The 72,089-nt window shown below is 38.7% G+C and overlaps 3 protein-coding genes across 6 annotated transcripts in view; all 3 read right to left on the bottom strand.

Moving 5' to 3' along the window:
* carmil1 (capping protein regulator and myosin 1 linker 1) overlaps positions 1–35,508 on the bottom strand; it is a 62,833-nt gene extending 27,325 nt beyond the window's left edge. For all 4 annotated transcript variants that reach the window (XM_079344970.1, XM_079344971.1, XM_079344972.1 and 1 more), the window contains exons 1-10: positions 35,032–35,508; positions 32,056–32,153; positions 13,818–13,868; positions 7,725–7,784; positions 6,369–6,490; positions 5,452–5,549; positions 5,257–5,327; positions 4,841–4,914; positions 4,615–4,690; positions 169–257 (exon numbers count right to left, since the gene is read on the bottom strand). In XM_079344970.1, coding sequence (XP_079201096.1) covers positions 169–257; positions 4,615–4,690; positions 4,841–4,914; positions 5,257–5,327; positions 5,452–5,549; positions 6,369–6,490; positions 7,725–7,784; positions 13,818–13,868; positions 32,056–32,153; positions 35,032–35,071 — 779 coding nt within the window. In that variant the 5' untranslated portion in view covers positions 35,072–35,508. The remainder of the gene's footprint in view (positions 1–168; positions 258–4,614; positions 4,691–4,840; positions 4,915–5,256; positions 5,328–5,451; positions 5,550–6,368; positions 6,491–7,724; positions 7,785–13,817; positions 13,869–32,055; positions 32,154–35,031) is intronic.
* Positions 35,509–39,208: 3,700 nt separating this feature from the next.
* Positions 39,209–41,486, bottom strand: LOC306824161 (tumor necrosis factor receptor superfamily member 6B-like). Its single transcript, XM_079344180.1, has 5 exons — positions 41,462–41,486; positions 40,443–40,821; positions 39,957–40,136; positions 39,750–39,831; positions 39,209–39,647 (listed from the first exon to the last, which is right to left on the bottom strand). Exons 1-5 carry the CDS (start codon positions 41,462–41,464, stop codon positions 39,449–39,451), a joined length of 843 nt encoding a protein of 280 aa, XP_079200306.1. The 5' UTR covers positions 41,465–41,486; the 3' UTR covers positions 39,209–39,448.
* Positions 41,487–43,904: 2,418 nt separating this feature from the next.
* Positions 43,905–61,343, bottom strand: LOC306824712 (tumor necrosis factor receptor superfamily member 11B-like; the record flags this gene model as incomplete). The annotated part of the gene is given in 7 exon segments (XM_079344983.1): positions 43,905–45,253; positions 45,345–45,569; positions 47,427–47,624; positions 51,780–51,924; positions 52,554–52,781; positions 61,253–61,312; positions 61,314–61,343. Coding segments are annotated over 7 exon segments (1,281 nt in total). The 3' UTR covers positions 43,905–44,858.
* Between the last annotated feature and the right edge of the window lie 10,746 nt (positions 61,344–72,089).

Genomic DNA, 72,089 nt, shown 5'->3' with positions numbered 1-72,089 from the left:
CATTTAAAGGTTTATTAAGAATAATTCCTCCTCCGAGCTGACAAAAGGAGAAACCTAGCCCACATCATCACCCCTTTGCAAAGCTACAGAGTTGGCTTTTCAACTTTCAACTTTATAATTGATTTCCAAGACAGAACTCTGTGTTCCTGTTCACTTTTTTCTGCTCACGTTTTCAGTCCTGCATTGTCCAGGACCAATTCTTCTAGTCGACTGGATCGAGACACTACCCGAAGGATCTGCTCACACACATCTGCAGACTAAAGAAACACATAAAGAACATGAACACAACACAAGGACATCATGCTTCATATCATAGGTCTCACACTGTCAGCTTAAAGAAACAAAGTGTACGAATTAGGTTTAGTACACTTTGATGCTGTCTTTAGACACAGCGGTGTTACGACTATCCCTCTTGGACAACTTTTGTTTATAAGCAGATTGTGCCAAGCCAGTAAAAGATGTTTGCGAGCCTAAACAACCATGCTGAAAAAGGTTCAGTAATATTTCTCTCCTCTTAGCTACATCTCTCCTCTTCCTCTCATGACCTCTGCCTCTGACACGGCACAGACACCATTCTCCCTATTGAAAATGACCAAACTATTAAATCAAGCTTTGAAGCTCCAATTTTAAGGTTGAACATCTACATGTTGTTGCTTTAAAGAAGAAGTTCACTGATCTGTTAATCAAGGATTACAAAAATGTACTAATTAACTGAACCAGCTCCAAGGCTGCAAGGGCACTTTTATCTGGAACAGCAACGCTTTAAGTGAAACATTCAAGGTCACAGAAATTTACTTTTGGGACACTTGATTCCCGCAAGTGTTCTGCACTGAAATCACTCCAGAAAAGCTCTTCATTTATGCTAATTAAAACTGAACGTACAAAGAAAACTCAGCATGCAGAGGAATTCTGTCTTTTCCTCTTATAGACCATTTATGCGTGACACAGAGAGATCGGGGACGGCAGACTTGTTGAGATTCTTTAGAAGGAGGGAATGGTCTCGCTTCTGTGGTCTGGAGCGCCACAGGAGAGAAAGAGGGAGAGAAAGCAGTCGTATTTAGAGGAAATTAAAAATGTAGCAGTTTGAAGTCATTGCCCTACCTAGATGTTCACTGACCCAGTTCAATGTGCCAGACTCAAATACGCCCTGATTGCTGGACTACAGTAATTCTAATTCTATACACTAATTATCTGCACTGGTTCATAACACAAACATTTTTCATATTTTTACTGGACTATTGTTTTCTAGTTATTCTTGGTAATTGACATTCCTGTTTCTGTCAGCCAGCAGCCTCAGTGTGGAAAACACAGTGGTGACATTGTGCCACACTTGTATCTACAGAGAGGGATGATGGGGAAGAGAGACACAGACACAAACACATGCCACGAGAGAGGGAAGAAAGAGGCAGTTGTTCGCATGTGTACTCTGTGTAACTGTGAGCATTACAGAAGGGGAACAAGAACGATGGAGGGATGACACAACACAGAAAAGGAGATATGAGGGATGAAATGGATAAAAAAACAGGGGATAGGGGTTAGAGAGAGAGCGAGAGAGAGAGAGAGAGAGCGAGAAACACACAAAGAAGGCTGTAGTTTCCACCAGACTCACAATAAAGCTGTTGGTGACAGCAGTGACACTGTCAGCATGTGCACTGCACCATTTACAATTCATTAAATAAGAGCCTTGTCACGCCACACACACACACACACACACACACACACACACACACACACACACACACACACACACACACACACACACACACACACACACACACACACACACACACACACACACACACACACACACACACACACACACACACACACACACACACACACACACACACACACACACACACACACACACACACACACACACACACACACACACACGATCAGGAGAGACGTCTGGTCCAGTCCTCTTATCACAGCTGTCCTCTACTTCTCTCCCATTTTCAGCTCAGCCTCACGATCAAACCACAAAACAAACAGCCTGATTGAACTGAGTAATATAATCCTTCACTCTATGTGTGTGTGTGTGTGTGTGTGTGTGTGTGCATGTGTGTGTGTGGGTGTGTTTGTGTGTGTGAGAGTGAGTGTGCGTTTGTGTATTTGTGTGTCATATTAACCAGTCCACCGCACTGAGAGATTCCTTATCGGTTTGATTGAGCCTGAGGCGATAGCCCTTAATGTTTCCCGCTCACTTTCTGCCTCATGATCAGGACACGTCTGTAATGTTACACTAACAAAGCGATACAGACACAACAGTGCATGCTGACAGGCAGCTTTTGTCCTCCAGTTGAACTTTTGCATGGACGGATTAGGCAAGAACATTATCCTGGAAAATGTTTAGTTTCTCTAACTTTGGCTTCATGCTTAAATTCTGATCCCTGTTTCCTGATAGTTCCTGACTCATTTCCTAACTCATCGAGCATCTCTTCCTTTCGTTGTGTCCACTGACCTTTATGTTTCTGTCTCACTGCTCCGTTTGCTGCAATCGCTATTTTTTTTCCTCTTTCACCCTCTGTTTCCCTGTTATTCTTCTTTTTAACTTGTGTTTGTTTCCACTGGCATGTGATCAAAATGATTCAGATATCACGCTCCAGAGCATATTCTTGCAACATTTATGTTTCCAGTCGATTCATTATTATAGATAAACATGCCAGCAGAGAGAAAGAAAATAACTTTATGACTTTAACTTCCTTTAAAATACTCAGAGGAGTTTCTGTTCCATTACACTATGATCAAATAAGGACGTCAAATCTTCCCTCCAGCACAAAAAACAACACTGATGCTGCAACCTCTCTTACACAAAAGTCTCAGTCCCCATTAGTCTACGTTCTAATCTCACATAGAAAGGACACACGTTAGACACAAGGTGCACATGTGTCTTTATGAGTATTTCAGCATAAATATAGCACACGGCATGGTGACTGACAGGTATTTTAAATTCAATTCAAAAGGAATCGCCTGTGACGGAGGCGTGAGATAATTGTGTTGACTGAGGAAGTTGTGTGGTAATTGGTGAGACTGAGCGAGGCCTTCAGGAGGAGAGTTAGGGATGGAGTGCTGCAGGGGGCAAAAGCCTGAGACATTGAGCCCCTTTGTCTAGTTAGGATTAAGTGTCTTATCACATGAGAACACTGGACTGATCCTCCGTCAACACACGGGAGGGAGAGAGAGAGAGAGAGAGAAGAAACAAAGGGGGGGGAATTCTGTGCATGGGAGATACAAACAGCCATACAGACATTTAGGCAAAGGTAGGCTGAGAGTCAATGTACTATTCAAACACTGGCAGAGTGGGTTTATGTAAAATGGTATGAACGCTGTTTATGATGCCGAATGAGAAAGAATAACCGGGAAAAAGGATTTAAAAAAGAGTCAGTCTCCTAAAAATAAATCACAGCTTTTCAAATAATATTTACCAACTAAAACTAGATCAGGGGTTCACACATCCTTGATTCTTTAACCTGACAATCAAAACAACTTGTGTCAGACTAAATGGATGAACATTGTGAGCCTTGATAGCACAGCATTTCCATTCTAAGTATATCAACATGCAGATATTAGCATCCCACTCAGAGCAGCGTTATGTAGTGACAGTGTCACAGAGCAGCTAGCGTAGCTGGAGCCGCCCTCTCTTCTTCTTACTCAGTGACTTCTTTGGTTTTTTTGCCAAATCAGCTGGTGCCTGTGATAGCACGGCTGTCACTTGGGGTTTGGCATTTGGCACATTGATGGACAGAGAGACAGCCTTGTTCAAGCTCTCACTCAACCTTTTTCTGCATGCAAATATTCTAACAGACAAAGCAGAAAGTATGCAACTCCAGTGACGCTGGGGTGGCACTACTGTAGGGCAGTCAGGAAGTGAGCAGAAACGGGACAGTTTTCAGAAGTCAGAGGAAGTGACCAAGGAAGAAACATAGATCTCTCTTCACTATTCAGATAGAATTCATCTGGATAGTGATTTTAACATTAAAAATATTACATCTACCTGTATTTATGATGCTCAGAATCCCCCATAAAGAGGAAAAAAAAGGGTCCCCATGTGTGCCAAGTCTGATCTGATTGGTCGGCCAATCTGCTCTCTTGTAATTGGTCAGTCATTTGGCTTTGTTCTCAGATATTTTACCATATAGACTGGAATAGTGATGACATATTTTTGTAGGCCAACCTGGAAGAAACTACGCCGGTGGTTCCTACGAGAATTCGCCTATTCAGATTTTTGCATTGGATTTTGGATCATTGCAGAAAATAAGCTCCGTGTCAAACACTCAATTGACTTTTAGAGTTAAGAACCCGTGGCGCTAAAATGCTAAGTCACTTCCGGGTGTTAGGACTCATTCCTGTGCCAGTCTATTGGGAATGCTACAGTCAGTCCAGGGTGAGCTTGTGCTTGCCACAACAAGTCAATGGGCTTGGATCAGCTGCATCATTTTCAAGAAGGGGGACTAGGGACTGGTGTTGCTGCTAACAGGAGGAGGTAAGAGAAGCTGCATTTCTGCGGATTTTAAATTTTGCACGTAGAACATAAACATGCACAAAACAGTCAAGAGCAAATAAAACCAGAAAGTTTAATATGGGACATTTAAAGAAAAAAGGGGTTCTTACCAGTTTGTAGTCCTTGGTGGAGAGCTTGGTGAACCACTGATTAAACTCCAGGACTGCTATTATAGCCACCAGATCCCTGAGAAAGAGCAGGCAGGGAGGAAAGGAAAAGTCATAGCTTCAAATACACATTTTTCTTTATCAGAAACACCTATACAACTTTCTGGTGTTTCTCTTATCCTATTAAATGTTTTCAACCACATGAGGTCATCTGTTTGCAACTTTTCACCTGTTTTCCAAATGGCTGAAGTCCTGTAGGTTGAGGTCTCTGCTGTCTTGTGTTAAATAGATAGTGTCCACATCCTGAATAGGAGACAATTCATTAAAGTAAGTAGCAACAAACTGTCAATTAGAAAGAAAACATCTGCTAGGTCTGGATGACTCATATAGAAACAAGTTTTAGCACAGAGAAGATGGAACATAAACAGTCGCGAAAGAGTGCCTGACTCTGTAAGACGGAGTAAGATAATGAAAACGACTGAGGAAAATAAAGATATAAGAAAATGTGTTCTCTTTTAAAATCCACATGTGGTGAACATAATTCTCATTAAGGATTAAAGCAGATTTTTTATATTACAATAAACATCACTCAAGCATTTATAAAGCAGGATGCACTAAATGTTAAAGAAAGAATATGACACTGACCCACTGCACTTCTTCTCTGTAAGGCAGCCCCAACCAGTCACACACACATCTGTACAGCTGTGAAAACCCACCTAGTCAGGAAGAGAGAGACTTGCGATATAAACATATAAAATCGCAGAAAACTTTGGATCGACAGTCAGTTGATTCAATAGCAAAAAAAAGCAGATTCATTATTTTGGAGTAACTGATTCGTACCGCAGGGCCCAGGTTCAGCCGTCTTGTTGTTCTCCCACAGAGTCTGCAGTGAAGTCAGCCTGTCTGGAGGCTCCATGCACAGCTTCTTCATCACTTTACTGAGAAGGAATGACACGTTAAAGCTGACTTTGGTCCCGTCTTTCATGAATGGTAATTTGTGAATTGTTAAAATCCTTCAAGTCTTGAACGGATGCAGCACCATGCTACTTTCTCACTTCCATGCACATCTATGGACAAGTTTCTCAGCAGCTGAATGTAACTTAATTCTAAAATTAATGTCTAAAGTAGAAAGAAAAACAGTGCAGCTCTGGTTTGTCCTGCAGAAAACAAGCTTATAAAAGTGCATGGTCCACATCTGTAGGCGTTTGTATTCATAATCATACTTCCTGTTTTTGGAAAAAAATAAATAAATCAAATGAGATTAACTTCTCCTTTGCTTCAGATGCAAGTATTCTTTTTAAAAAAAAATGCAGTTACCTGTATTTCAGCAGAAGTGACTGACTGATCGAGACCAATTGATGCCTTTTTGTTATGACACATTAAACTCTGAATGTTGGAGTATTATAAAGTGAATCTTTTGGAGGGATATTCAGATGAAAGAAACAACCTCTTTACAACATGTATTTCTGTTCTGCATTGTGTTGGTTGAACTATTTCTGTTTATCAATCTCTTGTGACATCTGCACTCTGTCACCTGTCGTCTCCACTCCTGCGTCGAATAAGACGCATTCTAACCCCCCCAAATATGCACTTTTAGATAGCAACCTCTCTGCAGGTTAAAATACAGTTGGAAAATAAAAAAAACTCTCATCGATTTAAATTGGTTCTATTTCGATGTTTGTTTCTTTTAAGAGGTATTATTACAAGTCTACAAGCAAGCAGTATTATACAATCACACACACAGAGGTGGAACTTACTTTGGTGGTAGACCGGGACATATCCTCAGCAGACAGTTCCCTATGTGAGCGACCACCTCGTTCACCTCCTCTGTAGAGAGCAGCTTTAGAGAAAAAGAGCCCCGCTCGTACTCTAAGAACAGCTAGAAGGACAAACGGTGAATTAGTGATTAACACCAGCACGTGTGGTTTCACACAAACCTGAGTCAACCACATCTATACTTGTGGAGGACTTTAATTATTCTACTCCATATACTAAGCCTTCCACATCAGCACCCTACCACATCTGAATGGTAAATTGTAAGTTAAGATTTGATGACATTAACCAAAATTGGCTACCCATTAAAGACTTCAATGTAATTATGTAAATTCTGACGTAAGGCGATCCGTGCCCCCTCCAAAGTCCAGAATTAACATAATCCCATCTGATGCTTACTAGACATGGGGGACCATCAGTGAGGATATTAAGACTGACATCTCCAGAGAGGAGTGGGGGAAAGAGGTTCAGCTGCACCAACAGAGACGGATTATCATATTCTGTCGGTAGATCCTGTTGACTGACGGCAAACCAGCTCTGGTCAAACTGAGGCTCTAACCAGATGGGGAACGTATGCTCAAGGACCTGGTCCTTTATTTATGCCTCGTGTTGTATTTTTAACACTGTAAAGAGACTTTTATTGCTATATCTTTTAGTTTTGCATCAGTGTTATGCTTCCCTACCGATCTTCTGTTTTTTTTCCAATCTTCACAATATTTTTTTCCAATCTTTTTCAATATTTTACAAGCTTTTAATAAGCTTTTATACACATACTTCTTCCCCGTCAGTAAATAAGATGTTCAATAATAATAACATGACAGCTTTATTCTGTCATTGTTCTGAAAATATGAATCAATGTACAAGTAAAAAAGAAAAATATCAGCCAAACCTGCTTTACAGGTACAGTTAACGTTAAAGATAAAGCTTTTATAGATGGAAAAAAATACATTCTGACTTGCTCCCAGTTCGGAGAACAAAATCAAGACCCTTCTTATGTATCCGCATAATGTCTGAAGCTCGAGTAAGCTAGCAGTTAGCAAGCAGTTAACTAAGTGTAACGACCATGTTGCTAGAAAAACAACATCACCTTAGTTTATAAATGAACATATTTTTTCTTAAATCAATAAATTAAGAGAAATGTAAATATGAGGTTCCTTTGACGCTTTGAAGACTTGTTCTATTACTCTGGTTTTATTCCTTTAAATAAAACCATATACCGTACATTACACTGGGATAGTACCACTCTGACTCCAGCTCCATATTAAAAGAATAACTGAGAATTAATTGTTGGCCTATTAATTGATAATAGACCCCGTTACATTTGTTGACAGTAGTGTTACCTGTGTAGGTTTGTTGCAAGCAACGCCCTGCATCTCCAGATAATTAAAGGAGTGTTCCACCTGGAAGAGAAGAAAAATCACCACTTTGAGCTTACACAGTAATTTAAATGAATAGATGAGTAAACAGTAATAATACAAGTGACAAAACTTGATTGACTGAATGACTGTTTATTACTGGACTCTTTACTCTTCATGACAAACAAACAAAAGAAGGAAGTGTTCTTTTATATCATCTGCTTACTGAAATGTACTTTTGGAAAACATTTACAATTACGTCCACGTTTTTAACTTTGTTAATAAAGGAAACTACACGAGTGTGCACATGGGTGTCATTTCGAATGCATCGATGTGTCTTGTGGGGAAACACACTGCTCTGTATCCGAGAGAACAACTGGGCTTCAAAATAAAAGTCAAGCACAGTGACTGTTTGTCTGAGGAATGTTGAGTAAATATATATCTGCTTCTGAAAGAGGCAGGGATGCAGTCATTGCTTTTTATTTTCCTGGCTCCTGTCCGTTTCTTTCTCCACTCCTCCACACTCTGGCATGGGTTTTTCGAGGCAGACTTAGAAACATTTGTTGGTTCAAATACAGACTAAAATTGGAAGATTAGTTAAGTCTGGGAACTGTTGAGCTAAATAAGCTCATTTATCCCACCAAGCCAGTATTTAATCTCTGCCAGTTTAAAAATGCAACCACTTCAGGGGTTACTGTTCACTTTGTTGCTCATTTGCTAGAAAGCATTTCAGTGTGAATCACACACTCGTTCAGAGCTCTTACATATCTATTTATCCTTTCAGTCTTTTACTATTTGCTCTCTGCATAGTTTGCATTAAGGAGGATACAAAAACGCAAATCTTTAAAGTTTTATTGTCATTTTCTATTGACATTCAAAAGACAGATAATCCAAATAAGACAAGCTGAAGATACCCACAACAGTTTTATGTGAAAAAGGCTCCTCTTCTGTTTCAAGAGAGCATATAAGGACAAAGAAACGGAGAAGACTGCTTGAAATCGCAGAGGGGGAAGCTGTTCATACGGATGAGTATAGTATGCGGTGCACAATGCTTTTCCTGCACTTGCTCTCCATGTCGTCGTCTTCTTCTCTGTCTAACACAAACACAGACGCACAGCACAGCCTCGGGGTAGGCCAGGCAGCAAGGCCAGACAATTCCAGGTGGGCAGTGTGTTCCTGAGGGTTGGCTCGGAGATGAGAGGAGGAAGAGGAATAACAGACCGTCTGTCTGCTGTCTGACTACCTCTGCCTGTGGTTACTGACTCAACTTCTCTACCAGCAAGACATAATGCCAAAATAAATGTGATCAAGTGTAAACACAAACACAGACAGGAGGGGGGGAGGAAATTAAACTTCTAGGCGACTGCAAAGAGAAGAAGCTTGTTTAATTAAATATTCCATGAATAAAACAAAGAAAGAGTCCTGTTTTTATGCAGGAGTATGTCAGCGTTAAATGAAGACAAAGCAAAATATTCCTTGAGAAAGAAAGCAATCATCTATATCTTAAATATTTAAAAACTATTATTATTATTATTATTATTATTATACTACTATCTTAGTATTCAAAATGATCCCATATTGTTCTTTATTTGTTGATTTATGGCTTTAAAGCACAGTCAAATGAAGAATCTTTTTTTAAAAAAAAGAAAATAAGTCAAAATTGTATTTCCTTGAACAGTTTGCCATTTAGAGAGTATGGGACTCTATTTATGACAACAAAGGTCAGTAAAAAGCTTCACTCATCACATGGCCTACTCACTCTGGTGTGAAAAATAGACTAGTATCCCTCCTCTATTATAAAAGCATTGCTTAGGTCTGACATACATGCCAGTACAGAACTGCATTACTTCTACAAGTATAACATACATCCTGCAGTGATCAACTCACACACAGCTCTGTGTTCAATATAATGATGCTGCAAACATGTCTCAACTTGAATGGGGCAATCGTTTCATTTCCCAAAGAATACATTTTTATTGCAAATAAATGACACAATGGCATGCTAAATTAAGGCCAAGCCCTCAGCCAATGATGTGTGAGCATGGTGATGAATATAAGCTAATGGTAAGATATCCTGCTGTGAGGTACAGGGAGGAACCAAATGCTTGAGCAGTTGTGTTGTTCACTCATTCGTTCACTGTCCGTCTGTTTACATTTTTGATTTCGAATTCAACATTTAGTTTTATTGATGCACAGGATGACTAACGGAACAGGGATTAGTTGTAATTTGGAAACATTAAAAGGAAATGTAACAAGATGCTTTATCGAAAAATAATAAGTACGATGAATAAGCAACGGCTTGTTTGTTTAATGTGTTAAAGCTGCATCTCTCCTGAGTATTTGAGTATGATAAGCTAGTTTGCAGTAGATCAGATAACATGGACATTCAGTATTGTGTTTGGTCTGGGTATCTAAGTTATGAAAAGCATGATTAGCACTTTTGTATCTCCCATACTTCTGCTCTGAGTAAGGAAGAAAAGTACATAAAGAATGAGTGTACAGCTACAGTATGTGAAATATTCAGAAACAAGAGGCTACAAAAAGAGGCTAAGAGAAAAACAGCAATGACTGTGTGTGTGTGTGTGTGTGTGTGTGTGTGTGTGTGTGTGTGTGTGTGTGTGTGTGTGTGTGTGTGTGTGTGTGTGTGTGTGTGTGTGTGTGTGTGTGTGTGTGTGTGTGTGTGTGTGTGTGTGTGTGTGTGTGTGTGTGTGTGTGTGTGTGTGTGTGTTGGCCTTAGAGCATGTTGGGAGCAGACACTGACAGACTGTAGGGCCCTGCAGGTTCTCAAGAGGAGCCAAACCATCAATGTGAGAGACACAGTCCAGAGAGGTGCACTGAAGAGCAAAAGGGGGATTTGAACTACATCTGAGAGAAGGAAAAAAAAAAAAAATTAAGTCTTTAACCGAGGGCTTTACTGCTACTGCAATGCAGTTACTTTAAGAACAAAGCCTCTGGCATCCCTACGTCTTCCACCTACAGATCGTTTTTTCCTGTCGTTTACATTCACAGTGCAGACGGAGATGTATCCAACATATGATAGCTCAAATTTCTCCTGCAATGCTTTTAAAATACCAGAGGCATAAACCCACACTGCATGTCTTAGCTTTCATTCAGGCTAAAAAAAAATAAATAAACGAAAATAAAATAAAGTCGAAGCTGGAAGAGTGAGCAGAGGATAATCTTCATTTGCAGTGGGGTCATCTCTGCTGTTTTATCGATTTCACATCAGAAGAATCAATGCAACTGTAACTGTCAGCTGTTTTTTATGCATGCTGGCCTGCTTCTCTTTAGAACGAAAAAATGCTATGCAACGCCACACCATGCAGCACGTAAATTACCCGTATTGGCATCGGGAAAATCCAGACGAATAAAGATCCTTAGAATGTCGAGAGCTTTGTCAAATTTTGTCAGTTTCCCACGTGGCAACCTCTGGTGCCAATTTCAAAGTGCACCATAAGTGTGAACTTGAGACTCGAGCCTGTAATTAAAATGCACATTTGCAGCAGAAACATATTTAAATACCCTGTGTCAAAAAATGATTGGACTACATCCATGTTTTATACAGTCTTTGCTGTTTGCATATCATTCAACTTTTTTTGAAAATGAAGGACTTATTCTAATTCTAATTTAAAAAAATAATTAATTAATAAAATGCTTAGCTTAGAGTATTGCAAATCACCAAGACAAAAAGTAGGGGAGTAAAAGAAAACAGACAAATAAAAAGGACAAAGGGGCGAGGGGTGAAGAGAGAAGGAAGTGATCCGGATTGTTAAAAAAAGAAGGGGAGGATGAGGGAGAGAAAGCTGAACAAGGAGCTTAAGGGAAAGACGGAGAGGAGACCTGAACTGAGCTGTGGCTGTTAACAAGTCAAGCAGAGCTGGAGCTGAAGGAGATAGAATGCTAACAGATACTAGTTGAGGTGTGATCAAAACAAGACAGAGATAGAAAAAAAGATAGATTGTAGAGAGAGTTAGCAAGTGCCTCATCCCCTTTAGTCAGGAGAGAGCACAAAAACAAAACAAAAAGACTCAAAGCCTGTTAAATAATCAGATCCTTAACACTGAACACTATGACATCATTTGAAAAAGGCTCCGCTTGAATGTTCTTTATGGCCTCTTCTAAGTCCCAGTAAACAGATAAATCCATTTTTGAACCAGCAATCAATCACCCGAACCATCCCCCGAGGCACCTTATTGACTGGAAAACAGGCAGCAGTTTGTAGGTCAAAAGGGAATTGTTTCCTGGAGCTCATACAAGAAATTATGTTAGGTTATCTGAAGACTTGGGAAGATACTGATGAGCAGGACTGGGAATCTTTGAGCGTCTCATGAAACAATTCAGAATCAGTTTCTGGATTCATTGATTCAAGGTTTATTTATGAATTCGTACATACACCCAGCCCATCGTCCTATGCAGCAGCCTCGCTCGTCAGCCCATGGCTAACAGCAGTTAGCTCTCAGCGTCAGTATGCCTGTGTACAACACGCTAACACACTGCCTCTACTGTCCTGTCCAGTCTATGGTACGGAGCAGTTAAACATCCAGCCCATCCCGAGTTCATCGTAGGCAAATGTGAGCACACTTGGATTCTACAATCCCCCGGGTAAGAGGAAGCTTGACGTATTCAATATGTAAGATCTTCTAGTAGAGTACTTCAGGAAGGATTTAACTGCCCCGGTTCACATTATACAGTATGCCAAAATCCAGAGTTTAACAAGTGGAACGGTCTGCCCGCCAATTCTGAACAGACAATAAAAATAATGAGATCCCTCTTAAGTTTCATTTTAAAAGACCTGCGCCCGTACAGCACTCTTAACAATCAAGGCTTTAGATTTATGAGCATGTCTTCTTTTCACTGGCAAGTCTCTAAAAAATACTCAAGTAAACTGGCTTAAGTCCAAAAGAAGCTTACATCTGACATGAAGTGTAATAGTGGCAGCAGAGATGGCAATAACTGTTAAACTGGTACTGCTGGAAGTTTTCATGAACATCTGCATCGTATTTAAGAACTGCTGGACGTGGTAGTGTTGACAATGGTGCTGACAGATGTTATGATACTGGTCATGGTGCTAACAATTGCCACCTGTTCTGTCATATGGCCCATGTTAACCGGTTATATAGTCACAATTAAAACAAACAAAAAAACACACGGAGCCTCTAAATGAGTCTTGATGTAGTCTGATAACAAACATACACAGATTCACATTATTATACAGGGATCGATAAATGATGAGTAGGGCAATAACTGGAAGAATCCGTGAGCTTCATTACAAACTGTAAAGCTCTGACTCACAAGTGGGAGTCGTACTCTCAGGTAGGAGGGTCTGCTCTGGTAACCTGTAGGCTCATACACTGGAAGACCCTTGTACAGTATATAAGGAAATTCCTGGTCTTCTAGCACACTATCAATGTTTTGTTTTGTTTTTTTAAATCACGCAGTAAAGTACCAGATGGACAGCATTCTTATTTTGTTCTCAGGAACTCTTCATGCTCTCTGTCTCAAGCGATTCCGACACAAACTGGGAAAAGGGCTTGTTGGGAATCTGTAGCAGAATAATTTGAAATTCAAGGAGCTGCTGTCCTTAAAAGTTTATACATCTAAAATGAAAGACTTTGAAGCAGATTTTACAGGATGTCCATGTTTTTAGCTTAACTGCTTGATCTTGTACACTGTACTTCGTCTCCCCTTGTGTTTCTGTCTTTAATGTTGTGTATTTGATGTTGCCTCTAAGCCAGGTAAGAGGGAAAAACCTGGTTCAATAAAGGTTAATAACATCAATAAAAACTGTGATGACCATACATTGTTCGGCTAAATTCATGTAATTTTACAGATGTTGAAGAATGAACTGCAAAACCAACCCTGTCAAAGGACATTGAAAGAGTTTTTGAGTTTCATTGACATGACAGGAGTAGGAGACATGATGCATTCAACATAACTGAACTAAGGAAGCAGCAGAAGAGGATGAAGCAATTTAGAATTACTTTTTGACATTGTGATGCATGATTGACATTCAGGCAGCTGACGTTTATGCTTTTTTTTTAAATTTTTTTTTTTTAAATATATCTTGGCTTCTCTTACCTTGGCAGGAATGCGAGCTGTCAGGAGGTAGGCTCGGTGAGACGCAAGGGCCTGAGAGAGAACAGAGAGCACAGAGAGAATAATGAGCATGTAGCAGTAAATATACACTCTGTGGCTGTAACTATACGCTCTGAAAAGCAAGAACAAGGAGATGACACACAGAAGAAGAACACAGAGCTCCCGTGCTGACTCATCAAGATGAAAAGGCTTAAAGTCTGAAGCATGTGTCGTGTCAGTGAAGAAAAAAGAAAGAATGAAAGACAACAGGGGAGAACGATTCTTCTCTACATAAAAACAAAGGTGGTTTACATTGGGATAATACTGCAAAGGCATTCTCAGTGGATGTATGATGCAGCCGCTGGGGTTCCTGTTAAATGTAACCAGAGTGAGGCTGTATAGGTCAGTGGGATTTCTTGGTTATGTATTTGTGTGTTTTTTTCTTGCTGAGCGAACAAAACACCAGCTGCCTCTATCTATTAGAGCACATGGTGAGGAGTCACTTTGCTTCTGTTGCTACTCTGTGAGAGAGAAAGTCACGGCCAGAGGAGGAATAACAGGACTGCATGAACCTGACATTCCTACATCCAGACGATAAAAGATCACTTCTCGAGGTTGCTTTGTGGAGATGCTTGCTACTGGCTGTGACCATTCGTATCTATAGAGGGTTTTAATTCTGATGAAGGCATCATGAATGCTGCATACATTGTACAATCCAACACTATACCTGTTGTTTTCATTATATCACATGGTTTCATATTACCATGGCAACCTACAATTCTCTGTTTACAATCGCACAGACAAACAAAGGTCAACATAATGGAAGAGTTGACCTTTCAAACTGCACGAGTCAGATGTTTGTGCACATTTTTAAGAGAATAAGTCGTATGTAAGTTAGTTATGCTGCATTAATGTACTCCCATAAGTTCTGTTTTTTCTCTAGAGTGGAGAAGTCATAATATATAATACTTTATTAATACCCAGGAGGAAATGTTGCAGCAAGACAAAGAGAGTAGAAGAAGGGAATACAACATAAAAAGCTAAATAGGAAGTATATACAAGTAGAATATAAATGGGGAATTCAGACATCATGTGCAGCGAATGGTGTGATATGATGAAAACAAAGTAATGTATGTTTTAATATGGTGTAAATGTTGAGAACTAATCTGGGTTTTTGCACATGATCAGCGCCAAACAGTTAACATCTTTACCATTAAAGAAAAATGTGATCATGAAGATGTCATTTCAAGTTTGTGACCAACCATTCACTCTTGTCTTCTGCAGTGTTTGTGTCATTGCAGCGGGATTGTTCAAATTGACAATTAGTGTTTCCAACTTTTCCAACACTACATGAATGCAGGTTTAGTAAACTGGTGCCGCCTTCAGCTTCGTGTGCAAGGTCGCTGCTGTTCCTGTCAAATTCAATTGCAACACAACTAGCAGTCCAACACTGACCTTTTAAAACATGAGGAGACACTGCCTTTACATTCTAGACCAAAACAATCTTGTTGCTAAAATGCTTTCTTTATGTACCTCAGAATGAAAGGTAACATTTGTTGCAAGCCATCTGGTTTCCTCTGGCTCGCATCTGACAGCATGTCTTCATGAAACTCTGTTACAAGGGTTTAAAAAAGAAAAAAAAAAGCGCCTTGTGGCTTAAGCAAGATAAGCAACACGTCTGCTGGTTTTGAATGATACAACAAAGAAATGAAGGAATATGGCCAAATGCCAGCAGATGAAACAAGCCAGAGCTTGAAGAGCTAGTAGATACACGAAAAAAGTGTGCAAGGGAGTAAAAGGAAATGAGAAACTGGCAGCAGGGAGACGAGAGTGAACAGAAAGATTCATCAGAGGTAAGACAAAGGTTGTGGGAAGGTTTAATAACAGAATAAACTCAGGGAAGTATCACCAAACACAGAAAGAAGGAATGAATAAGCGCTCAGACAGCATTACTAACTCGCTGAAGACAATCAATGACGTGAAGGAAAGCTGATGAAAAGCAGAAAAACAGGTTAAGAGAGACTAAAAGGGGTTAAAAGAGATCAAGGATAGTTTATTTGTTTTATATAAATTGTCACTGTCTCTCTTCTTTTTTTTCTTTTCCCCACAGCAGCAGAGGTAAAAGGATGTCCTCTGTGGCTCAGCTCCAGAGGCGGCCTCTGTGTGCTTTGATGTGATGGAGCTCGACAGTTTGGCCTGTGTGACCAAAGATAACCTCTCCTAAAGAGCACCAGTCATGGCTGCAGTGCTCAGCTCACCTTCTGTTTGTCTTCACCACTAAATGACTACGTGGCCTGATTGGTTGCGCTAGCTTAGTCCGAGCTCATTCAATGTCACTTTGACCATAAAGTCATGATTGATGGAGTTATGACACGCAGAGGAAGAGCATTAACTGCATATTAATGGAGAGGTTTGCTCTTTGTTTTGAACATGTAGAGCACTAACATCAGTATGTGGTGTCAGGCACAGCCTCTGTGATAAAACACTTCCTTATGTTTTCTCCACAAAAGGAGAAACGCATGAGGTTTTACCGAGTGCTTCACATCAATGTGTTGAGAGACTGAATGGCAATAGTTGCACTCACTACCAAAAAGTCGTGAAAAAGAACCTGCATACATTACCTTTAATGTTCTGCCTCAAATAAGGCACTACATCTTTAATCTCCAATCAAACAATGTATTGAACATTTTAATTTGCCTAGTAGTTTTAAACATGCTCTGATTTCTGCTCTTACAGCCTCCTGACTTTAACTGTAGATTATCATCCTCCCATCCTCTCCCCATCCATGCAGAGCTGCTCTCTGCTCTCCTCCTGTGCTCTCTCCATCTGCCCCTTCTGACCGGACAGGGCAGAATGCCCCCCCTCCCCGCCCCTCCGCTCTGTGTAACAGTCCTATCTCTCTCCCTCTCTCTCTGTCTTAAGTGAACTTAAAGCCCCAAGCCTTCCCACCAGCCAATGATTTCACAGCGACCACCATCCCGCCTTCAGCTCCATTCAGCCAACCAGATGGCAGCAGCATTGGAGCATGTCTACAAGACCAGAGAGAGCATCTGCTATTATCCTCTCTCTGTATTATACACACACGCAAGCAAAAAACACGGGAGGCTCGCATACAAGATAGCTGCCACAGGCTCTGGAGCACCATTTGTCATGTTGGCTTGCCACAAATGCTACACACACACACACACACACACACACAGACACACACACACACACAGACAACAAAACACGTGCATGGTGGCAAAATATTGAGATAAAATCTTCTCTTTTTTTTCCTTAAATTGAAAAACCAAAACACCTTCCTAAATGTAAAGCTAACTCTTCATAATTTCTGCTTCACACACATGAATACACATACGACAGATGGCACAGTTAATGAACTCTGTTAATGTGTTAACTTTGCTATCAGATCATCAGCTCATTCTGTTAATATTTAACTGAAGATCAAATTAATGTTAGAGTTAAGTGGTGTTGTAAAAAACCAACAGAATCACCAGCTTTTTTGGCAATGAATACTTTAAATTACGCACGTCTGTGTTGAACATTTACAAATTATAGATTTTAATAATGTGAAGATTACCTGCCTCGTGGGCTGTGTTTTCTCTGCTGTTCTTTACATTAACCTTTATTTAGCCAGGAAGTTCTAAATAAAGGATACATACAGAAACTTAGTAATGTGCACATGTTTGTCTTTACAGACTGTCACTCATGCCCGACACTGCTGGAAAGCTACAATTCTTGTGATTCTGACCATGGGAGCCACAATCTACACTTCAGTCAGACCACCAAGAAACAAACGTGACTTTTCCAATTCAATTTTCTTTTTGTCTGAAGGTCGACTGTCCTCATACTAATACATACTCTGACCTTTTGATTGACACCTCCTTTGGCCAATCAGGACTTTCTTTCTCTGCCCTTCATATGATACATAAGTGTTAGTTATGAAAACTGATAACAACAGGGTCGTCTGTCTCTTTAGACAGTCAGGAGTACATGAGGTCATCTAAATGGGTTTAGAATATTTAACTGATTAACTGACGCGTGTCCAGCTCTGCTCCCAACACACCAAGAGAAAAAGTTGACAGAATCTCAGACCCATTATAGCGTCAGCAATAGACTCATACATCTGTTCTGTTTGTTTGTGTGTGTCCATTCACTGAATTATCTCTCTCTTATTATCTTTTCATCTGTCAGACTGTAAACTCCACCTTCATTTGACCCAACCCCACATGCACCTTCACACTTACAAGTTTCTATGGTAACAGTTAGCCAATGCTGCCACACACACACATTTGTGAATGCATAATAACACACACTAACTGACAGACAGCTTCTCACACATTAAAGAGACACACAGCAGTGCCAAAGCCTGCACTGAGAATGTCAATGAGTTTACAGCCTCTGAACACACACACATGCATGCACGCACACACACACAGACACACACACACACGCTGACAAAGAAGCAGAATCTGTGCTGGAACTGAAACAGCACAGAGCCCTGCTTCATCTTCTCTCATTCAGCTGTGGCAGCACAGCCAAAGGAACCCAATCCTGTCTTGGGGGGCTTTCACACTCCATTATGAAGATTTATCTGACTATTTCACTTCTCCCCCCTTAACCATCTTGGTGGCCAAACAAACCTCAAAATGCGATCTGCCAGCGCTCCAACAACTTCTTGTGGTTGAAGAAGCTTCACCGCACTTGAAATACATTCATTTGCTTTCTTGCAGACTTCAATTGAGAACAAAACTAGCATCTTACATATCAAACAGGAAGCTTAACTTTGCAATATAGAAGTGCAAAAAACTGCAATTGTACAAAACCAAGCTCCCCCATTATGTCCCGTGCTGAAATGCCCAAACGAGCAGAAATAAATACTTTCACAACCTGGTCCAAGAAACGGTGACCGTCTCTCCAGCTCATTTCTTTATGTTTAAACTATTTAACTGGGGAGGGTATTCAAAATTGTATTAATTATGGGTGTGGCTGACAGGCAGGCCCATAGCTGAATCATGACATGAAAGTGTTGGCTTTGTTTATAATATTTGGAATATGTATGCTAAATGATGAGCAATACAGGTTAGATGTGCATGTTTCCTTCAGCCCTCACTCCATCTCTGGATAGCAACCGTCATTGTTGGGTTTTATAATGCCTCCTCAGAAACCAACTCAGTGTGAGGACAACAAGAATACATTTCCATAAAGTCTAGGTCCTCTACCTGTGAGACTTGATCTTAAACAGAGCTAAGTTAACATTTTCCCCTTTTCTCTGCGCCTTATAAATGAATGGGGAAGCTAACTGTGATTACCATGTAGCTAAAAGAAACTTCAAAACCAAAAGAACATATTGTATGAGTGGTGTCCACTGATAACAGTGAAAACAAATGTTTATATGATTTATCAAAAGACAGAATGTTAAAAAGAAATGGGCAACATTTCCCTGGTAGTAGCTTTTAAACATAATGGTTAGCTAATACGTCTCGTTTATATGGTAAGTAAGTCAATTTTATTTATATAGCACTTTTCGCAGGCAGAGGCCACAAAGTGCTTCACAAACAGGGTTAAAATATCACACGCAATATACTGACAGTACAAAGATCATGGCAGCCCTAAAAGAGGCTAATTAAAAGCCTGGACTCTTGCTTGAAAGTGTCAACTGAAAACAATTGAGCGCAAAGATGGCGGAAGTTCATTCCAGAGCCTCGGCGCAACAACCTAGAAAGACCGGTCACCTCTAGTGCGATAATGAGCTCGAGGGACCTTCAACAGATTGTGATCCATAGACCTCAGCGCTCGCACAGGAGCGTAAGGCTGGATCAGCTCACTAAGGTAAGAGGGAGCCTGACCATGCAAGGCTCTGAAAGCCAGAACCAGGATTTTAAACCTGAACCTAAAGGACAGTGGCAGCCAGTGAAGTTCTTTTAGAATAGGGGATATGTGGGTCCTCCTATTTGGTAAAGCATCTTTTTTTGTGGGTCTAAGGATAGATCGGAAAGTAGAAAGTTAGATAGGAAAATGTTGGTGACTCGGGATGTAACGATTCATGACACTCCCGATACAATATGATTCATGATACGATTCTCTCACAATTTATTTTACAAAATGAGACTGAAAAAGATTCCTTTACTTTATTTATTTTTTGTTGATGAAAACACCAATGCACCTCGTAATCTCTATGGCTCTTGCACTTATTTGGGCGAGCGAGGCTACAAACTGGCTTGGCAGTATGGTTTGGCTACATAGCTTATTACAACGAACCTCCTCTGCTCTACAGCTGCCGATGCTCACGATGTTGCTGCGAGTACCGATGTAAACACATTGACACCGTTGAATCGATTTTTAACTACCTCGCGATTAATCTTCACATCCCTATTGGTGACTATTTGTATCGTTTTGGACAGGAGCTGATGTGGAATATGAAGTCATATGTTGCAGCATCGCTAAAACAGTAAAATGAAAATAACACAGCCATGATGACATTATTCCCCACACTGCTGCTGATACAGACTCTTTATTGCATAACTAATAGTAGCACATCCTGCATGTGCATATATGACTGCGTGTTACATTAATGACTCACGATGTTCTCGCAGCAAACTGTCAACACAGCACAGTAACTGCAGCTTATCTTTAAGGCAATGCAGGAAACACACACAGAGAGAGAGAGAGAGAGAGAGAGAGAGAGAGAGAGAGAGAGAGAGAGAGAGAGAGAGAGAGAGAGAGAGAGAGAGAGAGAGAGAGAGAGAGAGAGAGAGAGAGAGAGAGAGAGAGAGAGAGAGAGAGAGAGAGAGAGAGAGAGAGAGAGAGAGAGAGAGAGAGAAAGAGAAAGAGAGAGAGAGAGAAAGAGAGATCAGACGATGAGACGATGAGACGAGCAGAGTGGACACCAGGGAGACAGAGAGTGTATTAGAAGAGCTGGAAGGAGATAGATTTTAAGTGCTGTTCTGCTGATAAGGAGCCAAGATTTAAATCCAATCAGAGAGGAAGATATTTAATGAAGGGAAGTGTTCTCTAATCACTCTATTCTGAATATACTATATTTTAAACTTTTCCCCTCATTCTTTTTCCTTAATTTGAAATGTCCTCCTTACCCAACTGTTACTAGCTAAATATGCTCAAGCTCTGTATTTACAGAATATTTAAATTGGGAAAAAGTGTGCTTTGTAGATCATTGAACTCCAAAATACGTTCTTTGTGTCAGCCTTTCATATGTGAAATGTGTGAGTGGGATAATTGAGCCTTTCCTGCACAGAAAATCTATTACATGGAAGAGAGTTGTTTCCCCCCCCCCCCATTCTTTAGCTGCAACCTGGCTCTCTGTCATCTTATCTCAATTTGAGTGCCAGCCAGATAGACTGCACCATGAAGAAAAGTGAAGTGTACATCGGAGAGTCATCCCACAACTGTTACTACTGTACTTCTACTATTGTTAAACTTGAATATACAGAATATCTGAATATGCAGGTCGCTTGTGCTTTTGTGTGTACTGTATGTAGAGACAATGGATCGGAGTACACACAAACACACAGCTGTGCTTTATTCGATGAATAATCATGGATGGTGTAACACTGTGTAAGAGATGAGCAATACTCCAGGCTGCTGTTCAACAGGCAGCAGAAATAACATACAGAGCAGAAAAAGTGCATGGTAGTTTTGCAAGGTAAGCTCTATACGGTCTACTTACGGTCCCTATTAAAATGTACCTTTTCCTTTATTCTTAGAGTGTGTCCGTAGGAAGAACTGCAAACCAGGAGTGTTTACAGTAGCCCTTCACAATCCCTGCTCTTGACAGGAGATCAGTTGGTAGACCTGACGTAAATTATATAAATGTTACTCCTTGAAATCATTAAACACATCTAATAACGCACAACTCTCACCTTTCTGTAGTTTAGGGACATTTTTAAAGCATTAAATAGTTCTTTTTTTTTTTCATTGTGGCTTTCTGGGGGTTAATCAGACACCAATAGATGTCTCATGAAGCATCCAACCAATGGCATCAGCCCTTTGGCCCCATTAACCTTCATCTAGCCAGGAAGTTCTGAATAAACGATGCATACAGAAACTTAGTAATGTGCACACTGGTTCATGATTATCATTGTAATCAGTGTTGTGTGAAAGAAATCAAAGCTGCTGCCATGGTTTATTTCAAGAATTAAAAGAAACTGTACTTTCTATACAGCAATAAAACCAGCATTACTCAACCCCAAACACAGACTGATAATCCCCCTCAGCTGCACAGCTAACTCTTGTGTTGTGTTTTCTTGCCATATGCCTGCAGAGGAAATTGTGTCTCAGACCAAAACACTTATCTGTGATGATGGAGAAGGAAAACTAGGAAAGAAACCTTAGTCAGGTGGGAACTGCTGTAAAGACAAACCCAAACTCAATCTGTTCCCAGAAAAGAAATCCTCCAGACCCTGTTAACTAAAGCAGAGATATCATTTGCTTTTCAATACGTCAGTTCTCTGCTGCCAAGACAAGCTGCTGACAGTGCAGCTGAGGTTTGGTTTTGTGATGTCTGAAGACACACTGCACCAAAACCACATCATACAGTGAGTATTGTCTTTCATAGTGCAGCACGGTTCAGCTCATGGGATTTATAATCTGGTAATCTGTTAGAACAAGACAAAACAAACCTGGATCCTCCATTAAAAAAAAAAAAAAAACAGCATTACAGTATACAGCACAAAAAGAAAAATAACAGAGTCGCAATATTCACTGTGTTGTTTGCAGGATTCAGAGCATCATCAATGAACAGCACACGTCTAAAAATGCCAAACACACAATCTGCTGATCACTTTGTCAGGAGTCATGCTGCTTTTTTCTTTCCACATTATGGATATCCTATTTTGGAGCAAAAAGCCTCCCCTGCAGCCACGCATATCCTCCCAAATCTGCACCCGCAGCCAAGGACAGCTTTAGGAGGGAGACATCAATTTTGTTTTATTGCTGCCCTGCTCATCATGATGTGTTTTACTGCTGAGGAGGGGAGCGCAGAGGGGAACAAAAGGCAGCTGAGTGTGGTACTTCCTGAAATGATTTGATTGGCTAGTGCCATCAGACCACAGCTGCAGAGAGCTGGAATAAATGTGGTGTCTGATTATGATTCATTTCAGGCTTTTTTATTATTATTTTTTATTCTAAATGTACAGGGCTTTATTTAAAAAAAAGAAATCATTGTGTAAAATATTATTTACAATGTTTTCAAAAAATAAGATCATTCAAATGGAAACACTTATCAAGCGCTAAAGTGACAATAGTTGTCCTCTAAGTGAATAATGTTTTTTGATGAACAAAGTAACATTAATAACGGTCATTTAAAAATGTCCCTATATGCTGCATGGGAATCACTGACTCTCCTACAAGCATGAAGTGAGCAGGCAGGGCGGTTAAATGACTGTGCCTTTAGATTAAGATTATAGTCCAGGTGGGAAAGCGCAGACTAAAATTGGATTTTGAACTCGATACTGGTGAGAGTGATGGGGAGAGGGGGTCAACATCAAGCCTTCAGAACCGTGTGTGTGTGTGTGTGTGTGTTAAGGATACAGTGATAAGGAATAAGCACAAGGGTTCATTCATTTATCAGCATGCCAGCCAGACACAATGGGGAGGGTGTGTGTGTGTGTGTGTGTGTGTGTGTGTGTGTGTGTGTGTGTGTGTGTGTGTGTGTGTGTGTGTGTGTGTGTGTGTGTGTGTGTGTGTGTGTGTGTGTGTGTGTGTGTGTGTGTGTGTGTGTGTGTGTGTGTGTGTGTGTGTGTCTGCGTGCGTGTGTGTTTGGGTGTGGATGTGGGTGTGTGGCTATGTGATGGTGTTCCAAGGTTTCTGGGTAAACAGGATATCACTGTAGACCACAGAGAGATGAAAGAGTGAAAACCAGAGGAGTGAAAAGCGAGCAAGGATGGAGGAAGAAAACAAAGAAAAAGTGGAAAACCTCCTCAAACTGGAGGAAAATGCTTTGTCAAGGACGGACACACACACACACACACACACACAGGTTAGACAGAGAAAGCACAAGAAGAAGAAAGGAATAACAAGGACAAAGGCGGAGAAGGTAGAAGAGAGGAGGGAGGAGGGAAAAGGGAGGGGGCGATTTTATTCTGGGCTGATGTTGGCACTACCCTGGGTTCCCCACTGGAGTGGGTAGATAACATCAGACGGTGCTAAAAACACACACACAAATACATGCAGAGCTGAACACTGATTACAATGATAATCATGAATGAGATTTCTTCTTAAGTTAAGTAACAACCCTCTTATCCAAACATTTATCAAATCAAAGGGGAAAGGATTCAAACAAAATCAATTCAGGAAAAAACATAGATTCAGTTTCAATTAAAATTGCTGATCAGTCAAAATGGACCCTCATGATGGGAACAGCCACACATAGAAAGGGTTTTTTTTTTTTAACGGGGTTTGAAGCCACTCTCAGCTCTGTGAAATGCATTAAAAAATGATGCATGTAAGACTGGACATGGGCTATATATAAACAATATAATGACATCCATTAAAAAACGGCGGAGGAAGGCGTAAGGTTAGCAGTTTCCAGAAGGCAGATATAAAACTGGGAAGCTACATCAACTGCAAACTGACACCATAAAAAGCAACCATGTGACAAAAGCATAAGACGGCACCACCAGAGGAGTCAGAGCAGTTACATGAAGAAGAGCTGCAGGAGTGCCGACAAATGTCTGTGACGGAGACTCACTGACAACATACAAGCTGATCTGTATCGATCGCTCAGTATAAACTCACGACGTGAATAATCCTCAAAATTAGAACATTTTAACATACAGGCCATAAGAATATCAGCATTAAAGAAGAGAAGGGTGTCATTTTGAACACTTAAATGTTTTGACAGGAAACATGACTATCGATTAGACCCGATTGTAGGTTTTTTTTGCTATGACACTGTGCACACAGATGTCATTATCTTCTAATCAATGCTGACTGTGGCTGTGACCTATAAACCCCATTAAAATATATCCAATGAGAGCAGAGTAACACTTTATAAACCAGGCCTCAGCACTGTAGGACCTAACCCCCCCTTTAAACACACACCAACCAACTAAGACTATGGGACCAGTTCAGTATATATATGCTGAAAAAAAATACGCAGATTTAGAAGAAATCTTCCAAAAAAAATAATGTAGAATTGAGCTTAGGTTCTTCTTTTTAAAATTTGATGATACCAGAAATGTTCGGAGCAAACACTACCAGATTATAAAAACCAAACCTATCAAGTGACCTCAGGCAGGGTCAAATATATTAATTAGACTTTCTGAGTGACAATGACCCTGACCTATGAGATAATTAAGATGAATGACTGTGGGCGGAGCTTACAAGGAGGCAGGCTAAGTGACTTTTTAATATCTCTCCAGGGAGGCTTTTGTCGCACATTGTCACCTCCTGGAAACAAGCAACGGCTTGCTATTAAAAGAAGACCCCAATTCACAAGTTACAAAACAGCGCGAGACCAAATGATACTCAGCGGATGACAGGAAAACAAAAGGACATAATGTGTGTGTTCAACATCAATCTGAGAACAGCAAGCAGTATCTCTTTCCCATAGGCCATAGGTGAGCTCTGATGAGACCATGTTAGCTGATGTCAACTATTTAAACATCGCTATGTTTTGAAATACTTTTTTTTTTTGCTTTATTTTACGAGCGTTTTACAATTCTTGACCGTCCACAGGAAGGCAGACGGAGGGGTTCATTCAAAAGTAAACCTGCAAGCGCTCCTTTTGGTCGCCAATTTCACTCAGTTTGTGCAGTTGCTGCGTCTGGTGCTATGCAATAAAGTGCTGACAGACAGTTAAGGGAAATGTGCTGCTTGCCCAGTGCACAACACAGAGAGAAACACTCGCACACAACAGTAAATTCCTGCCAATTAACCTGCTGTAGAGGCTTTAAACTCACTCATAAAAACAAACAAAAAACTGTCTGAATGCAGTATTTTGGATTCACAGCCTGCTAAAATTAGACTCTCTGACTAAGCTTGACCAGCTTTTTCGCTCTGAAACACAGCTGTGGTTGAGTTGGTCACAGTATGACACAGTGAATCAGCCTCACATTGAGAGGAATCACAGTGGAGTGTATTTCAGGTTTTTTCTCATCTCATTTAAATACATGAGGAGATAACGCTTGGCTCCGTTTGATCTGAAAGCAAACAAGTGGAACAAATGAGATTGTTTTGCCCCAAAACACAATTTTTTAAAAACATTTTCAAATTTAGATCTGTGTGCGGGAGGAACCCAGTCACCGCTGATGTTCCCCAGCTGGACTGAACTATATTTGACACGGTCGGCTCCATGCAAGAAGGTGAATTAAATGCTCACCACAGTTACTGAGTTGTTTTCCTACACATGCTGCCAGTGAGGGTTTGAAAGATCCAAAAGCATTTTCACACAATATTCTCCTAGAACTTGTACATCAATTCTAAGGTCTCGTGTTTTGTAAGTATTTCTGTTGAAATTACGGTTGAGAGCATACCTAATTTTAAAGCTTAAAGGAGAAATATTTTACTATGACGCGTACAGTTGTGTTTAAAAGTGGTACTGAAGTTTAAATTCATGATTTGACTTGCTAGATATCTTACATGTTGCTTCTTTAAAAGTAAAATTTCAAGCACTAACTTACTTTTAAATTCTGAGCCACAAAAAATGCTTTCAGTTGACAACACAGACCATTAAAGACAGCTCTGTGGTTTAAACTCGGCACGGAAACTGAGACCTGTTTGACACAGTTGCTCTGCCTGGTTAGTTTTGAATGTGATCCCAATTATATTAATAATTAACTCAGCATCATGGATGATAACAGAGCACTTTGAAGCATAGTTAAGTATTTGATAGACATAGACCTGGGAGTAATTGTATGTAGTTCAATGTAAATGCAATGAAAGTCAAGTTTCTTGTTGTCAAATTGAACTGAAAGCTGTGAGCTGTGTGTATTTTGGGATAACATGTTTGATTTAAAGAAGAAAATTGCTTTAAATCGTGTGAAAACAGTCCTGCATATCTTTTACTGAAACTCCTTGTTTAGCAGTTAAAACTCTGATGATTGCAACTTCATTAAAACTACAAACATGGTGGCACTCTATAAAATAAGGCATAAATCTGTGCTACACTAGGTGTATTTGTGTTGATGTGCAGATTTGTTTCGCTCTGCGTTTTCTCTGTGCTGCCACTTCCAAACACAAAGCAAACAATGAGAGGCGATAAAGCAGTGAACCGTCGGTGACAGTCTCTGACTGGGACAAGCACACACCATACACTTACCCTTATTCACACCAAGAGATCAAGATGAAAGCCAACACTATGTCAACCCTCGAGTGTTAGAGTTTAAATGGGATTCAAGGATCTGTGAATGAGTTACACCGATACATGACAAGAGGAAGCACTATAATCCCTCAGGGAGATAACATGAGTCAGGCTGCTCTGTTCAGCAGGTACAGGGTTTCCCATGTTAAACTTCAGGGTCTGACATGAAAGAGTACATGTTTTAAGTACTCTCATCAGCACTAAAACAACTTTAGACAGGATGGTTGAATTGAAAGCTCCAGGGATTTAAAAAAAATATATATATTTCATTAATTTTCTCTAATAGCTTTTCTTACACTCTTACCATTTAATTCAACATACAGTACATCAAGGCATTTCATTTTAATTTACAAATTCAGGTCACCAAAACCAGAGGAAATCCTCCTTTGGGAGCTTTAGTCTGAGTTTGTGTTGATCACGATTGACGATTTGGAGATGCAATAATATAAAAGTGAACACGGTCAGCAAAAGAAAGGGAGTGACCAATGTCAGAAGGGTTCATTACATGGAAATCATAAATACAAATAAATTAATTGTACAAGTTGCCCTGGTGGATATACAGTTATTTTAATGGAAATCTTGAGCTGCTATTAGACAAGAAAATAAGTTGCCCCATGTCTGGAAAAATAATTTATTCCAAAGTTTTCTGTTGATATTCCTCTGCTCTCTGAGAACTTACTTCACTGAAGAAGGGAGCCTATGTTGCTGATGGTAATTGACAAAAGTAAGCAGATCAAAGTAAAGCTTGGTCACCACCACCATCTGCACCAAATTCCATCTGCCATCCATCCAACAGTTGTTTATTTTTTATCTAGAAATAAATATGGTTCATATTCATCTTGGACTGTGATGGACTATTTTGAAATGTATGGTAGTCCATCTACAGTAATAGTTGTGGAGATATTTTGCTCTGGATCAAGAGTTCATGATTGCCATAAAATGTGTATCTCGATGAGTTGAAACACTGATTCTTTTATTAGTTTAGGATATTTGTTTGGATGAGAAACATTATCACTAATTTACCCAAGTATAAATGTTCAAATATCTCTACATTTTGATCAAATATTTTTACATTCAAAAAGTTAGCTGTATTGTCTGTAAAGCTTCAAATGATTTCTATGGTAACATCTTTCCTTAAAACTTGAAGTTTTAAACACCCAGATGGTTTCCTGCATCTTCTTTTTTTCCCCCATTCATCTCCCCTGTCATGTACAGTACGCGTCACTGCCCGTTTTCCTCTCACTCTTTCCTCCACCCTCTTCTCCTCTCTCTCCCTTCCCATGGTGTGTTTGATGGACTGAAGTTATTGTCTCTACGTCCTTTATCCCTCCGTCTTCAAAGGAGGTGGACGACTGTATCAATCAGGCTTTAGTGTGCTTAAGAGACGCCTCGGGCACTGTAGAGCTCCACTCCCAGGCTGAGAGAAGCTTGGTGGGGGAAAAACGTGAGAAAGCTTTATGTGTTTGACAGACAGGCAAACCGATAAGGAGATCACCATATTTTTCCCTTCATCACGCGTGTCTCCTACAATGTAGGTAAACTCCCAGTACTGTCTGCAGTAAAACCAGCTCTTTAATGTATGTGGCTGCAGGGAGCTGACAGGAGATGTTCAATAAAAGTCAACTAATAACATCAAATCTGGACTGTCTTACAAAGGAAGATAATGTAGAATATTCTATCTATAATCACATTCTAACTAACTCAATGTCATTACCCTTGCTAGTGAGTGAAAAAGAACAATGTTAAATAAAAAAAACAATAGAGCAGGTAATTGAAGAAAGAAGCTAAAAAAAAAAAAAAAGCAGTTGTGTTTATTATTATTTTAGTCATTTTATTGTCTTTCTGATCAGTGTTAAATAAAGTCATTATAGACTGAACTTAAAGCGGATTGTCATGGTTTCCTATCATTCTCAAACTTCAGTCAGCTGGATCTAAACATCCCACACTGGCACGTGAGCTAAATCTTCTAGACCGTTCTTGAAAAGGGAAAAACCAACTCCAGCATACAGTTTGTACCTCTTCTTTTGCTTTAAATATTTGAGCGCTCAAGCTCGAGCAGAGAACGTCATCTTGGGTTATTTTTACATTTCAAAAGGCCTCTTATAAAACCTACAAAAGATTTTCTCCAACTCTCAGAGACCTGATAGTTTTGTGTAAAATCAGAGGAGGGATCATTTTACTTCACATCTGTTCGCAAATAAACCTAAGTGTATGTAATTCTCTCGTCATGAGATACTACAATGTTTGCAGGCTGAAAGTCATTGACACATTTGTGTTCAGTCAGAGCCATTTCCTCCATAATCCGTTTCTCAAACCCTGCATCTGTGCAGAACAGCAAACAGAGGTTTATTTGTTCAGTGCGGTCAAGTGAAGCGTTGATACAAACTCACCGAGTCATTCTCATGCTCTGCGTCTGGAATACCAGAACCACTCCACTGGAATTCCTCACTTCCCAGTACTGACTCCCACTCCTTTGCATTGTTTCATATCAATGTGTGCACTACTAGCCTCTGTTCTCTGTTTCCAGCTCCTACATGGACAAATTGTTGTCATAATCATGTGAAAAGAGTTCGGCCCAAACTTAGCACATGACTGAACCAGATTCTAAAATACTAGTTTTTAATCCTTCCAGAGTTTACAAAGTCAACACAGTTGCTGCACTATGCATCTAAACAACAAAAAAACTTTTTTTGGGATATCAGCGACATGGATGGATATCTGAATATGCCATCTTAATCTGGTTCATTTTTCAGCGGGTGATGAGATGCAACTGAAGCAAAGATCCCAAAACGAGGCTAATTTCTGTGCAACCTTTAATCATATCCAACATCAACAAAAATATACCTGGAAGAGTTCTTCTGTAACTACCCTCCGGCAAATCTTTTGTAGCCTTTAAGTTGGATCATAATTTATTCTAATAATTGTAGCCGCTCTGAATATAAGCTGTTTACAGTATTGAGAAGCTGCTCAGAACTACATCCATGTTGAAGGGTGGATAGTCAGCCCAAACATGTCAGGGCCCTTCAGAACCAAACAAGTTGAAATTTATGAATGATGTTCAGGGTCGGGACGGGTTTGGTCACAGTGGCCAAAAAAATAATAAAATAAATAGCAGTTAACAATTCACTTTGAACGACTTATGAGTATTGGCTTGTCTCCAGCTATTTTGACTGACATGATAGTGGACTAATAAAACTATATAACAGATTTTTCCTTGCGTGGCTTCAACTACTTGTGCTGAGGTTTGCTTTTACGTTACGCAGTGCATGGCAGTACAGTAATTCACGTGATAAGGACAGACGACTTCAAACAAAACCTCTCACCAGGAAAGTTTAAATCAATTAAAGACTTTGCAGGAAAATGGATGGTATGGACAACCAAGCCTATCATGCAGAAGAATGGCATGGGGTGCTAGCAATATCACCATGTCACTTACGGCGAAACTTGGTGTACTTGTCAGAGGTGCCCTAGCTATTCTATACAACAGTAGCAGTAAACATAACATTAGCAGATTTGACTATAATATTGGCATCAAGTGTTAATGTGTTAGCACAATCTGACAAGAGAAATTTCCTTGGATAGAATACGTTTTCTTCCTCCTCTCAGCTTTGCGTGCTCTCAGATCATTTCAAGCAAAAGAGATGAGGGTTAAGCTCCTCCTTTCCTCTGCTTTTGTCCTTACATAAAAAAATGTCAGCTCCTACAGTGACAAATGCCTGGAGATAAACGTTAAAAATGCCCACAGGCCAATCTGATAGTTCTGTGAATGTCCTGAAGCAGACATATTTCTACTCTGAAGGCCTTTTCAGAAAGCTTTTCAAACTTCTTTTTTCTTATCTTCCTCACAGAGCTGAATAACTAAAAGCTTCTCATTCCGCTGAGAGTTATATAAGTAAAAGGTTCCTTTCCGTTTTCACGCTCTCACTAACGCATGTTAAACATTGCACAGATTCAACAGAAAGCGTGACTCGACGATCAAACGGCGTCGCCTGTTCGACAAGGATTTAATGAAAGAATTAGACCGTCTTAACTATTGTCCTCCTCTGATCTGTTTTAAGGCCCAGATGAGCCAATATGCATTTTTAATGATCTACCAGGTATTAATTATTCAGCATCCAATGGACTTACTGCTCAGGGGCTGGCAGTAAATGATCTGAGCTGCTATTTCCACCTGGACTACAGACACACACGAAGAGGTGACTGGATTTCTTTGGCATGACACGAAGAAAAGTCAACAAATTTGCTTAGAAATCAGAGCTAACATGTCATGTCTTTGAGCGTCATGAATGTGAACATTCACACACGCACACCAAAAAATGAAAACGACGCTCAATAATCATCAGGCATGAGATTAACGTGTTTCCTGGGAGTTTTAGTGCTTCAATACGTAACTAGGTGTGTCCTCGTCCATGGCATTCATTTCCTTTTGCAAGTTGCAAAAGAGTCTGGAGACAACCTGTAAACCTTACAGACATACTCACCAGCAGTGCTTTATAAAACCTTCTAATTCATGAATAATGACTCCTGAAGCTGGTTCCACTTAAAGTGAAAGTGACCAGCAGGATAGAGATCACGATGGTTTTTGGAAACAGTTTGGAATCGTTTCTAACAGGACGTTTTCTACAATGCCACTGCTCGCTCAGCTGAGCTCATTCAAACACTCGGACTAAATGAGACAAGAAATGCTCAGGGTGATACTGACACCACGTCTACCAATCTGTTTTTCTTTGATTTGCAGAAAATCAAAGTGAGACTGGGAAGGTTAAAATAATGAATGTCTGAAGATAAGAGAGAGAAGAGCGCCATGGTTTTAAATGAAAACAGTGTTTTTCAAGAGCAGAGAAATGTAGGGCAAAAGCACTGGCAGATTAAACTCCCCTTAATGAAGAAGTAGCTTGGAAGCAACAAGAGTCGACTCACCAGCACTCTGTTCTCCGTCTTGTCTCCTTTGATCTCCAATTTGACTCTTTTCCTTAGCGACAGCTTCACCTTCCTGCCCACCGCATCCCTCACACTCTCTGCACAAAGGAGCATAGGAGATGAAATAAGGAGAGGATAAGACACAGAACATCTGCACATGAAAAAACATTTTTGGCATTAGTTTTATTAAGAAAAAAAAATGAGAAAATTAAGAAATAAAGGTTTTTCAAATCTGGAGAAAATAGCTCATTAGAACCTCTAACTCTTATGGTTTTGGTTGTTGACTGTGACCAGTGAGCGAGGACTAGATGGTTCTCTAAAAAATAGGCAAAGCCACACACACGTGTCCTTAAACCATCAACAAATCCAAGTGAAACAAATAATTATGGAAAAGCGCAAATTAGTTCTTCTTCCAGCTTTGCTAAATGAACTCTGCTGAAAATGTGCTGTTTCACTGCATCGTCTCTAAAAGTGGAGCAAACCTCCATACACCCAATAAGTGACAGACAGGTCTCAGATGAGTTTTTACACAAAATGAAACCTAGGATTTTTTTTTTATGATCCTCAGCCGTTTTTAGCTCCAGGCAGAAAAGTTCCTAACACGCTCTCATATATCATTTTCTGCTGATTTAATTTTCCTGCTCATTCTTTAAAAATTGCGACAGGGGTTGAACTTTTACTAGAAAGCTGACCTGTTTCTTAAATAACGCCAATAGGTTTCACAAACATGACACCGGGGACTTGTGCATGTGGAAGGTAAGCCAATGGGAGAAGTTTGGGCCTGTGATAAAGCTCAAACAAAGCCTATGAAGTTACTCTGGACCCTCGGTCAGTCCACGTTTGTCTTGAGTTTAACACATTACAAGATATATAGAGATGTGACTTATAAGTGCATGTAAACCTCTTTACTCAACTAAAATCCACATTTATGTATTTCAAAGAAATCACATAAGACACACATAACTTGCGTCCATCCCGTCTCATTCTAAAATAGATTAACAGCAAATACAGGATCACAGTCACACACTTTCACTAACTCCTGAATCTGAACCCTCTTGTTGAATGGTGCCTCTATAGCTTCAGCACATCCCTCTCTTACAATTGAAACATGTTTACAAGCAGTATTTTTACATCCTTGAGGAAATACGTGTCCAACTCTTAAACGTTTCCTGTTTTGTTTACACAGCATAACACCAATAATAACTGTTTCAAAAGATGTACAGCTGCAACTGCCAGTTGAACTCTGATGGGCCACTCTTCTGCTTCTTATCACAAACAGGAAAGTGTTTTCAAGACATGATATAATGTTGACGTTCAACTCTTTTGTCTTCTCCTTGTACAACGTCTAAGGACACATTTCCATCAAATGTCCATTAAGAACTTAAACATGTTAATATTCTACTGTTTGCGTCCTCTTCTGATCCATCGAGCTGAAACGTCTTGTATGTTCTGATAGCACACTGGTCTTGTCTAATGCTGAATGTGAATGTTTCAAACAATGGCTGCATGGTTATCAGAGCTCATTGAGGCAACACCACAAGACAGGAGCCACATGACAAGACGATTCCTCAAGTGACGTGTTGGGCAAATTAGCTGCCTCAAATCAGGAAAATCCTTGAGGAAAAGGGATGAAGAAAGAGAATTTACTGACTCTAATCCTGAGTGGAAGTTCAACCAGAACAAACCTGGGACAGATCTTAAGCTTATCAACATGTTGGAATTTCTTTTTTTTCTTGTTTTTTGTCAATAGAACTAAAAATCATGAGAACGGTCATGCAGGTAATGTTGAGCCTGAGTGAACTCCATGACAGTGTTCAAAACCCAAAGACCTAACAGTTAAATTCAGAAGGAGGCAATAGTAAGTGGAATCCTTACAAAAAGTATTTGCATTAGAATACTTCACGTAATGTAAATATTGTTAATATCCAATAAGGAGATTAAATAAAATATACAGAATATGTAACTAGAATTAAATGACAACACTGAAACTGAAAAAGTACTCAAAAGGTTTAAGGAGTGTGCCATGTGTACTTTAATATTTACGGTTAGAAACCCACATGAAACCAGTGCTGTTGTGAGAGGTCACAGGGATATAAAGAACTAAACCACAGATACTTTGATGGATATAAATAAGCGACTGATTCGCTGAGAAATTCCATGACTCAGTGAATGCCAGACCATGTGACTACATGACCTGGCAGTTTCTTTTAAGCCTTGTCTACACTCTGCTGCTGTCTTTGTGTCTCTTAAAAAGGAAGAAATTGGGCCAAAAGAACATTGCAGGCCTGAGTGTGTCTACAAGTGCTTGTGCTCATCCAACATTGCACTGGGATGTCAAAAACTCAGCTACTTTGCCAAACAAAGAAACCCTGGGCTTGAGCTAAACAGCCTACAGGATTTGAAGGTGCATGTCCACAACCTGGACAAATAAATCACAAGGAAAAGGGCAGACATTTGGCAAAAAAGGAGAGAAAGAGTGAGATTTACAGGTTACTGTGGAGGAAATATTCATGTAAAGTATATATGACAGGCTGGCATCTCACACCTGTACTGTTTAGCTTCTCGCTGTTGAGGTTTAACAGTACAGACATTTAATTCATCAACATTATGGCGTGATTCACAGCTTCAGGCTTTAATGCAGTTTAAACACTTAATGTCTCGACACGAGTACTGTATACCGTCTGTTCTGCTTTGACTGTTGCACCATTAGACAATGCTTAGTTAATGCTCCTGTATGATTTGAAAAGGGACCTCATTGCAAAACAATCATTTAGAAATAAAGGTCTAGTTGCTATAAATAATGTATCCCTTGCAGTAATATGGCTTTCAGATATGTATGGCATCAGTTCAGTAAGGATTCTAGCAAACTCATTGAGGAGCTATGCAAGCTGCACACACAGCGGCTGTATTAAAGTATCAGACAGTGATTGTTCGTGTCTGCACACATGGCTACAAACGATTCGTGTTTGTTCTTACCCAACAGCTCTTTGGGAACCTCTGACACTTCTTCGCTCATTTTTGCTGAGTATAATAGGCAAATGAAGGAGCACAGTTCAGTCAACACATCCAGAAGCGAAGTAGAGTCAGGTGGTGGTGCCGCCGCCGCCGGTGCGCGTCTCCCTGTTACATGCTCCTCTCCGGCTCTCGCAGTGTCCAGACAATGTATCCACGCGCATCCGGGCGCATATGTTGTCCGTTCAAACAACCCGCCGTTCAGAGGTTGTAAACTGAAGAAATAGAAAACGAATCCGCTAGAGCGCCCTTAAAATCATGCTGAACACAATCATTTTCAGCGCTTCAAAAGGGATGAAAGAAAGACGCCCGCGCTCATCCTCTCGGGCCGCTTCCCTACCGTAAAGCTGTCGGTAATACTGTAGCAGCCAATAGTGAGCACCGGAGCCCCTCCCAGATCGGTGATGCGACAGCCGGGGAGCCGATGCGATGCAGGGGCGGTGTGGCGTAGCACGAGGGGGCGTCGGCGCGGTGGTGTCAGCCAAATATTCATGAGCCTGTCTGTCTTCTCGTGAAGCTTGGATTCAGTGACCTCTGGCGATCTTTGAGGAGATAACATGCGGCCTTAATCCCATGTAAAAGGATGAACACGAAATCCATACACAGTATAGGCATACAACAGGGGGTCTCCAAACCATTTACCTTGCGAACCTCCCTAATAAAGGTAGGGACCTAGCAGAGACACACAGCTGCGTGGATCTTTCTGTGGAAAAGGCATGTTATGTAACAACGACCCCAAAATGTTATTAGAAAAAATGTAACAAAACTCAAAATGTGTCGATAATGTAATGCAATGCTGAGCCGAGCTCACAACGTCATAACTTTTTGCCCAAACAAGTTGTCGTAACAAGTTGCTACATTATAAGGAGAAACATATTTTGTCTGCACCATAATGCAATCACTGACCCAAAATGTAAGAAATTATTTTGGGCAGTTATCAGTGTAAAGCTGTTTGTGGGCTTTGTTACATTTCGGGCTTTAATTAAAGATGTGAGGAAGCAAAAAATATTTTATTACAAATCTAGAAAAAACGACAGATTGAGATTAAATATTACAAACAAAAAAAGGTGAACAAAGTTAGCTTGCTTGAATTAGCACACAATGTACCATGTAAAGGCTGATAGAGTATTTGTTTTGCATGTATTATATTTTGTTTTCAATGCAAAAACAGTGTTTTTGATGGTGTAATTTGCAGGGAGTTCCACATGAAGTTACTGTATATGAACAGGTAAGTGTAACATGTAAGTGTCCATATTTGTGTGCTAATGGGGGTTTGATGTTGTCGAATGTATTGTTGACAGGTTTAGTTTTTGTCTATTGATAGGTGTAGGCCATTGCTGTATTTGTTTTTTTTTTGTTTTTTTTATCTTCATCTGAAGCCATTCTGTATAAGGTCTAACTCCAACTGACTGAAATTGTAAAGCACATGCAGAAGTTAACTGAGAGTTCATGCAGTTCATGCACTGCAAAAGAAATCGGTTTAAGTTGTGGTCAGCAGTAAAGCTACATCTACACTGTTCTAAACTGTTCCCTTAATGACATGATTCTGTAGTCATGTACATTTAACTTAATATATCTGATAACATGTATTCAATATAAATGCTTCCTTGATTTTGTGGCAATTATTATGTAATGTTCAAACAAAACTGTTTAAGATAGTATCTGCTTATTTTGGTTGCATATAATCTTTATTATGTTTATGTAATTCTAAATTAAGATCATTTTTAGTGAATCCAACTCAATAGAATTAGCCACTTTTTAGTTGTCGAGCACTTCCTGTTATTTTGCGCCTTTTTTCTGCTTTCGAATTTAGCAGCTATTGTCTGGTCACAAGACATAAAGAAAGTGCAGATTATGTAACTCAACAATTTTATTTGGTTGACAAAGGCAAGGAGAGTTATTTTATACTGTAATGTTAACACCACCTGTGGGTGTATGCTGTGTGTAATATTTACAGTCTATGATGCTACATTACAAAACGATACAAGGAAGCAAAGTAATACAGAGAGACACAGACACAGTTGAGGTAAATTATGGATGTTATGTTAATGTAGGCTATAGTGTGATGGTATTGCACCACAATATCAGAAAGATATCACGAGTATTTGCACTATAAGAAAATAATACGCTTTATTTTGAAATTTACATTGAAAACAATTGCTGTTAATCTACAGCCAATTTTCAACACTAAAATACTGTTTTGATCTAAAACAGTTAAGAACTGCAGTTAGCAATGCATTGTGGGATGCTTACCTTGAAGCAAACTGACAAAGGCCATAAACACTATAATGATGTTTTAAATTACAGGACACTACAGTATTTTTATATTTTTTTAAAGAGGGTGTTGCCTTGAGAACTTCGATCAGTAGTGTGGTATGTTAGGTTGTTTGTCTTTTGTTTCTAAAAATATGCAACTGCTTATTTTTCTCCGTTTTCTTTTTTAAATACCCAAAGCCATCAACTCCTGAATGGAGAATCTTTGGAGGATCATTTGAATAGCATTTTTCAGAGAGGGAAACACAATATGGAGGACATGCTCTACACATCAACGAGACCTGCTTTATCAACACGCGGCTTAGATTTACATCGTGTAAAAATATTACTTCTGGGCAGTTTTAGTTGTATTTAGGTTAAAATGAATACGGCCAAATGAATAGAGGACCGAAACTTGTTAACCCGGCAATTTATCACAAAGAGGTCAAGGCAGAGGGAGGGAAACATAACAGCCTGCTGGTAATTGATTTATACCAAACTTATGTGAAGTAATTAGAATTATGTGGAAAGACAGGATGGCTTAAAGTTAATTTTCCAGTTGCATTACATAAAACAGCAACAAGGCTAACGCTAAAGCTAAGCAACATGCTATGCTACATCACAAGCTCAGAAGAAATTTATGACACAAAACACCCATGCTAATGCTAACGCTACACATAGTAGTACATACTGATACTTCCAAGAAATGCTGCAGCTACATGCTAACAGAATGACAAAAGGCTAACCACATTACAAATGCACATGGTATTTGCAACATTTAAACAGGACAGAACACCTATATTAGAATAGTTTACACGTTCAGCTTTTGGGGATTCAGATTCTACTTTGATACACATTACACATCGTGTCAATATCTGCAGTTATTACATCTGTGTTTTTAATAACAAAATTTGCAGTATTATTGCAAAAATTGTTGCTATTCGCCCATATGTTCCGATATTGACAGCAACAAAGCTCCGTCTCTATCGTCTCAGATGTTTTAATATTTGGTAAGGGTCAGTTACTCAAAAGAAATTACATTTATTGCATACTTTACATAGTTTAAAGCAGACTCTAAGCTATGTCTGTTTACTACTCAAAACCTTTTGAGCTGCAATCGTTGGCTCACCTTACAGTTTGTTTATTTGTTGTTGTTTCAATTTGACAGTAGCAGCCTTCATGTTGACATTGCCCTAACAAATAACACAAACTCAATCAATCAATCGTTTATAAGTGTGTCTTGCCTATTTTGTATACCATGTTCAAGCATATTTTAGGCAGTTGTGTGGCATACAGAATAATGAAGTTGTATTCTTAGTTGCACTGATATTATACCTTCATATATATATCTTTAAAATGCTGAATTTAGTTATTTTGTTATCTTTTGTGCCTATCTATTGTAAACTGGGATAAGTTGAAGTAACATAAAAGTTCCCGTTTATCCAGATTAAGACAAATGCATGACATATTTGTGGCGTCTCTGCTGCCAGCTCTTTACCGTGATATCTACAAAATATTTTTGTTTAAATTTGGTTAATTTGTTTGTGTGCTTTATTTTAATCTACTCAATTTAAACAGGGTATTCTTTAGCAACTGATTTGAGTTATATTAATTCAACTTTGAACAAAGTTAGATTTAAATAATATATTTAATATGTTGTCCAATATGTTGCCTCAATTTTATTGAGTAGTTAATGTGTATCTCTTTTTACAGTGTACAAGAACCCCAAAGTAATTGAGTCATGTGTGGCATCTAATTCAACAAGTTACATTTACAAGGTCAGATGGCGACACCTTTTGGACGCTTTGGGGTAAATTACAGCCCTACAACCATGTATGCTGCGCGCAGCTTCAGAATTTGTCTTGTTAATTACAACAGTAGATGAAAACATTTTTGCAACATCTTTATTTGGTTGCTGTGTTGGACAAGAAAAGTGTCAGTTTGACAATTCACAACTTTACATAAGTACAACTATTTTCCTGTCAATATTTTTGACACACTTCTCATAGTCTAAGTAACTGTTACTATTAAAATGTCATAAAATACTTGTTTTTAGATGGTCAAACTAAAGATAAAAGAAAGAGGTAGCCTATCTTGTTATGACCTAATTCTGTCAGTCTGAAGAGCATCAGAGAGCTAAAAGACAATTTGGATTCTGCTGCTTCAGCTCACTCAGTTTTTCCTCTAGTTTGTCTGAGAGGGTGTGGAGCTGTAAAGTCTTCAGCATCTCTGGCAGCTGTATCAGCTGCTCATGTGTGGCCTCTGCCAGCCACGTTCTAATGTGATAAAGAGGACATCTGTGCCTGGTCCGCCTCCTCTCTGCTGACCTGTGAACATAATGTGAGAAGTTGTTTTTTATTAGCTTACATGTAGAAAAGCCTACACACGTAAAGAGAGCAGAGGGAGAGAATCACAGAGAGTGTCCTCACCTGGTCAAACAGTTCCTCTTTTTTGGCACAGACATCTTGTCCGGGGTGAGCAAGTCTAGGAAAAATGTCCTGAGTGTCTCACCTGGAAACAAAGAGGTAAATCATGAGTTCAAAACGCAAACAATCACCATCCAATTCTATCTTTAAATTTTAATAATTGTTAGTGGGTAAGGCAAAACACAGCAAACCTAAATTGACAGTACAAACCTTCGCTTGCAAGACCTGTGCAGGAGCCACACACAGTGTCATAGTATATCGTTCCAGGCATTAACACAATCTGTCCGCTGGCACACGTCTGGTGATTTAGACATGGCTCCAGTGCAGAGGATGAATTGGAGAAGGTGCCCTCTAAACATCTTTCACAAATTGTGTTCTTGTTTATAGTGCCTGAAGAAAATGATAAAAGGTATGGATCATTAGTGAAACTATTACATCTACAGATACCAAGAATGTATATCTTTTACACGTTTGAAATGATGTAGTCATACAGGAGAAACATGTTTTCTTGACTGACTCCTTTTTTGATTCACATCCACAACAGTTATGTGAACTAAACAAATGTAACTACAATAAACCTGACAGTAGTTAAAAGTGTAATTATTTAAATCATTTATAACATATTAACTCGTCTTTGGCGGGAAAAAAAATCCTAGTCAAAACTCTCTTTCTTCTTAATTTATACAGTAGGCCTACCTTTGGTGTGAACTCCGTGTCCCAGCCCACACTCTGTGTGTCTGACACAGAAGTCATACTTCATGTAGTAGCCTTCTTTGCACCGGCAGACCCGGTCACTGACCTTCGTGCACTCCCTCTCCTCCTCCATGTTGTCTAGGCAGAAGGTGCTGCAGTACAAACACCTGGGCAGGTAGTTCCACGTCTCAGTGAAGTGGTCCTCTCTGCACGTCACACACTTGGTTGGCATGGTGGCAGTGCAGTGCGCGGACATGTGCATGCCGGGTGGACACATGTCACATAGGAGGGTTTCTCCTGTCAGTGGATCTTGGTGCTCATAGGTGGGATCAGAGACAGAGCTGGACACGGCAGAAAAGAGGAGCAGCACTGGTAAGGTCAGCTGTGGAAAGGGCACAGGTTACCAAAATGTTCTGTAACTGCAGCTTTACTGTTTAATGCAACTGGAGTATCTTTACTTCTATGAATGTTGTTGAACAGACAACTGATTGTGACAGCACGTTTTTACCACCTGTACAACAAGATGCACATGAATAAGCCAACGAGCAGCACAAAAAAGGAAAGAGCTTTTAAAATAAAACAAACATTGATCATAGCTGAAAATAATAAAGCTGTTGTTTTTTTTTTTTACAACTGTTACTGTAACTTTTTCATATTCTGTTTATTACAATCACTTACAGGATAAGTGAATGACAGAATTTTATTTTATTGTATATCCTCAAACATTGTAATTGGTTATCGCACTACCTGAAGCAGACAATGTTTGCAAAACAACATTTTAGATATAAAAGTTTTCATTCAGAAACCTTCAGTTATAATAACAAACTCTAAGCTGCTCAAATTAAATTTACATTAATTAAATTTACATTCTTACAGTTTATTCAATATAATATGACAACAGTTGACAAATTCTGTCAATTTACTACTTAGTAAAAAAAAGATTTACAAAAGAATACCTGCCTCGACATCAGATAATATTTTCTTGTGATTTTAAATTCACAATGATGTCTCAAATAACTTACCATACTGATGGTTTGCTTGTCGCTGCTTCAGTTAAAGAGGACTTTACGGAGTGATCGGCTGCTTTATATACTCTACTGTTCCTAAGGAACCACTGTGTGTGTGGGTGGGTTTGTACTGGTTTGTGAAATATGAGTAGTAAAAAAAATATCATCAAAGGTCAAACCACTTCCACATCACATAGCTTTACGTTGAATTTGACACAAGAGATTTCAAAGTGATAAAGAAGTAGCTTTGCTGTGAAGTACAATCACTAGTTCTGGTTTTCTCTTGTTTCTGAGAAGCAACTCATTTGAAAGCGGCTTCAAATTAAAAGCTCATTCGTTTTGACACCCATATGCCCTGTTGTCCTAAAAGCAACTGCAAAACACGTCTTTTACTGTCTCTACGGATATTGCCTGCCCTGCTCTCCTCCTGTAAAAGAAGAGATAAAAGCCCCACATATGAGTTTTTTAATTATGAGGATAATAATTTCAGGATATTTGCTGAAAAAGAACGACTTGTCGATTATCTTTATGATCTGGAATGAATCAAAATAAATTATGAATAATATTTTGTACCTTTGTGTAGCTATTAGTTTCAATCAACACTTTTACAACATTATTAGACTAACATGATTTAAACTTTTTAAAATCCTTACGTGTAACAAAAAATATCTGTATTGCGCAATCACTTCAATTAGAAACTGATTCTAAAATTTCCGTGGAACCTCTTAAGGCGTTGAAACAGCTGCAAATATGGGGCAACATACCAATAAGTCACATTGTTAATTTAGAAATGTGTCACTGAGTCAGACATTTGCCGAATGGAATGTACAGTATTATAAAACTGAGGTCAAGCCACTGGAAATTCGTTGTCTTAAAATATTGCAAAGTCTCTAACAAGTACAATAGTAAATGTGTTTAATCTCCTTCTCCCTCTCCAGAGAATGAATAACCACAATTAAACCTTTATAATTTAAGTTTATAATTAATTTAAGGGATCAGGGCCAACTTGCACATGTTGGTTAATACCACAGTAAATTAATAAGATTTTGATTCAAACAAAATAAGGATTTAATCAAAGAAAAGCATTGAGGCCATCGAGAGTTGAGAGTTTAAAACATTTGGTGCAAGAAAAACAGTGAGTAATGAAATTTGATTGAACATTATTGATCATTTTGTCCTGACACATTCCATGTTATCGGAGGCTTTGCTTCTGCTGAATTCATGTAGGTACCTGAAATAAATCTAAATACTGGTAATTGCAGCTCATTAGTTGAGTCAAACTCAGGTTTATTTCCCACTGAAAATCCCAGGCACAAACTGACACTTACACATCCCGAAATATGTGATGTGGAAAAGATTTTTCAAAGACAGATGAAAATATTTGTGATCCAAATTGTAAAATATCCTCTAAAGAAAATGAAGAAAATGGTTTAGCAGCAATCAAATTATTTAGGCTACATTAAACTGGCTCTTATAGGTCTTTCTTTCTGCGCCAATAGAGAGAATAGTTTTTTAATCCTACCCTATCTGCCTCAATTTTTAACCATAACATCCTTTTTTGACTCCAGCTAATTGTGTTGAGACTGTGATCGAACCAAAACTATAAAAGCCTTTTTCAGCCTCTTTGACAGATCAATCACACTGTTTTGCGTACAGTTTAATCCTGTGAAGATCTTTTGGTTTACAAAAGTGGATTTTTCCAATGAAACATCCCAGCTTGCTGTCTTTCAACAGTCAAATGTGTAGGTTATTCACTATAAAAAAAATAAATTAAAAAAAATGTATGGTTCATAGACATACTGCATGACCATGTGTCACAGAAATTAATCATATTCTGCAGGGTGTCACAAACTAAATGACTCCCCTGTTGCTAATCAAAAACCCCAATGCTGGGCAACCAGATGTTTTGGTTTCCATCCATACTCGCTGTCCATACTCACCATTTTAAATGTCAATGCAAGGCAGTTGATATTGTAGATTTCGTGTGTTTTCAGCATTAGATATGTGACATAACTTGATGGATGTCACAAATTGTTTTTTTCAGGTTCCTAGTTGCAAACTTTGCTTAAGAAATGAAAAGATCATGTTAAATGTGAAGCACACATCCTGGCCCTTTTGTTTAGCAATACCATACATTGAACATACTAACCTGTAAGTAAAAGCCCTGCATTTACAGTGGGCACACATTTTTCAGCCTTTAAATTGTACATTTGTAGTCTAATATTAACACCCATTCATTTTGGTGGCAGAGTATTTTCAACCCCATGCAAAGGAATTATATTCGAAAGCAGAATTTAATGGTATAGGTAGCTATAGTAGTAAAAGATTTATAGGTATAGGTAAGTAGTATAGGTAAGTAGTATAGGTAAGGGCAAATACTTGAGAGACAATAATTCAGTTAGTCAACCCCATAAAAAGCCCAATGTTCTGTTTTTTAAGTTGTTTAGTAATAACAGACTTATTTTTTTCAAAAACTGATTTTAATCAGATCATTGGACAATAGTGTTCACAAGTTACACAAGCTTAAAGAGGACCAGTCAGGAATATATACAATAAAGACCTTACATTTCATAATACAAAAGTGATCAAACAAAATATAAAAACAAATATCACTTTGTGAACTTGCAGCATTTGGAATCCAGTATTTCTGAAAAAGTAATAAAAACAAGCCTTTACATATTCGGAAAGAAAAAAAAGTTTTAAATAGAAAACACATTGCACTCCTTTGTACATTCATAAAGCTGGCAGTTTTCGAAGAAAAAAAAATAATTCAGGTGAGCTTTACTTACCAGCAGTCCAAAACAAACCAAAAAAAGGACAACTTTAGAAAAAAGACAGATTTCATTATGAAACCAGATCCTTCCTCTTAATCAACGAGAAAGCAATAATAAAAACAACATATCCGCCATCCCTTCTTCCATAAAATCGGTGTGATATTTACATCTTAAATATTTTATGTTCACAGAATCTTTTCAAAAAGTTCCCTGGATTCTTTATCAATATATTTTGTTGTTTGAGTTTTGCCTGGAATATACAGATGGGTGATTTTTTTTTTTTTAAATCACTGTCGACCTGTATTGTGGATTGTAGGTGAAGTTATGAGCATTCCTTTCCTCATACAAATAAAACACTCTCATTGCAAAATGGGGGTTTGATAGAAAAACACCTGCTCTTATGTTTCTTGAAGAAAAAAACACCTTAGCACTAAATGCATAGCTTGATATCATTTCATGATATCTTAAAAGACATAAAATTATCACTTGACCCTTTTTGTAACTTTTTTTGCATACATCTATCCCCTTGCTCCCTTAGTGTGTGTGTCTTCATATTGTGTTGTTATGTCTGACGATGTCATCATTAGTGTTAATTTATGCTTTAGGTAGCGTGTATTCCAGTTAGTACCTCCAGTTCTCTATTCGTTTAAAGGCTTAAGAGCTTTGAAACACAACTCATCCTGCAGCATGTTAACAAACATTTTCTCGTACGTCTTGTGCGCTAACGTGGTTCCTATGATTCGGCTGATTTTCTTGAGGACTCTCAGCAGATGGCGAGGCGCCCCCTGGCTACGCATCACCCTCAGACTGTGAGTCAGACCTTTAGCTAGATCCAAGTCATAGTTCACTGTCTTCCAGAGGTGAAGAAGCTGCAGGATGTACTGTCGAGGCAAGCAGGTAGAGAAAACAGCACGGACATCCTCCGGGCGAACTTTGACTCCCGGCAAGCTGCCGGTGACCTTTAGGAGGTCATCGAGGGTCAGATTTTTCAGGCCATTGCAACGGGAGACTTTCCTCTCACAGTGATTCACACCTAGAGAAAAAAAAGATGCACTCTTTGAAACACAAATTGGACAACAAGGGAAAAAATGCTAACACTAAAGAAGTACAATTTTTGTTTGTACCTTGTATAATGCCAAACAGCTTATCCTGGTCTTTGTTCTGCTCCCGCCACAGCCGAAGCAGCTGGAGAACCTGCTGCTGGGGAGAACACGCCTTCTTCAGCCTCTCCAGATTCTTATGATCCACCCTTCGCCCGGGGAGACTTTCCAACAGCCGCTCCAGGGGCACAGAGGACAATCTCAGGGAGGAGAGGGACTGGAAGACTGCCTCCTCGCATAGCGTCACATCTGAAATGTATGACAAAGACAGTGAGATGTATGAAGACAATTTTATGATATGCATTTCATTTTCACAGCTTTAATTCGTAAAATCATAAAAATAATTAATGTTGCAGTTTCTCCTGGGGACAATGCTGAAACTGACTCATGCAGCTTTTGTTTAGTTTTGACACAAGGCGATAATGTATATTTTAAAAAAAAGTTAAATTAGTCAGCAATAAGATGTAACCTCTGTCGAATCACACTATCATGCTACAGTCTGACTCAGTCTGGTATGACCAATAGCTCATGGCTAATGTGTCTCATGTTCGCAAACTTTAGATAGAAAATGCTTTGTAAGCGACAGCACTGATTCAGATCTTTGACATTCATGTTTAACATAAACCCTCATTTTCCATCATTAGTCACTCATGGTCACATTGACCTGTGTGCAGCAAAATCTTAATCTCACTTCTTACTTTGGGTCGAAGAGTGTTCATTTGTGCTACGTATGTGATATAAGACTAGAGTCTGACCTCGATCTCGTCAGAGCCACATTTGTCTAGATTTTTTTTACGCACGTTTGTGTGTGTCAAGACTTCTGATGACCAAAGCAAAATTAAAAGGATTTCCTCTCTTTTTGTTCCCCATTGATTGCGCAAATCCTCCATTGACATCAGTCTGACTTATCAAAGCTGCCATGGCTACACTTTCTGCTGAAACATATTACTCCTCACCCAGCAGCTACACCTTTTCATCATCTATTTGTTTTTTTATTATGTAATTTTTTTGTTCTGGCTATAGCTACGGCCAATCTTAACCTGACACCAGTTACAGGAAAGAGCCTAGATAGTGAAACTTCAGATGATATTAAGCTGTGGAAATCCAATAGCAGCAAGTATTTGTATTTTCCCGTCTTCGGGAAAATGTTGTCTGATTGATTTGCAGGACACACAAAAAAAACAACACCTTTCAGTAAAACTACTAGGGGAGTAATATAATTTCATTTCCTGTTAATAAGGCTTGATGGCCTGTGTTGTCTGGAACTTTAAGTTTGGATTCCCCTATAATTCAAATGGACATACTGGTGGTTTCTCCAAATCACGCTGCATCTTTGGGAACCCCAACTGCTTTCAATTTCACATTTTTGTGAAAAAATGTTAAACTGTTCCAGGATCTGCTGTCGTGTCTCTGTGGTTGTGTTGTTCGCAGGAAGACAATTTGTGAATGAATGTTTGAGGAGAGCGTCAACTTCCCCCGAGGAACGACAGCTTTGTTAGTGTTGTTAAGTGTGCATGAGTGTGCGGGGATCTCTTCATCTGCATGTGTGTGCTCCTCAGTGTCTGTGGTTTCTTAAACTTTGGGGATTCATCTGTATTTGAGGCTTTTCGTTTTGAATTAATAGTCTACATCTGCCATAGTTAGAGTGTGAGTAACAAAGACTTACCCGCTTGTCATGTGCCTGACTCAGTTTCATCTCTTTTTGAAGGTGGAGGATACGTATGACAGTTTAAGGCGTAATTGATCCATCATGGGTCGTTATGACAGTCGTTGTTGTAAACATCCAATTCGACCCTCTGCTCTGGCTTTACTCTTTAGGGTTGTTTTTTAAGACACGCAAGAATTTTGGAAAAGAAAGGAATCTGGACAACGGATCTAACCAAGGAAATCCCCTGCCTTCAGGAATTAAAATGACCACATCGCTGAAATAACTAAGTTCTGACTGACTTTAACTTGTTGACAATTGAGGTTTGTTTCAGAAAAGCATCACGTGTGTATGAATGATATGTTTACACTGTAAAAACAATCTCCTCTTTCACTCAATGCTGTATTAGTCCCTCTTAAAGTTACAGTGTTTTAAACCATACTGCAGAGTAAACAGCTCACCTGTGTAGCACATTGTGTGATGCTGTGAGCAGTCCAGTAAGGCACAGACGCTGTCTAAAGTCGACGTGCCCCACCTCAACGTCTTCAAGCCCAAATCAGAGCAGTTTCTGTGGGGTTTACACGGCTCTGTGGAGGAGCCACCGCTGGAGAAATGACCAGAGGGACAACGTTCACACACAGTGTCACTCACTGGTGTACCTTTAAGAAAAACACAGAGGACAATAAGGATTGAAGTGAGTTAGAAACATGATTTTCACTAAATTTATACCGTTTAGAACGCTAAAGATGGCAGGAGTGCTGTTTACAGCTTTAAAGTTTAATCCTATACATCTTCTTTTTCAGTGTGCGTACATGACATGGAACATATTTCGAAGTGGATCAAACATCAAGATGATGAGTTTCTAAGAACTGCAACCACATGGACATACACATGACATCTTATCATGGGGACAGAAGACAATGTGATCCTCAGAATGACTCACTCTTAGTTTCTATATCGTAATTCTGAATAGGAAGTCCAACACAGGTTGGTTGAGGATGAAGATGAACATACAGTTCGAACATCATCAGTTTCACGTCGCGACTTTTGCCCGCAGAGCAAGGTGATTCATCCGCTAAATCATCAGAATGACTCACAGGAAAAGATGTTGACCTGATTTTTTCAATAACTCATCAAATAAAACACAGTGAGAGAAAACAACAGAAAAGCTTCCTAGAGACTTCACATGAAATAACATTCATGTATGGAATCAATTCAAAAATATACAATATATGTAAATAAATATTATTTGGTAGTTATGGTGACAATATTACAGTAAACCATAACAACTTCTGATAAGTGACCTCCTGCACACATGACAACATGGTGGTGTGATCACATCCCTATTTCTATTTTTATTGATTGAGCATAGAAGTGAGAGCGTGTGGGCGGACGAACTGTACTGCTTTTTTGATTTAACCTTTAATTAGTTTCCTGCTTTCACGGCACAGAGTGTTCTTACTAGAAAAAACGACTTCCATTTAGCATAAAAACATGAAACCGCTGGTGTACAGTCAGCAGCACAGATGACGAAGCATGTAAAGTGCAGACATGAAAACGTGTCAGTCTGACTGTCAACAGTTTCAATTACTCACTTCATTCATTGTTTTTGTTCTAAGAATTTCCTGAATGTGCAGAAAATTATGAAGAAAGATTTATACATAGTGTATATAGAAGCACTGAAACACAAACGGAAAACTGAAACATGGCAGCAAAAATAATTAAAGTCCTGTTTAACTTATAAATCGTAAAGATTAGCTTTGGTGTTATCTTGTGATATAATCAGTATTTCTACTCTTAAACAGTAGTTCTAGTATTTGAATGTAAGCATATTGTATATGTAAAGCTAAATTACTTTGCCTTAATTAATGATTAGTCTAGTTTTCACTTTGTTTTAGATCCCATTTGCAGTCTTGTGTAGTTAAATTGTTTGCAATGTAAAATTCAAAGTGCACCTTGTTAAATAAAGATTAAATAAAAAATAACAACATAACGTCAGACATATTTTTCAATATAATTGGAGCTGCAGACATTTTAATTTTCAGAGATTTTAACAATTCAGACAAATATGTGTTTCTTTCATTCATCTAGTATGTGGTTGTGTCGTCTATGCTATGTTTCATTGGGTCTTTCCAAGTTGATAAACAATCAAAACCAGTCTCTGAAAAAACCTGGTTAAATCAGCTGGAATGAATTAAGATGTTTCATTCACACAAACAGAAAGAATCACAGCGAGAAGCAGACAAATAAGCAGTAGAAGAGAAAAGAAGGATTGTTTGGCAGCCTGAAGCATCAGTTTTCTAACATCCTGTGGTCTTAGGTCTTAACCACAACTCAAAAAATTACATAATGAGTCCTTCAGTTTCGCTGAGGGGAATCCCCTGAAATGCTGCCTCATGTCTGCAGAGCTTCATTAGGCTTTCAAGTCTGTTGGTATATGCACGGTGGAGGTATTTGTGGAAAATGTTGTCTCATCCTTGAACAGTGTCAGCGCTACAGGGGTCGAATTATGACCACACTCCATGGAAAATGTTGTTTCATCCAAGCAATGGCTGGATTCAGATCTAAGATGAAGTCATGAGAAGTGTGGTGCCAGTTTGCTCTGTGGTTACAGAATAAATATCATATCTGTTCACAGGAATGTGGAAATTCAGCATCTCTGTTTAATCTGCTCACTGTATTGACTCACCAAGGAGAGAATCAGTATTCAATTCTAGGTCAGACATCCAATATACAGTGAACTTACAAGGTTTACTGTTAGTTCATTCGTTCAGCTTTTTGCAGCACATCGTTTCATTTGCATTTGCACTATTTTGAAATGTCTTAGAAAAATATTTTTGCAGTTCACTAATTTAAATCATTTCTGAATGGAAATCTTTGCAGCATATTTGCCCTTATTGGCCTCTGTGATCATCATGTCAGAAAAAGATCGTTTTAAAACTGAATTTTAGAACAATTACCTTGTTACCCTTTGATGCATTGACAAAGAAACCTTTGTCAATGCAAAAGAAAGTAGGAAATATGTCTGTGCCACTTCACACTAAATGTCAAGAGGAAGCCCTGCTTCAGTAATGCAGGAAAACGTTATGCTATTATGTAGATAAACTATCAACGGATGAAGTTTCCCTTTTGAAAGATAACAGAAGAGGAAGTAAATGCATGTCTAAAATGTGATGTAAATGATGACATATTCTTGGGTGCAACTGGAGAGAGATTTAATTATTATTTAGAGCAAAAAGGGAAGAAACATCAGTGGCAATGAAATATAAAAACCTACATATATTGTGGACATCTTACAATAATAAATCTTCTCCACAAATCTCTTTAAACAAAAACATGCATAGTAGTGTTATGGATAGTCTTCCAACTAAACTTCATACTCACACCTCATGTCCCCTGTTTGACTGTTAACAAAATCTATTTAATGCTAATCTAAATAACCTGCAACTACACTGGTTGCTGAAACAATTTAAATTGCTCTCAAAGACTACTGTACAGTTTCGTCATCAGAGCAGTATGGTTTGGAGGTAAAAAAAAAAAAAACCTGCATGCTGTGTCACTGTGACAGCGACTGCTGACACTCCTGCATACCGAAACAATTCAAAGGAACTGAGCTTTCCTTTCAAGGATGAGGTAAGCGTTCTGTTAGAAATGTTTTCATTTCAGTATTCAAATTAGTTTTAGCTTTACACAACTATCGTACTGCTGAAGAGCTAATAAAATGTGTGTAGTTAATGTGTAACTGAGTAAAGAATGTACACAAGCACAGTGTTACTGCATGAGGATGTGTGATAACAGGGGATACATTGAAATCTCTGTTAATACAGAATTTTAAAAAGTGGACCCATCAAAACAGAATTTACCTCTCATTTAATCAGGTCCAGTACTCTACATCACTTCTGCTGATCCACCTAATTATATATTGTTTTTTGATTCACACACACATATATATATATATATATATATATATATATATTTTTATTTTTTATTTTTTTTTTTGACTCTATTCTGAAAAGCAGAAGTAGAGAGCCTTTTTAAACTCTCAAAATTAAGCGATCACTGCCAAAACTCAGAGCAGGTCAGATGTGGTAGTGCAAGCAGGACATGTATCCTGTTGTGTTGTATGTTCTCATGCACAGAAAAAAGCCCTTTCATATATGGGCTCCTACAGTATTACCTGTCTTCAACTAGTAAGTGCATATTTCTCTGCTAACCAGATAGTATGTGTGTTTGTTTGGTCTGTAAGTGACAGAGAGACTGAAAGAAAAAGAGAGACAGTTTCTGAGAAGGAATCAGGGGCGGGAAAAACATTTTTTTGGTTCTGTGAAAGGAGGCGTCTGCATCTGGAACAGATCTGATTCAGAGAAATTGAGGAAGTCAGAGTAAAAAGAGAGGGGCTTGCAGCAGTACAAGGGAGAGGACATATTGTTGTGAAATCCTGGTCTGTAATTGAAGTGTGTTTCTGCTTTCACAGAATGTTAATTCCTCCCTGGCAACCAGAAAAGCAAAGAATTGATCTGATATGAAAGAGTGACAGTCAAGTGTGACAGAGTAAAGTATTAAAAAAGAGGATTAAATGAAAGATATTAAACAAGGTTATTTATATACAAAATACTAAACAATGCCTCAATACATACTTTTGATCACTGTGTTGTTTAACTTACAATGCTACAAGGCGACAGTGCTAACCCATGTGCCACCGTGCAGTCCTCCAAAAATATTTGACTTTTTTTATATCATACATACCAGTTTGTAGTTGTACATGTACATAAGAATAATAAAAGGGATAATCTGGGTGTTAATCTCTGTATTACCTAAAGATGTCACTCCGTGGCCAGGTGGACAGGTTTTGTGTGCAATGCAGAACTCCACCATGAGGTGGAAACCTGGAGCACACTCACAAATCTGGTCATGGGTGCTGTTACACTGCTGCTTCACAAGCTGTCTCTCTTTACACACCTAAACACAACAAAAGATCATCACACACATGTGGAGAATGTGCTGCTGCATGTGAACAATTAAGTGTTTGAAAAAATCTGTTGTGAACACATGTGAACAGAGCTTACACATATTTGGAACATATCCCGTTATGGTTAGTGCTAATTTTCTATTGAAGAGCTTTTTTTAAAAAATTAAAATTTTAATGTGTAAAACTTTTACAGGTATTTAAAGACAAGCCAAACATATAATGCAAAGTATGGGCTAGGGGTCATAATACATTACACCAATAATTGACGGTTGCAAGGGGGAAAGCATCTAAACTATGGGGGAAGACCACTCTGTCACAATAAACACAAACTTCCATTTTTAATAACAATAACTTAAGTGGAAACAGCGGTTTTAAAATATGACAGATGCTGCTCCAAATCATACAGCAATGTTTAGTTCTTCTATGAAAATAGCACTACTGAATACTGTAGTAGAATACTTGACAATGATTTAAAGGGTAAATTTCATGTAACCTCTTAATCATGAATATATACAAAGGAAACTTATGTAACGCCAACAAAAAAATAAAATTGCACATCTTAAATAGCAGAAAACTGCACTTTAGAATGAAGATAAGAACCTTTTGTCCTTCTACGTACCGAGGTGCAGTATTGGCATGTGTCCCCCCAATGCCAGTTTTCAGCAAAATGCCTCTCAGGACAGGCCTCACACTCCGTGGGCATGCCTGCAGTGCAGTGTTGTTTCACGGCTGTACCGGGAGGACACTGGTCGCACAGCAGGAGGTCAGAAGTCACAGGGTCACGGTACTGGTATTTTGGCGGTACATCCTGCTGCTGGAAAGCCCAGGACAGAGAAGCTGTGAAGAGCTGTGAGGAAAAGAAGCAACAGAGCTTTAAGAAATGAGCCCACAGCTTTGACAAAAAATCCGTAATAAAACTCATCTTGTGCTCAGTCTCCTCTCTGGCTAAAGGTTTTAAATATTTTCAAATTTTCGAGCACTGGCCAACTCAAAGCTTCCAGTAAGACAGAGTTGACTAAAAGGTCAGAACTGTAAAGTTGAAGCTCCTGGTGGACAAACAGTCCTGAAGTGATTTCCTCTGATTTATAGAGCGCAGTTCATGGAGACAAGGAGAAGTCTGAGCAGCTTCGTGGATGTGTATTAATGCGCAAGGGCTTTTGAAAAACAGTCGATTTTTAATCTTTGCATGTTTATTTTGTGCAATATTATTTTGTTCTTTTGCCACAATCGAGTTTAAATTATGTGAGAAGGCTTTAAGCCTGACTATTACTCTTGATTAAGGGATCACATGTTTTTTACTGCTCTTTTGGAATCCTAACTTTTCTTCAGCAGTTAAATGATTTCAGATGTTTGTGTGATGCCAAAGCTGTATTTAATTAAAATTAAGTCAGACACCGAAATACAGACAATAATTGTTCAGACATGTGATGCCTGACCTCACCAGCAGTCTTTTACCCTTTACAGCTGCTCTGTAACACTGTCTGCTAACTGAAATCCACGCTGATCTACAACATTGTAAAGCCACCCATTACAAAAAGAAGTCTGAGTATCATCACCTGAGCAGTAACTGGAAAACCTTTGTAAAATGCAAGATATCAGTAGGTGAGCATTTTTGACATGCAGCCATGCAGCTGCTTGAGACCACATGCAAACCAGATGTCACACATCTGGCCCCTTACACCCTGAAGTCCCTCCACCATTGGCTCTGCGGACTTTCCCGTTGGCTAGGATACATCCTTACCGCTTGGACAAACTAACAATAGGCCGTCCTTGCATTGTGTGTATGTGTGTGTGTGTGTGTGTGTGTGCGCCTGTGTGCGTGTGTGTTTTAGTGTATGTAAGTGTGTGTGCTTGCATGTGGTTTTCTGCTTTTCACCATGTTTGTATGAGAATCTTCAAAAATGAATGAATTCATGTGATAAACAACAACAAAGCATCCATGCATCTGCAAGCAGGAATGTGTGTTGCTACGTCTGTGTGTGCGTGTGTGTGTTGCTGGTCATGTCCTCCACAGTGTTACTTTGCGGTCTTCTCTCCTGGCTGCTGCTCATACAGAAAACTGTTGGAGGTTACTGGGCTTTCCCCATTTACCACTGGAGTACAAAAAAAAAGAAAGAAAATCACCCATTCCGTTGTGCAGTTGAGCCACTACACACCATTGATGTCCTGTCAATGTGTATTTTTGCACTTACTCTATTTACCTTCAAACTTGTTATCACAAAACACAATATACCATTCGAATGCATGGGTAAAGAAAGCATTTTATTGTCAGTGTTTTGTATAGAAGTGCATGTCTGTGTCAATGTGTGCTTGTGTTTGTTATTGAGAGAAGACATATTTTGGGTTTGCGTGAACACAAAGCCTAGCCAGGGACAGGGGTTTCAAATTAGCCATGACTAGAAACCTGTTTGCATTGCATCTACTTTGTATTTTACAAATGAAGCTATGTTCATTGCATGTGACCCTTGTTAAATAATGGAATAAAACCTGTAAAAATATATTGCTGACTATACTGCTTGTGCTACACTCTACTTTTATCTACTATCCATTTACATTAGTATTTTGGAACCTACAACACTGTATACATTTATTTAGATATAATGCATGTTTAATTGTATATTGTAGTAGTCCTCAAATTATGCACTGCACAATCTGTGCAGATATTTTTCTGGGAAGGTCACAGACAAAAGACAGTAAAAACTAGATTAAAGGTTGTACGCACCAAAATACAAACCTTGTCTTCAAACAGAACACGGAGCTCAGTGGTTTTCCCGGCAAAATCGACCTCTGAGTGCAGCTAACCCTACCCTAACCTTAACCCTTAGTTTGAGTTGCGCTCTTCACCTAACCTAACCCTTAGTTGGTGGAACGCTTTCATCCAAAGCGACTTGCTGAGCAAAAATCTGGCTGCATATGTTTGTTTGTAGCATGGGTGGCCCCAGCGGGAATCAAACCCATAATCATAGGTCTTGCTCTTCAAATTAAGAAGTGTATACACACTATTAAGCCCTGTGACCACATCGAATCAATTTAGAAACATCAGGAGGGTGGAGTGTCTCAAGCAACTGACAGGCAATCACCTGGGGTTTTTTTTTTATGTGGGTATGGTTACACTTGTAGCTTCCACTTTAATCTACGGTTGGAGGCAGGATAAGTTTACTGGCAGGAGGACTGATTTATCTTCAGACAGGAGCACACATGAGCCGGAGCACATGTGGAAGTGGCTTGGTTTGTATTATTTTGCCATTGCCACTGCCTTCAAATATCATTGTATTAATGTGCTGACAGAGCAAAGGAATGTAGAGATCATATATACATGGCCTTTTTCGGACCCCACTTCCCAAATAAGTTAACATGACTATTGACTGTTGCTGACAAACACGTGAATCAAACCCTGGTCTCCTGGATGAGAGTCCTATGTGTGTGTGACTATTCACCCCAAAAAAGACTTTCTGGTACAAAACGTCTCCTGAGTTTGAAGCCACATCACAACAATAAGCTATAGCTGGGGTTTACAAACTCTGCCATGCCATGCACTTAAAGCATTACTCTCTGGCGAGAAACATCCCCTCTCTCAAGATGTATTCAATTCCTTATAACAACAGCAAATTAAAATTAAACATAACATTTGTTGATAGGTAGAAAGCTCCTGCTTGATTCTGATAGGCTAGAGTGGTATGTGCTTTTATCAATTACTTAAAGAATGGCAAAAAAAAAAAAAGAATCACAAACATTTTTGATAAGCAGCATTAAATAACATACACATGTAAATATATTAAAATGTTGATGTCACAAAAAACATTTTGTGTTTATATATATATTCACTTTTCCATGAAGTTCCCAAGACCCCCTTAGCGCCCCCTGGTGACCCACTGGGGGTAAAGTCACCAACTTTGAAAATATTGAGCAACAGGATAGCATTCAAAAATGGTCCCTAAGGCTTCATATTTTGATGCTTTGGGACATGGTCTAAGCCTCCTTATTTCCAAACAGGGAGCAAGAACAGACTGGCAACTCACTTGTTGTGTATTACTCGTTTAACTTTGATTTGCAGATGCTGTTTAACTTAAACAAATTAGCTTATGAAATGCAAAAAGAAGTGAAAAAAAAAAAGAAGATCTCACATGGAAATATGACAGTCCGAAATAAATCTTTAATTGTTCTCACATTTTACACCGAGCCTTGGGGTGGATCTCTGATAAAAATGACTCTTACTGTAAATCTAGTTAAAAAAAGAAAGTCAACATTCTGAGACACACGTCAGGAGGAACCACAGTTTTACACGCCAGCCAGCACGGTAGCTTTCTGCTACTGAGGGAAAGAAGAACTTCCTATTTTTTTGTGAATTAATTTTGTGGGAAGATATCCTGTGGTAGGAGTGTGAGTTTGTCTATCAGCTACTCTGAGATATTGAACTTTTCACCCTCCTTGTCCCCTCTGAAGCTGCCATCTGACAACATCATGGATGAACCACTGGAAACCCAAATTACACAGCAGCTAGGGGCCACTGACAGCTTAATTATACTGTTAACATCATCAGAGCGATGCTCAGAAAGAGGCATATCCTACATGGAGCCCAGCCAGCTCTGAGGACAGGATGGATGAAGGTAGAAAAGATGATGTTTTACCTTCCTTAAACTGTCCCTGAGCATTTCTTGGTTGATTCTCATGAAAACTTCATACATCTAAATCAGAGTCATCTGATACGGTTTGCTTACATAATCTTTGCCAATAAAACAATGTTTTTAGTTTTGTCTTTATAAAAGATTTTACAGAGTTCATGTACTTTCTGACAGATGTTATCCTTCTGAATGAAAACAAAAAATGGCACACATACTGTATATTCCAGTCTGTCCTAAAACACAACACAAAGATAGGCTATACTTTCCCTTGGTGTTAATGTTAAACCTCTCACATTTAATAAAACATTTATGTAAATACTAATGATTCTATATGTCCTTTCAGGATTCTTTTGTTTTATTTATGATCCGCCTGGTGCGAAACTGACATCCAAAGTAAAGTTTGTTCTCCACCTCTCTTCCTTTCACCACCTCCCCTCGTCTTTCACCTCCTCCCCTTTCCACCTTCTTTCACACTTAAATCCAGGAAGTGCTGATTACTAGGGATATTAACAATAAGTTGTATGAGCTGAAAATGACATTTCTTTTTGGGAAACAAAATTAAGCGCACATCGAGCGTTTGTTTGAATAAATAACCTGGAGCTAAGACGAAGAAATTAAATATTGAGCAAAAAACATGAGATCAGACAGCTTAGTGACGTTGAAAAAAGAAGAAGAGAGTTTTAACTGATAATGAAATTAAGTTAAATGTATTACCAAAAAAAAGACCAAAATCGTAAAAAACCTATTTTTTCTTTTAAAAAAAAAACAACTGAAAACCTTCCTTTGAGTTGTTGGTGGAAATATGAAAGTGCTTCCAGGATAAATTAGCCTCTAGCCTTGTCAACAAACGGGGTAAAAACTCTGACCTTGGAGTGCACAGAAAGGGAAGAATCACAGTTTTTGGAGCATTGAGGTCAAATTTAAATTCATGGCATGAGGAGAGAAGCCATGGCACAAAGGGACCAAACCACACGTCACCAGCTTATCCAGCAGGCACATGGCTTCAGTTAACTGTAGAACGCAGGTGGTCTGAGGGGGGATTCCAGCTTTGCATGTGTGTGTGTGTGTGTTTATAGACTCATTCATACAAGGAGATGGGGGGACATGCTGTCATGCTGCAGACCCGAGGTCCTTATGCTCTTAGATTTTTTTTTTTTTTTTTAAATCTTGGTGGAAATACATGGACTAACGATCACGCATTAAATGAAAGCCTCAAAAGCTGGTATTAAGAAGATGGCAAAGGGCATGTCTTTTAATTTGAAGGAGCAATCTAATGAGACTTAGTTGAGTTAAACTCTTTAACTGTTTACAGGTCTCTTTTAACCAACACATGTTTTTCTCTCCTCACAGGTTATGTACATCATGCTATAGAAGTTTTAAGTCTAATTGCTAATGCTAACTGCACAGGTTTAACATATAATTATGTTTATTCTTAGTCACATAGGGGCTGCTAAATCTTGTTTGGGGGATTTTGTATACAGAGGGGAGGGGGGACAGCGGGTGTGTATTGTAACTAATGTCTTGTGTCCTGCCTGTCTGTATACTGCTACTGGATGCCTTGAATTTCCCTCGGGATCAATAAAGTATCTATCTATCTATCTATCTATCTATCTATCTATCTATCTATCTATCTATATAGCCGGCATTTTAAGTAAAGTATATACTGAAACAAAAATTGTATCATTTAAGATATTTTATTGCTCCGATACATTTGGTGACAAAATAATTAACTTCTTATTCTACCAAAGGCTGTTGAAGTTCAACTTTCGCTTTTTGAAGCGTTCCCTTTAAAATGAAAAAGTTAAATGTCAAATCATGATATTATTTTGAAAGCAAAAAAGCAATGACACCATCAAATTTCAAGCCAGATATGGATACAAAACAAACAAAAATCAAGACTGTTGTATAAAAGGGACTGACCAATCTGTCCTTATTCACTGACACACACTGTTAGATAAACTTTTACTCCAGACATTTGCATCAGATGAGTCAGGCTATTATTTTAATGACTCACACAGTTGTTTGATAAAACAGAGACACCAATGCAATAGCTTTGTCTCTTTCCCTAAACGCTGCTCTTTATGCCTGATAATCACTTCATCCTTGGGCGCGCACACATTTTCATCAGATCAATGAGTTCATCACAACTGTGTCACACACCAACCTGCCCACATTTGTACAGTATACACTATTGCAAACAGCGATACTGTTGATGAAAAAGAGGAAGTAAGGTGTGCAGAAGGAACTTCCAGAGGTAAACATTGCTTTCTGAATAAACATTTGTGCTTGTTTGTTCAGAATTGGTCCTGTAGCTTCACACAACCGCTCTTTGTATCCCCCCCTCCCCCTGTTATACTATAACTTTCTCAACCTTTCTCTGTCTTGAATAAAAGAAATAAACCATGTGGAGTCGTTTTGGCCAAGTAACCTTTCTGGAGCTTCTACTGTATGCCTGAAAGCCTGCTGCGGGTTTAGGGAAGTTGGAGCAGCTAAAGCCAACTGTCAAAAAGGGGAGATGGGGAGAGGAGGAGTAAAGATAAAGAGAGCACAGATAAGAGAAAATGGGTTGGACTGGTAAAATGCAATCCTGCTGGATTATAGGATAGATTTGTGGACTGATCAAAAACATGCATGCAGACTAATCTTCCTCATTTGCATTTTTGTGTTCTCAAGTATCTCACTTTTCCACTTAAAACCATTGTTTAGATGTTGAAATACATCAGCTTACCAAAACCAATAATACAGGCGAGATGATAGAAAGATGTCCATTGTCCACTGACATCATCCTGGGCAATAATCCAATCAAAAAAAGTGTGTGTTTTCAGCAGACCACAGCCGCATGTGTCAAATGTATGCTGGGAAACAGGAAAAGCACACAGGTGTAGGAGGTGTATTTATCTCTGAATTTCCGAGCCTAAACAACGTTTTGGACACAAAATTGTAGAGTGTCCCTTTAACATAGAATTACTTACAGACAGACTGAGTGGCTTGGTTGGTGTGTTGACGGGCAGATAAACAGGCTGAATGTTATGGCAGATTCAGAGGGGTGAAAATTGACTTTGTGGCTGTTACTGACAGTCCAGCCTGATTCATGACTCATTATTTGGCAAAGTAAATGGTTTTTTGGCTGGCAAAATGACTTAATGACAAATGAATATTGGATAAACACAAAAATGCTGTGTCAGAAATTGTAGGGACAAAATATTTGCTTTTTTTGGGAAAATTGCAGCATGCAGACTGCTCTGCAGGAAAGGGAAAACAGTGAAATGACATGAAACTTTTCCAACATGTACACATAGTCATTTCTATTTCACTATCTGACTGTGCACATCTCAAAATAGCATTGCTCTTTCTCACTCACTCACACGCACAAAGAAAGAAGCACACAATGTCCACAATGACAGGTAGTATTTTGTAGAGCGACAGTGTTTGATATGTTTCTGCACTGATACACATCTTTGAATGAACATATGCAAAACCTGCAAGAGGCCCCAACGCAGCACAGCATGCAAAACACACCAAGGGAGATAACTAGTCCCAGTCCCCTTTAAGCACACATTTAATAACAAATGAGTTTAAATGACAAATTTAAAGAAAATACTGCATTTTCAGGCAGCCTGCCTTGCCTCTAATTTAAGTTTCATTTATTTCAGTAAAAGCCAGCAACAAAACCCAAAGTAAACTAAATCAGAGATGAAAGTCAAAGATCTTGTTTGTATGTCCATGTGAGGAGTATTCAGGAGTAAACAAAAAAACAAGAGCCCCATTCATCAGCTAAAGTTAACAACCTCCAATATATTCCTTTTCTGTACTCGCAAATGTATTCCATCATCATATGTCCTCAGAGAACTGCAGTGCATTCAAGTACATTCAATGCATTTCCAATATGTCAACATACACCTTTCACAAAGCATGATATTAGTAAACAACACAAATGACAGACTTTACTTGGCATCCCTCCTCACAGTGTCAACAAAACTGATAATTACCTGTACAAGCTTATGTTACAAGGCTGTTCTATGGCACTGCCTTTTACAGTAAAGTGTTGTTTTAGCTGGTGTACATCATAATTATGTCAGCTTTTACAAACTGTGTATTTAGCCTCCGTTCACTGCTTGTATAGCAGACAAAAACTTTCCCAGAGAGACAGAAGTCCATTTACACGATGACACATCTGGACATATACATCGAGGATGAAGGATTTCCCTATAGGCTACGGGCTTTTCCAAAATGATTTCGATCATCGTAAAAGAAGTAGCCTTCTCCGTAAAACGCTCTGATGATGAATTAAAGTAACCCATTCATGATAAACACAACAAATTAATAAGACCAATCCCGAAACCGAGTATCGTAAAGATGTCAAACAACTATAGCTGACTGCGTTTGGGACACCATGCACAGACTAATGATTGGCACCTGTAGTAAGTTGCGCATCGACACGTTCGCTGTACAGGACGCAGGCAGTCGCCTGTATGTGAAAATAACGTGGTTAGATATTTTGTTATCATTTCGAAAAAACAGAATCTGATTTAAGGCGTGTGCTTATTTATACCTACATACCCACATGCAGTTCATTCATTATTTACGCCTCTAAAAAACTACTCCGAAAACGTGAACGTCATCCACTCAGTCAGAAGAGTCCATGTGCTTGAGCTGATCCGACTTAATAGAAAAGCTGCGGACACTGAGTACTCACCAATATCAAGTTCATGGCCGGGTTGGATTTGGGTATCCGATCGTTCATCTCCTCTGCGTAAAAGTGAACTGCGGTGAGGTAGCTTCTCCATCACAGAAGTGCACTTATATCGTGCAGAGAGAGAAAGAGAGAGAGAGCATGCGCCCACCCACCTCGGTATCCTGTGTTCAGCCCTCTGTCTCTCCTCTCCGTCCTAAAAATAAATTCTTGCATCCTCGAGTTGCGTTTCGATTACGCAAAGTAGGAACTTGTGTGAGCGATAACAAAAGACGTCCAAAAGTAGCACCCAGTACCTATGACATGATGTGAATTAATTTATAAATTTAAGAAGATATGGGCATTGACACGATTCATATATTCCCTAGAAATGAAGGATACATTTGGAAAATTGAAGATGAATATGCTAAATAAATGTAGAAAGGGGAAAGGGAATAACCTACTAATAAGATTGAGTCTAGTAGAAACCAACAGTGTCTGTTTTTGGTGGGATCACATTTTTTCTGAGCCAGACTACTAAAATATTTGGTAAAAATAATAAGTTGTGAAAAAAGTTCAAATTAACTATTCCCATTTTCCAACAGTGTCAATACTTCAGTGTAAAAAAATGTTGTTTTAAGTATCTGACAGCCAGTTTCTAACACGCCCAACCTGTCAAAGTAGCTTTAATCAGTGCGACTAGAGAAACCTTTTCCAGTATAAATGTTTACAGTCCTGGTTTGACAGCATGTAAATACAATGAATGGCAGCTGTTTATTTGGACCAGCCAAAATCATTTAGTGAGACTGGTTATGCTTATTTGAACATCCATTGTTGGAACTTGGAAATGTTTTCTAAGTGAGGATGGACAGCGTTGTTCATGTGCTGTCAAGAAAATCAGAGAGCAAGATGCTGTCTTTTTATAAAAAAATAAAAATAAAAAAGAGTGCATCATCACAGCATCATTGAATTGAAGTGTTTTTTAATTTAATCCCAAAAATTGCAAAAACATTTGAACGTTCTCCATAAACTGTATTTCCTGTTGTTTGGGGGATTTACAAAAAGAAACACAATTTTCTGGCTTGTAAAATCTGTGTAAATCACTTTGATTGGTGGTTCCGATAATTACTGTAGACAACATCTGCTCATATATGTTATTTAATAACATATATGAGCTATGTTATTTAATAACATATATAATAGTTGTTTTTTTTTGCTTAGTTTTTTATGCTTTTATTGTAGAGAACAGCGGACAATCTAAGGACAGAGCAGGGAATACAATGCGGAAATAGCCTATAGGGTCACTCAGTCAAAGCTTGAGCTGCCAACTTTGTTGACTATATCCTCTGTACATAGGGTAAGCAATGTAACCGCTAAGCAATCCTGTAGTGACATCTTAATCAGATGTCCAAACCATCTTAACTGTGCCCTTCACTTTGAAGGAGCAGTGCCTATAGTCTGAGTTTCTCAAAAGGAGTGATACCATAATAAGAAGAATAAATCCAGATCCAGATTTCAATGCAACACTCAAGATGTGTGTCAGATAAAACTATAATATTTTCTGGAGTATTCAGCACATTGAAGCATCCCTGCGAAGGAGGGTGGGGATGGACTGAGATTTTTGAACTGCCTTTTCATCAGAAACCCATTGAATGGGTTAATGCTTGAAGCGTTCAATCCACTGCTCTGCTATATCCCCACTTTAAAAAAAACAGATTACTTCCCCTTTGGAAAAAAAGCCAAGTCCTCATTTCCACGTCTGGGTTTACAGACTGTTAACAGACTGCTTAAACATTGATGAGGTCAGCAGAAAGTGTTCCTTCATATAACTTCCCAAAATCCTCCAATTTCTGCAGTCACTGAACTAACAGCTCCTCTGGCCATCTCAGAACTGTCAGCTGCCATAGCAGACAGTTCTGGACTAACTAAGCACGATAGTATTTTTCTTTATCCTTACTTCTTCTTGCAAGTTCTTAAGGTCTGGGAACAACATGCACAAACAGCCCGAACAGCCTTTACTTCCAGTAGTTGGAGCCTTTCTCTCCATAGTGTGCAGTGAAGCAGATGTAAGACCTGCTCCTGGTGAGAACTCCCAAATTGCATCTCTTAACCAGTGCCTCCTAAGTATCCTCAAATCTGCCTGACACACTTACCCTCGGCGCAATTCAAAAGGGTATTAGGCCAACTCCTCACCAAGAATTTCGACCAAGTGTTGTCTATCGATAAGGAGCCAAAATATAACTTGTTGGTATTAATGCACCTATAATATTCTGGTAGGTGGAGCAGCATTTTGTTTCCTTGAGCTAGTTAAAGTTTCACATTTCTAAACCTACTCTTCAGGATTATCATGCCAATTCCTAGCTTTTTTTCTGCCAAATGGTTTGAATTGTACCTGATGCAATACATGTTTCAAAGGACAATAGGCCCGACTAGTGGTACAACTTTTAAACCCAGGTCAAGAATGGATTTTCACACTTGATGGCCTTGTTGTTGGGAACAGATTCTTCAATTAAGGGATAGACCGAGAAACACATTTTAGAAAGAAAAAAAAAAACTCCTTGACTCAACTCCTTCCAGTTAAGCCAATTTCTCAAGTATCAACAAAAGTAGGTCAGTCAAAAGGACCTTTTCCATTTCTCCAAGAAAACACACACACATTCACACATAGAGTACACCTCTGAAGACAGTGATGTATATTCATCTATCTATCTATCTATCTATCTATCTATCTATCTATCTATCTATCTATCTATCTATCTATCTATCTATCTATCTATCTATCTATCTATCTATCTATCTATCTATCTATCTATCTATCTATCTATCTATCTATCTATCTAAATCCAGAATCATTCAGCAGGGACATTTTGGGTTTGAAACTTGTTCAAAAGAGTAACTGCATAGTTGAAATATAAAATATTGCTCGTATCCCACATTGAGGTCATGAAGCACAATGGGAGCAGACAACTCACGTAGTAAATGCAAAAGTTCACTCCCACGTTGTGATCTCAACATCTGATGTTGATACAAGACCTCTGACGTCAAAAGGTCCTAAAACAGATCTGCACTTCCATTTAGTTTTTGGTAGCTGCTCACTGTCCAGCCCATGCAGAGGCTTGAAAAAATGTCACAACCCGCTGACGTTGAAGCACAAGGACTCAACGTAATCAGAGAAAATACATTCACTCACTCATGTGAGGAAACTCTCAGTGATGAGGTCACATCGACCCACAGAATGACTGAACAAACACACACGCACAAAAACAAAAGGCCAGAAAAATACACACAATTCTTTCAACATTGAGGTCAGGATACACCACGACAATGGTAGAACAGCAGATGGACATCTACCCACTCAAAGAAACACACAAGTCTTTTAGACATGTTGGCAGCAGAACTAAAAGTGTATGGGCAGGAAAAACGTGGCTGTTGGGAAGTAAACAAGTTACTATTATGGTGTTTATCTTCCACATTTACCACACTTGTGTATAAAAGCAAAGTGACTTTGTGACTTTTCATATGTCCATACATTTGAGGCTGATTGCAGCCTATCAACAATAATAATGGTATTTTAATTAAAAAATTGTAAACATGTTATTTTTAAGCTCTTGTTCTCTAAGACATAACAGATCTAACAAATTAAAAAAAAAACACACTACACACAAAACTTGGGCATGTGTATTTATTTATATATATGTGTATTGTGCATGTGCCTGTTCTGTGTGTGCTGTTTATTTTGCATTATGTACTCTATATGCATTTGGTCCTGGGGCTGAAGCAATACCCACACTGTGGGATCAAATTACCCCTCAGGGATAATAAAGGCCTTTTGTCCAACAAGCAGAACGACTGCTCACGATAAAGGGACTTGAAAGGTAAATATAAAAAATGATTCCTAATCATCAAAGATATGAGGCGATTAGTTCATTGTGGTTAGGGTTAGGGTGCTATCATGTTTGCATACTACACACAGTTATCAGATGCCATACAACGGTAGTCTGTTTTTGTTCAGATCCATGGTAACCTCTGTGTACATTTGTATAGTACCATCTAGTTGCGTGTTAAACAAGATTTTGTGTGCATGTGCTTCTGAGCTGTGTGTGAGAACCAGCATCATATAATCGTCTCACTCATTTCCATAACAGATCTCGTAAACCAATGAATAGAAAAGGGAACTGACAACTGTTGTACTGACGGTGACCTGGGACAGAAAAAGGCAAAAGACAATGAAAGCCCTTTTTCATCTTCTGCGACAAAGGCTTTGACCCAACCCATGCATGCAAATAAAATGTATTTGCAGGTAAACTTCAGTGTGAACAGATATAACAGGATACAAGCATCCTCCTGTCAGGCTCACACAGAAGTTTGAATTAGCAGTTAAGTAAAAAAAAAAAAAGAAGAAGAAGAAAGAAAAAAAAAACAGTTGCACAAAGCAATTCATTAGGGTGTTTTCATTTTGTTTGTGACTTCAAAGTAAAATCATTTTAACTGTTCATTTTCTAAAAGGCTTACACCCACTACATACACAGTATGTCCAACATGGTGGGCAAAGAAGATTTGTTTTCCTCCTTAAACTGTACACCTTCCAAAAAAAACCCTGCTGTAATGATTTTGCAGATCTATTATTGTGGCTGTGTCTTTTAAACACTCTTAGTGCAGTGTGAAAGATGTCTTGTTCTGTTTCACATTTCAGTGCTCTTCACGATTCTTGTGGAAGCAAAGAAGTGTTATTGGCAACAAAAGCTGCTGTTGCTGATGTCGAAGTAAGCTTTATCCTAAAATAGTATTTAAATTACAGGCTGATAATAAAAATATCTTCATACTCATGTACAATACTTTATTAGATCCCTTCCTTCAAACCTCATGTGATTTAATGTTTACTGAGTAAAAATTAAAGACTGTTATCAATACTGATACCTATGTGACCTTCAAACCATTTTTAACAGATTGACTATTTGGTAGTGGTTGCTGCCATTGGGTCGCTGTCAGGCATGAACATTAAAAGTGTGCTACCAAAACAGCCTTTTTTTGTTTGTTACATTTTGAAAGGCTAGGCATCACAGTGAGTGATGTGTAAAAGAAAAAGAAAGCAGGTTGAGAATTTTTGGCAGGAAACATTGCTAATGCACAAACAGGACAAAACCAGTAAAAACACATCCCATCATCCACAGAGGGCACTAAGAAGATTGAGACAATGGTCCCCACAGCCTTAAGTGAAAGTTGTCATTGCAAATTTTAAGGTAAAATGTGTTTGTATTTGGTATGTGGCATCTATGAAACAAGTATTTAGAGATGTAACAGACACAAATAAACACTGCACTTGATGTGATTTTATATGTGCAGTCAATTTAGTTCTGTTTGAAGTCAATAAGAGAAAGTTGGCCTTTGTGCAGAAGGTTTTCAGGAACCTCAGGCCGAACCACTTTATTATGTTTTGTTGCACAGACAGAAGAACCATGTTGCCTTGTTATGGACCTTGACCTTCTCAGTTTCTCCTCTCTGCTTTTCTGCGGTCCACCTCAGAGTTCTTGTTTCAGGATATTTTTTTTATCTCTTAGTGGCTGGGTACCCAGATGGAAATCATAGTGGACAAGCCCTTATTTCAATAACTGTTGAAAGAAGATACCAAAATTATCAATGTGGGGCAAAAAATAAAATTGCAGTGTAATAGAGGAAAGGAGAGCGAGAATAAAAAATCGGATGAAAGCCCTTTAGAGATATATTGAGATAAATCAGTAGCAGAGAAAACGAAGAAAGGCATTAAAAGGATTAGGGAATAACCAGACATTGTGCCAGTGTTGGAAGTATTGCCAGTCAAAGCAGTGAGTCACATACAGTATAACCTTGAGAGAAGAAATAACAGAAAAGGGATCCCTGGACTTCCACTGCTGCTAATGTGGTCACCTTGTTTTCTTTGGTGAGGTTTTCTGAAATGATTTAGGGGAAACTCTTCTGGGTTTATAAGCTGCTTGGTGTTCAGAGTGATGCATGCAACAAGACTCATTCATGAGAAATGTTTGCACGCCTGTCTGAAGGACAAGTGTCATTTTCAGAGAACTATAAGAATGACTTGTAACAACTGATCTTTGGTTCATTTTTGTCATAGGTCAAAGCACATAGTGTGCTATTCTTACATTTGAGAAGGTAATCAAATAGTTCCTCTCATACCCTTAAAACAATCTTGGACGTAAGTTCCATACTGTTTAGAACTTTGTCATTCACCCGACTGTAACTTCTAGAGCTGCTATCTTGTTTTAAAGTGAGAATGTTAATTTCAATGACAAACAATCTGTCCTGCCAGCTTAATATATAAAGTAAAGATAGTATTATTTTGTTATAACAAAATATTATTTTACATTATATTATTAATATAATGTATAATTTTACATATTATCTTATTTTGTTATAAGAAAATAATAGATGTTTTGTCTTCGATATGGAATTCTTTTTGTTTAATGCTTGATGACATTTTAGTCTATGCACTTACATTTATTTAAAAACTGAACCAATTCAAAGGTTATACTATATTATTAATAATAAATGATCACTTGCTTATGTAAACAAAAAAACTAGTATGACTCTATTTGCAAGTTAAATGAGGATAATTTATATATCATGTTAAAATAGCTGTAGTAATATTCCATTCAGTGAGGCACTGTGACATCATTTCTGACAGGAAATAAAATACAATGAAGGACTTCAGTCACACTTGCTTGTCCTCTTTCCAGTTGACCTTGGCATTTTCTTGAACTGGTTCACAAAATAATTATACAGATATATATTTCACATTCCTGCCACTGGGGCCACCAGTGTAATATAAAACAAATTGAGGGTCCTTACTGTGTTTCACTATCAAGTCTAATCAGCCAGTAGATCAAAAGTGAGATAGACAGACAGAAATTGCATAATGAAAGGAGATTGAAGTTAATGTTGCTAAAACAACACATGCATTGTTTTAAATAAGAAATGTGATATTGAATCTCAGAGCCATTATAAACTTGCTGTGAACCAGACCGTGGACTATGCACCAATAAGAATATGAATCATGAGAAAAACAGTGATGTTTATAAAAAGCCATAAAGTCAGGTGCACTGTAGCATTGCAGGTCAAAGAAAAAAAAATAGACTAAAAAATGGTATTCATTTTCAAGGAGGAATGGTGTGTTCTTTGGACAATTATTTAGTGGGAAACGGAATAAATATGTTTCATATGCAGAAACAATTGACTTACAAGTATGTGTTTTACAGTGCTCTTATTATTTTGCTGCCAGCAGGGGGAAAGTGACGGTCAGGGAAAGTCAACAGACAAGAGGTAGCAGCCTGCTCCCCTGTTAGTCTAAATCGTTTCATGAGACGAGCACTGAATGTGTGTGTTTGTGCCTAATGTTTACCGTTCCAAACGAGCGCGTGGCAAAGAAGTTCTTACTCACCGGCCACAATGTACAGTGGCGCTGACCCAAAGCAAATATGGCCTTACTGTGCAACTACTGTACTTACAGTGTATGCTACAAGGCCTCACCCGTTGTGACCTCAAATACACCTCCAAAAAATAACCAGGGTAAAAATAAAACACCTACCATCAAAAAGAGGAAGTAGACTTTGGCTTCAGTCCTCTCAGACACATAAGTTTGGAATATTTCTGTTTTATTTGAAAATATTTGATACTCCCCACAGCAAGACCAGATTTTCCCATGGGCAGAAAAATGTGGAGGATTTTGGAAGCCCTGTGTTATGATAAACTATTGGTTCAAAACCAGGGGTCTGGGACCCCTACAGGGATTGCCAAAGATCACAGGGGGGTCTGCTCTGAAGTGTTGGTGTTGCTTAGCTTTTCATAGATACAAGGGATACATGGAAAAAAGGTTGGGGACCACTGTGATTTCTTGGTACATTAAATACTACAGGATTAAGATGATTGTGCCTGATGGAGGAACGCACCACTTCATGTAAACAATGAAGCCGGCAGCTACATTTTATAATACTCTATACAGAGAGGCTAAAAATGTAAAAGTTTTTTGTGAAGAAATCTTTTGGGAGACATGGAAAAAAAAGTATGTTCTTCAATGAGAGCTAGAGGTCAGATTTTATCTGTCTCACTTATTACAGGCTGACACACCTGTGCAAGTTGTGTCCTGCCTGGTAGTCTCTATTGTCCACTTGTCCTCTCTTGTCTCTCCCGGTTATTGTAGTCCTGCAAGAACTCTGCCAGATATCAAATAAAAATCAAATATGTTTGAACGAAATAAAGGTGTCACAGACAATTGTCAGTAGGGGGGATCTGAGCTCAAATCGTCTGGATTAACCTGCAGTCGGAGCCAGGCTGAACTTGCATTTATCATCAGTGTATAAACATTGAAAGAAATGTTAAAAATTGTTTTCAACTCCACTATGATTCCTTCTATTGGCACCAACAAGAGGATATCAGTGTCTGAAAACACAGTGAATGCAGTTTGTTCAAATACTGCAGTGGTGTAATAAAACAAGTGGTCTCTTCTTATAAATGTATATTTTCATTTACTAAACCTTAAACAGAAAGTTTGGTAATGTTGATTGTTATTTAAAGGGCAACATTATGTGATGGACCCACACAGATACAGAACTTTTTATTCAGAAACTGAAGTTACATTGGCAATGTGATTGTTTTGTTGTGTGATCTATGTTTAAAATGCTTCTAAGATCAAAGCTCTGACACAACACTATAACATCTACAAACTAACAAAACTGTTCAAACAAATGTTCTTTCAGATGAAATTATTGTTTTATCATTGTGAGTCTAGAAACCTTAAAGAGGCCCAAGTAGCTTATAAGAGATTTTTTTATATAAAGGCTCATGTTTGCTTATTGTTGTTTTTTTTAAACTATCGACTTGAGAACTTTTAGTACCTAATGTAAACGAGTTCCTGGATCTATAAACAGAAAAAATCCACCTTGACAATTGCTTTTCCAAGGACCTTTCCTCTGGACCCTCAGATAGCTCAAATCACAAAAGTAACAGGGTTCTTTTTAAATCCCGATAACATAGTTTTTCTTTCTTTGGTTATTTACATATTTTTGCATCCTCATTTCGAATACTTCTGAACAACAAGTAAAGCCCTTTACTCTGAGGAGGCAAGGAGACAAATTGCAATTCAAGACAAATTATATTACTCTCTTTGTCTTAAATACATATTTAAACATTATATTAATTCAAAATTGGGTTTTCACTTATCTTAATGTTTGGTTGTTTCCTTGATATGGCAGAACTATAATCATCTCATTATGTTAAATCAAATAAGAATAATGTTTAAAAACAAAATGAAATGACCAAGACCTGATAACAGGGTTTCCACTTGTGTATGTCTCTGCTTTGTTGTCTTTTTCCATAATTATCTCTGTGAGAATTTTCCGTTGTTTAGGTATCATGCAGTCTCTTGTTACCTTGGAGAAAATGACAACAGGCCAGCCGGCTCTGAAACAGCAGCAGGTTTTCCTGTTCTCTCACCAGGATGCCATTGGCTTTAATGCAGGTGGGTAGACTTGCACCACTGGGCACTAAACCTTGCCTGGCTGTGTGCATACATGTGGTGTGTGTCAGGGATGTTTGGGTGGGCCTGAGTGCAGTGCAGTCTGTGGATCAGGGGTGAAGCATACTGTTACAACAGAACATTTATGTGTTTACGCTTGTGTGGAGTAGGAAAAGGTATCATTCTAAACCCTTTATTTTTTTGCTGCCTACCCTGCTATCTATTTTGACAAATAAGAAAGAAGGCACACAGGTAAGTGCATGAAGAAAGCTCACATCTCTGCATCCACACACATCCCTTAATAGTCCCTGAATAAACATTAGAGCAAAATTACCTCATGCTCCAAGCAATCCGAGACTTAATTTTCCTATAATAGCTTGTGATTATAATTATTACGGGAAGCAGGGTGGTGGGGTGGAGATCATTAAACAGAACTTATAATTAATTATGTCAACAGATACAAAAGAAGAGGGGTTTTTTTTCTGTTTCAAGAAAAAATAACAGAATCAATCACAAATAAATGTGATTTAAAATGATTGTTGTTATAAATAATTGTTGCAAAATTCATTTCGTCGACATGGGTGGAGTGACATTGCAGTCAGACATGAGACATTTAATGAAACAATGAGGTGTACGCTATTGCAACAGAAATTCTTACAGTTAAAGCACACTTTAATTGTTTGAGTCACTCACGTAATTAAAATGTAATTATTTAGATAATCCTGTTGACATCATTGGAAACAACTGACTCATAATGAAATTCAATAACGAGCAAAGTTAAAGATTTCTAAACTGTAAACACTAATACAGCTGTTGAACCTACAGAAATGTTTTTCTTATAGCACTCTAAGATGCAAATTAGTAATGGCCCTGTAGCACTTTGAGTCGTCTGAAAAAGAAAAGCAGAAAAGCATTTTTACACCACATCATATGTACCTATTCATACACTGATGGCAGTGGTTGCTCTGTAGTAAGACCATCGAAGTTACTTATCCCATTCATATATATTCATACACTAACGATGAAGTAATTTGGTTAAATGTGTTGCCTAAGGACAAAGACGTGTCGCTGCAGGAGCGAGGGATCAAACTCTCGACCTTCTGGTTGAGAGATGACCGACTCTACCAACTGACAAACTCACAGAATAAAATTCTGCTTGCATATTATCCCAGATGTTCTTTTGTAAAGTATCTCAACATAACACTTATGAATTTGTGCTGTACAAATAATAAGATTAATTGATCACGGTTGATTGAGCCGCAGCTGACCACACTTTGTTTAAACCCCAATACAAAGGTTAGCTTTCGTTGTTTAAAATGACAGGCAAGGGGGGAAATAGTTAAAGTACTGAAGCAGATC

Source organism: Symphodus melops (genome assembly GCF_947650265.1).
Source record: "Symphodus melops genome assembly, chromosome: 5".
Lineage (NCBI taxonomy): Eukaryota > Metazoa > Chordata > Actinopteri > Labriformes > Labridae > Symphodus > Symphodus melops.
Note: the sequence above shows the minus strand (reverse complement) of the source record. Positions and strands in the feature narration are given on the sequence as shown.

Coding starts and splice junctions, on each gene's coding strand:
- LOC306824161 (XM_079344180.1), bottom strand. Junction 40,137..40,442: donor ACACGGAGTTCACACCAAAG/GTAGGCCTACTG, acceptor CATTTTCTTCAG/GCACTATAAACAAGAACACA. Junction 39,832..39,956: donor CACAGGTCTTGCAAGCGAAG/GTTTGTACTGTC, acceptor CTTTGTTTCCAG/GTGAGACACTCAGGACATTT.